The sequence below is a fragment of the Pituophis catenifer genome, unplaced genomic scaffold (genome assembly GCF_029215685.1).
Source record: "Pituophis catenifer annectens isolate HBS135680 unplaced genomic scaffold, rPitCat1.0.hap2 SCAF_7, whole genome shotgun sequence".
Taxonomy (NCBI): domain Eukaryota; kingdom Metazoa; phylum Chordata; class Lepidosauria; order Squamata; family Colubridae; genus Pituophis; species Pituophis catenifer.
Window position 1 is genome coordinate 62,909,397 of NW_027256887.1, and position 72,089 is coordinate 62,981,485.

Here is a 72,089-nt window from a genome sequence, read left to right on the forward strand (position 1 = left end):
ATCAGGTGTTTTCTTTCTTACCCTTGAAATAATAGAGTTAAGCCTTTAATCTTAGAACGCTGCTTCAATCTTTAATTTGAGATGTAAGACAAATATTCTATGCAATAAAATTCTGAGTAAGATCCTACTCAAGCAGGACAATGGGGTGTTCCCATTTAGTCGTTGTTATGGATTTGCTTAGTTTTAAAGCTGGAGAACCTGTAGATGGGGAGCAAATCAACAATTCAGACCCAGTATAGATGATTGCTGATTCACAGAACAAGGGGTCAAATCCAGAATTTGTGAGAGTACCCAATCTTAAAAAATATAGTCAGCTAAGGAGTTGCCTGTCTCCTTGAGAGCAGAGCGCATCTGTTCTTCTAATTAGGGAAGGTCCTAAATTCCTACTATTTAAGAGCACTCCCAAGATTGAAAACAATTTTCCATTATGAGACCTGTGTTCCTCTGGTCTCATTCTTGGTCTCCCGATTCTTTACTCTTCAAATTGATCTTTATGTTCCCTTTATGTTTTTTGCTGCATTAAGCTATAGCTATGAATCAGGAGGCAAGATATACAGTACTTTTTCTGTGTATTTTTCTTGGTTTTCTTTGCATAATTTACATCCTGTAATTATAGCATGAATCATTAAGTGACTTATGATCAAAAGCAGTAGAAACTTGCTAATTGCCTCCTGCTTGGTGCTGTTCATCCCAGTTCAGGACATCATCTCACACTGTAAAATTCACAGCAAGTTGGAAAGAGAAGCTATAAAATAGCAGCAACTCCCAGCTTTTTGGGCACTAGGGACTGGTTCCTTGGACAGGGTTTTTCCACAGACTGGAGGGTGCATGGTTTCATGTGCTGCCTGCATCCCACGGATGGGGCTTCGCTTGTTTGCGTGGCCCAGTTTCTGCCACACCATGGATCGATGCAGATCCACAGATGGGGCAGGTAGGAGTGTTGGGGACTTCTGCGCTATAGCATGCAAATAGTACAACTCACAAGAAACTATTGTACCAAGAGCATTCTCATTAAAAAAAATATGCCTAAATCAGAGGAAGGCTTTCTGATCAATTTCTGCTCTATGAACTTTGAAAATATTTTTTGAATTAAAAAAAAAAAGATTAGAAATGAACATACTTCAGCATGCCAGCCACTTGTATTGCCTTTTGTTTCCAAGAATACTTCTGGAATTCATATAGAAGACACTTTGAAAGAATGAAAAAGGGTGAGTCCTTTATTTGAAAGCAAATAATAGATGATAACAGTAAGCTGGGAGTGGAAGGGTTGGATTGAGGGCATCCAACGGTGGAATAAATTTATTGGTTTTGACCCTGATAAATGGATGTTTGGAGGCTTGCCAGGACCACCATGTCTGCTCGCCAGATTATTAATGTGCCTCCAGCCCCAAGTGCTTAATTGAATTTAAGTTATGCTTGTGGGAAAGGTGTGGCAAAGATGACATGTACAGGCGTATTCAATAACCACATCTATGTCTCGCCCTGAAGCAGTTTTGGAAAAAGAATTTCAGGGGAGGAAGCAGGGATTGTTACTACCGAACAGAATACCTTTAAGACAGTATGCTATTTCTTCTGGCACTATATTCACAGGTAATATTGGACACTTGTGAATAATGATCAATTATATTTTTTCCAAACATACTGATCTCTAGCAGGTTTTCTTTTACACCTAATCTTCGCATGCATTTGCAGTCCTTAATTCTGGCCCGCTCTCATGCCTGTAAAATTTTCTCTTTTTCTTTGACCCAGCTTTAAAAATTTTAACCCAGGTTTTACAGGATTTATCTGAAGCAGATTGATCAGTCAAACCAATTTTTACACACAATAAATAAACAGGTAACCTGGTCCCAAGGCTTGTAGCATGACTTTTTTTTCTCTTTTTAAATGCAAGGGCATTTAATAGCTTCTCAGTATATCATTACAGTTCTGTTTAATTCACATTATTTATTAGACTGCTTGGTACCTTAAACTTTATGAATGGAACAAAATAAATATTGTAGCATTGTGTTGACCTATATTTAGTCTCAATGATGCCAGCAGGCTGATTTTTTTCTTTAAAAATAAAGACAATAGAGGCTATTAATAATTTAACAAAAATCATCCTGGGCTTGTGTGAGGACTATTAATCCAGTATCATTTCCCTTGCCCTGTACTCTATCCAATAGGATTTGTGTGGCTAGGATGAAAATAATATATAATACCTGTCAAAAAGTGAAAAGAACATTCCTAAGAATGCTAGAGTGTTCTGTTTGTGAATTATGCCAAATTTCTTCCTGTTAAAAAAGCTTTTTACAAAGCATGAGAAGGTTTGAGCAGGAATAGAACCTAAAGTATTAAAATACTTTTTTTTAGTGTTTACTTAATAGTTTTTTAAAGTATTAACATTTTGGGGAACACTTTAAAAGTACTCATCCCCAAGTTGTCCCTTCTCTGTTTAAAAAAAAAATGGTGAAGATGAATAAGCTGTTGTGAATCTATGGATCACATTAATTTTTTGCTGTTTATAGAATGTGTTATGTTATGTTTGTTGGTCAATGACTGTAATAAAAGATCACTCTTAAAATACATTAAACCTCTTCTGGCTTGGATAATTTACTTCTGAAAATTGACAAACCATCAAGACATGGTCCAGAAGAAAGTTCAACACAATCCTAAGAGAAATGGAACATTCTGGAGTTCTCTGGAACTTTCTGTTCCCCTATCAATGATTTCTGCACATTCCTAATGAAAAGAAATTATGAAATTAGAAATTATCATAGAGCAATCTCACAAAGTAGTTAAATAAATACAATCCAATTCCATCTGGTGCCTGCAATTTATTATATGCAGAATGACAGCAAGTGTCAGAAAAAGCACAACATCATGGAGGTACAGTTAGTGAGTAGGCCCAGAGGCAACATACCACTTTGGCACAATTGATCAGCATAATTTATACAAACACACTAATAAATACATAATAAACCATTAGAAGAATAGCAAGGACTGATTTGGGGATACCGTGGTACACAGACACCACTGGCAATGCCAACATTATCCCACAAGTCAAGCACACCATGACAGGGCAGGGAGAGAACACACATTCACCCCTCCTCTAGAACAGTGGTGTATTGCATCAGGCACAGACAGGAGCTAAAATATTTACTGATGAAAATTTATCAGTTTGCCCAGTTTGGGGGGGGGAGGAAAAAAATATCAAGTTCTTGGTTTTGCTTAGGCAAGAATATTTGGAGGCTGTGACCACTGGAGAATTACCAAGATAAAGTGAGTCAGTGCTGAACACTGTGGCACAAAAATTATTGTATGCAACTTAGTTTGATGCAGCAGTAGCAATTCCATATACCAAAATGAAATTGGATAGATTAAAGAAACATTTAACTTGATAAGTCAAGACAGAAAAAGGATACTAAATTTTTAATTCATTAATATATACTCTGAATATTGCGTTCCTTTTGACAGCTGTCATTTTCTTTCCTGCACAAAACAAAGCACTTTGGAACAAATCCTGTGGAGGAATTTACTCAATTCTGTTAGAATGGGTCCTGTATTTAGCTTCAATTTAAAAAAAAAATGGCCTTAGTTCTTATGACTCCTGGATCAGCTCAACTGTTTGAATGAACTTCATAAACATAAACATCCACAGGAATAAAACCAAAGGACCATTTTGTGGAGGCTCAATGTCATATTTCCTGAATATGTACCTGATGTTTCCTTTTCACAGCATAGGTTCTTGGAGAAGAACTCCAAAATGGGCATGGAATGGCAGTGGTTATATTTAAGCCTGGGGACACACTATAAAAGCACATCAAGCACATCATTATGCTTCAAAGTAAAGCAAAGGCCAACAGTCAGAAGACCACTATTGGCTACAATAAAACAATAACTTAAATAAATAGTTACTGTGATGAAAAATAGTAATAAATACTAGTTTGGCCTGTAAACAACCTACTTTTTTCACATTAGATTTCCTGCTCCCCTACTGTGTCTAAAATAAAACCGATTAAGCTTAAAGAATGAGAGGGGAATTAGTCCCACTCTCTTCATTCTTGAAGAAACACTGGAATGTGATGAGCCCAGATTCAAGAGGGGAGACAGGAGGAGGAAAGGTTGGCAGTCTGGAATGGAAACAGGACTGTTACCCACCCACTTCTCCCCTCATTCATCCAGGCCTGGTATCAAGTCTGCAATGCTGTCCACATAGTAGTGAGGCACCAGGTCCTTAGCTGAAGGGCTGTCACTGGCCATGTAAGCCTGTGCCTCCTCTAAATGAGAGACACCTGTCAGGGTCAAGACCGTATCAAGGCCACAGTTCTTGCCAAACAGTATATCCGTCTCCAGCCGATCACCCACCATAAGCATGCGGGATGGATCTACACCAAAGCGCTCTACAATGCATTCAAACATGTATGTGTTTGGTTTTCCAATGACTGTTGCTTTGCGACCAGAGGCTGTTTCAACTGCAGCAGTGAGGCTCCCTGTCCCTGAAAGAGAAGAGACAAAACAACCACCAATCAAGAGTGACCTCCGTTAGCAGCAGTAATCCAGGCACTGCCTGACATATTTAGGTAATCCAAATTGACTGACCCAATAAAGGATGAGTGAAATGAGTCATTTTGAGTTCAAACTAGCGAGACAAAGTAAACTTAACTTTCATTTAAATGGAAAGCTTGTATCTAATTTTACTATTTATGTGAAACAGATTCACATGGTTTTAAAGATTTTACTGCAAGTAACATTATAATCCAAGAAATTCTATCAGCTCAGTTGGGATCCCAGTTGAAAAATCTTGGAATGAATTCCAAGGACTTATCAATACAAGCTTCCCAGTTGTTCAGAAACAGATACACTTGAGTATTTAACATTTCAAGGCTAGAATTAGATATAAATGGATACATTTTATTACTCTGTATAAGTATATATTACCATATATACATATATATATACAGTATACACTTCAAATAGTATTGCTAATAGCAAGATCAACCAGTCAACTTTGGAGTAAAGTTTTTTTTTAAAAAGTGGGGAACAGATAACCATTTTATGAGGGCAAGAGTAGGATGTATGAAGATTCATAGATATATCTTTATCAATAGAGATTGATATTTTTGTCCCAGTTCTCTTGCCAATCATACAGAATGTCCCATTCAGTGCAGGGATATTTCTAAATTCCACAAAAACAACTTAAAACTCAAAGCTCTAAAAGGAGTTGCTTGCAATGGTCCAGGGGAAACAGATGCTGACTCATCTTATTTGAAGAACTATGCAGCAGCTGACTAATAGACATTTACTTTCTACTTGCAAATCACTCTACTAAAAGTCATCTTATTGGAATTGCTGGTTAACAACCATGCAAAAGGAGCTATCAAAGTAACAACCACCTTGACTATAGAAACTGTTCCAGGCTCATATCTTAGCAACACACAAGAACCTCCACAAGGTTATTTGATCACTGGCAGCGAAGAACACCCAGTGTTCTTCCAACAATGATTGCTAGTAAAATATGACAAAAAGTGACATAAAGCCTAACTGTTCAGCGTTTTAGGAAAAGGCACACTTGACTTTGAGAACATCCCTTCAGTTCATACTACTTTTATTCTGGTCAAAGCTTTGCTCAGCGCCTCAGGATTCTTCGAATAAATTATGGTGTGTGTCCTTCTATACTGTATGTCATTATCTGAATGAAATATTAGTCGGTTTGAATCTCGTTATGGGGCATTTATTAAACTGTACAGAAAGCAAGATATCGAAGACCAGAGTAGATGATATAACAAGAGAAAATCCATTCCTCAGCCTTAAGCCTACCCAGATCCTATGAACCCTTTGGATGGCTGTCCGCTTTTTCTCTCAACCTTTTTTCTTAGCTTGTGTAAAGGCAGGATTAAACCCGGCCGCTGTCCTCTGCTGTACAGAGCTAACAGGCCCAGGGCCGGGCGACGTAAATGGGCCTCGACGCCCAGCCGGAGCTGGCAAGGGGGCTCCAGAGCCTGGCCCCCTCCGGTCCGCCGCCCTCACTCACCCGGGGTGCGCTGCCCACTGCTAAGCGGGTGCCAGGGGTCTGGATCGGTGGCTACCAGCAGGCACCGGGGGTCGCGCAAATAGGCGCAGGCCTCCGAGAGCTTAGCGAAGGTGAACTGGTCGTCGTAGCCGACGACGACAGCGCGCACCGGGAGGGGCTCTTCGTCGCCGTCTCCTTCTTCTCCGGTCAGGCGGAGCCCCGCGTCGCGCAGCTCCCCGCGCAGCCCTTCCCCGCCCAGCACGAAGACCCGGCCAGGGGTCGAGGCGGCCGAGTCTCCGGCTCCGGCTTCCCCGCCCAGAAGGCGCTGGCGGAGGTAGAGAGCGGAGCAGAGAGCGGAGCTGAACACCTGCTCGCCGCGGATGCCGCGGAAGCCGAGGCGGCAGAAACGACACTCCAGCTCGGCCACGGAGCGGCGGCTGTTGTTGGACACGAACAGGGTGGTCTTCCCGTTCTGGTTCAGGCGCTCCAGCAGCTCCGGCGCCCCGGGAACCGCCCGCTCTCCGGTCCACAGGACCCCGTCGCAGTCGAAGAGCAGCCCCTGCGACTCGCCCAGCACTTCGCGCAGACAAGCGCCGCTCAACCGCCTGCAGCCCGCCATGCTGGAACCGCACTCGCCTCCCCCCCCACCCCCCCTCCCGTCCTGCTCGCGGAGACGCAGCCAATCAGAAGCGCGCCGTTCCCTTGACGGGCTTAGGAAACGGTACCAATCAGATGCCCGAAGAGCCGGGGGCTCGACCCGCTTAGAACGACACGGGGAGGGGTGGGAGATCGGAGGGAGTGAGGGGGGGGGGGTCCGTCCGTCGTCCAATCGCGGGTTGCTGGCGCGATGAAAGCAATTAAAAGGGGAAGGCAGGGAGTGATGAAAGCGGGGCGGGCTGCGTGAGAAGCTGCGCCCAAGGCGGGGTGGGGGAGTGGGGTATAGGGGTGGGAGAAAGAAACTGCAAAGAAGGCGTTCTGAGCAAGACCCGCAAGGGGGCGCTCGTCTTCCTTTCTAACTGAGCAGCGGAGAAGGGTAAGGTAGTCTTCCTCCGCCCCTGTAGCTTTATCCTATTGGTGGAAGGAAAGAAGGAAGAGGCGGGTCAAAATAAAGTGGCACGTGTTGTACACCTGTTAGCTCGAAGGATAAAAGCTCGACGGGCTCTTCATGCAAAGGAGCGCTTGAAAAACTCACCTTAGGGACCGTGGGGAAAAAAAAGCGGGGTATAGAGGGACATTACCTTCTAGGACAGTTGTCTCCAACCTTGGCAACTTTAAGCCTGGAGGACTTCAACTCCCAGAATTCCCCAGCCAGCTTTGCTGGGAGTTGAAGTCCTCCAGGCTTAAAGTTGCCAAGGTTGGAGACGTCCTAGGAGATTATATCCTAGACCTACCTACTTAACTACATCATATCTCTATCTCTGTCTGTCTATCTCATCTCTCTACATCATCATCATCTGATTTAAATAGTGCCGGTCTCATATATATGACTCCTATGCTGAACAAAATAGCAATAGCACTTAGACTTATATACCGCTTCATGGTTTACAGAGTCAGCATCTTTCCCCCTCCCCTCAACAATCTGGGTCCTCATTTTACAGACCTTGGAAGGATGGAAGGCTAAGTCAACCTTGAGCTGATGAGGATCGAACTGCTGGCAGTCTAACAGAATTAACCTTGCAATATTGCATTCTAACCGCTGCACCACCATGGCTTTTTATTAAAATAGTACACCTGTTCAAGTCATCCAAAATACTGATTCCATGTTTTTTTTCCTGGAAGATATTCTTGCTACCTTAAAAAAAAACCCTGTTGGTAAACTGTCTTCAAGAAGCTGATTGAGGATAAACGCCAGATAGTTGCTATAGAAATTAAGAGAATCGCCTGAGATACTACTATCACTTCTTGTTTTCCTACTTTTTCCTCTGTGAAAATAAAAACAAGGCAACAGTACGTAGGAAAAGGAGTGGCAGAACCTGGGGGTGGAGTTAAATAAGAATCAGCCTAAAGCAGGGGTCAGCAACCTGCAGCTCTGGAGCCACTTGTGGCTCTTTCACCCTTCTGCTGCGGCTCCCTGTTACTCAAAATATGCATCACAACCACCAGCGCACGATTTATTGAGCTTTTCAACCCCCGGTACGCCAACCATAGATAAATCCAAGAAAACAAAAGTTTCAGAAGAAAACAGAACATTTAATTCAATTACATATGCTAGTTTTGTGGCCGCTCAAGAAATAGTCAGGCATGGGAAGGGTTTTGTGGCTCCTGGTGTTTTCTGTGGGAAAGTGGTCCAAATGGCTCTTTGAGTGCTTAAGGTTGCAGACTCCTGGCCTAGAGTCTCAATTTAGTCACAAATGGACTAAGTCCAAATTCCTTTGAATTCCATGGAGCCTTATGTAACTCCAAGGAGGTGCTCACCATTAGTTGAGATGATTTTTGTGCATAGGCTGTTTAGAAATAAAGCTGTTGAATTGGACCTTTGTTTGTGGACCTGGTTTTTTGTGCCTGGCACAGGTACAAGGTTGGGAAATAAAGCACATTCTTGAAAGCACATTCTAGTAGCCATGCAAAAACATGCAGAATAAATCTGGCTCTCCAGGAAAGGCTAGGGATTTGAACTCTTCAGCTGCTTCTGATGGGCCACTTTTATATTGTGTCAGCATGAATGCCTTGCTGCAGGGCTGTCAAACTCGTGGGCCAGATGTGTCATGTGCTGGCCACGCCCATGCCTGGTTTAGTGAAGGGGGAAAAAGTCACGATACGTCACATGATGATGCGAGTTTGAAACCCCTGCCTTGCTTCATTTGTTTCAATTTTTTTTGTGTCTATGTGTCATATAGGACTCAGAATTTTTATGATGCTCTTGTCTATTACAGTGTATTTGTTTATTTACCAAAAGTTATATATTGCCTACACTTTTGATTTTATGGGGAGAAGTGTCTTTCAATTGCAATTTTATTTTATTTACCTATTCCTCTCATTTGCTTTTCCTGAAGCAGTACCTAAAAGTGAAAATTGATAAAAGGGTATTCATCGGCAATGTATTTATTAGACTTTATAATGTTACAAAACACCTTTATCTCAATAAAACAAGAGCTGTATTTATCTTTGATACAGGCAAAACTGATACGCAGTTTCTTTGATTTGCCTTTTGCCTGTATGAACTGTTTGGATCATCTCAGATGAACTAGATACATTCTTAAAGTTGAGTTATAGATAAAATGTTAACCCAGCGAAATAACTAACCACTTTTTAAAAGGGTAAATATAATTCTCACAGATAGGATTAATGCAAGATGCATGGTATAACTGCAGTAAAGAAAAGACAACATAGTCTATCTTCTTTTAACATTTATTCAGAAGCTTCCACAAATGTCTTGTCAAAAATAATAAAAAAGCAGAGCACTGTTAATGAAAAGCTATTTTGTGCTTTATAGACTGACAACAGAATAGTAGGAATGTGAAGTGTGTTGTATCAAATTGCTGCTTATGTACAGGGCTTGGATTAAAATATTACATGAAGGACAACCTATACTAAGTGATGCTTTAATGTTTGTAAATAGGAAGGGGGATTTTCTATTTATTTTGTGTGTGGGGTGTGCGTGTTTGATTTAAATAGATCACCATACATAAGGGTCCCAAGGGAGATGACTTTTGCACCTTGATGCATTTGGAGAACATCTTAACAAAATACCAGGCAGAAAAGAATTGCAACAAATTGGATAGGCAAAAGCAAAGCCAGTGAAATTCTTCCTCTCAGGTATTCTCCAGAGTTTCTACTTTCTGAGCAGCAGCAGACGGAGAGCTGTTCTTTCCTTCATCGGCTTCTTTCTTCATATGGACGGGATCTTTGGGCGTTTCTCTACTGCAGATATTAGTAGAATCCTCTTCAGCTGCAGCTGCCTTATTGTTCGTAGCTTCTGAAGGAGGCCTGGGGGATGGCGGAGCTTTGTGACTCTGCCGTCTGGCAGGCTGGGGAGGAAGTGGTGGTGGCACAACTGGAGCTCGTGCTGGTCCCCCTACTGTTCTTCGAGGTAAGGCTTTAGGGATGGAGGAAGACTCTGGAGGAGGAGGAGGAGGAGGCATGTGACGGTGAACAGGTAGCGTAGGATGGGGTGGAGGCATGGTAGGTCTGGGTGGAGCCACTCGCTTTGCTGTCAAGGAGAATGAAAGAAAGAGAAATAAAATCCAATATTTTAGACATTTTTTTATTCTATCACCGGTGACTCAGTTCTGCAGAAATCCAGAAAAATGCTGTCACAGTTGATATAAAAGTCTCTCTTAATTATTTTATTTCTATGTATTTTCTTTGTATCTGTTTTTTCAAAACTGAAAATTATTTCTAAAAGTACTGACTTTTCATATATTATTTATATTTATATATGTGCTTAACTGCATAAGGTGGTTCCTAACAATACCAGAATTGTGGATTAAACTGAAATCTGAAATCTATATTTAAAACAGATTATACCAGATTATATCCAACATTATCAAACTGCAGTATGAATTTACTACCTATGTTTCCCTCTATTTTATCTAGTCTTGTCATTTCAAAGTACATACAGAACTATGCGCTAGTCAGTCAACCTTGATGATGCTATGGATTTTCTGAACAGGACAGTAAAACAAAAGAATAGGAGAATGGTAGGGAGGTGAATAGAATAAAACAGGTAGTATGCAGTGGTGAAATCTGAACCGGTTTCCTACCAGTTTGCTGGCTGTGCTGTGCGCCACCATGTGCGCATGCACACCAAACACATGCTGCATGAGCATGCGCAGTGTCCACCAAATGGGTGCTGCACATGCATGCATACACATGTGCAGTACATGTCAAAAAGAGGCTTGGGAAAGTAGGTAGAACAGCGAGGGGGGGATCATCTGTGCCGTGCGATTTAGCTTCACAAGAAAGCAGGATTTCCTAAACTGCGCAGCACAACTGATCGTCAGAAATACCAGTTCAGAGGAACTGGTAGCTTTTTAAAAACTTTTAAACTACTGGTTCAACCGAACTGGAAACTAACTACTGATTCAACCGAACTGGTAGCTTTTTTAAACTACTGGTTTGCCCGAACCAGTAGTTTTTATCACTACCGGTTCATCCGAACTGGAGCGAACCAATACCATTTCACCCCGGTAGTATGGCATTGCATATTGCCAGACAGCTTCCAATTCTGTCAATCAAAATATATTGTGCCACTATTCCATTACTCCTTATTTAGCTGATTTTTCTTTTGTTAAAAAAATATAAGAAGTAGGCACAGTATCAATATAAGATGTTATCAACAGGTCTCTATAAAATTCAGAGGAACGCTGATTGCACCACTAAAACCTTTTGAATCTTCCAAGCTACAAGCTATGTTTTCAGAATACAAAATAGTACCACTGCCTTCTTGTACTTAATGCAAGTATCTTGCTTACAATCCCATTTGAAGAGTTCTTCAATGATGTGGGAACATTGGCCACTTGTGTCAACAAGAGAGGTAAAATGATTACTATGGTTGTACTATGAAACTTACTTTTTCGTGAAGTCTCATCAGCAGAAACAGAGGTAGGTGGGCAGATTGTTGTTTCAGTAGATGACTCGGTCACTTTTGAGGACACTGTTTCTGGAATAACCTCAGCATTTTTCCTGCCAATGTGGAAAAGTCTTACAAATTCTCATTTGTAGGCTTCCAAAAACAATTAGTATACAGAGAAATCCCATAAATATTTCCATTCTTAATCCTGGATATCAACCACAAACCACTAAAATGGTGGCTGACCTGTATTTTGGGAAGGTTACAGTGAAGTTTTTACTCCATTCACTGACTAGTGAAGAACAGGTGAAGGTTGCTTTGTGCATCCCGAAGAAGAATAAGTTTTAAAAACTGATTCCCAAATTGTGTTTTCTCCTTTTCTCTTTTGCTAAATTTGTTTTTCTTTGGATTATTTTTTAATGTAAGTTTGAGGGAGGGACCATTAGTCCTGCATTTTATACGCTACTGACTATTGGTATTACAAGATCAGGTTAAAATGGTTTAAATTATATCCTATCTCATAATGATGGTTGTGGAAAGTCGTCTTCTCTGGAGTTTTTTTTACTGTAAGCATCAACAATATGTCTGCTGCACAGCAGCACACACCAGACTAAAGTAAGATAGAGTAACTTGTGATTGGTTAGGTAGTCTTTATTAGAAACCAAGTCATTGTCTTAGATTAGGATATAAACCAGATCATTGTGTTAAGCTGTAAGACAATTTATTTGCTTACATATACATGTTATTGTAGGTATAGTGATTATTTATTTGATTACTCCTTTATTATTTTTACAAATGTTTTATTAAGCCAGGCTTAGACTGGTACCCTGTCTATTTGAAACTAGTGTATTAAATAAACAACACAACAGTATCCTGTTGTGATAGGTACATGGGCACATCACCAAAAAGAAAAATTGTATCTGAATAAAAAGTGGAGAACAGAAGAGCCCTGGTAGCGCAGCAGACTAAAGCACTGTTATTAACATCAGCTGCCTGCAATTACTGCAAGTTCAAATCTCACCAGGCTCAAGGTTGACTCAGCCTTCCATCCTTTCTAAGGTAGGTAAAATGAGGACCCAGATTGTGGGGGCAATAAGCTGACTTTGTATAAAATATACAAAAGTATTAAGGCTATTGCTTAACGCATTGTAAGCCGCCCTGAGTCTCCGGAGAAGGGTGGCATATAAATCAAATTAAAAAAAAAAAGATTATGTAATTGAAATGTATCGCTACAATTTTTTGAGGAACTGATATAACAAAAAAAATATAATGTATTAAATTCCTATTAGAGTAACTGTGACCACATGCTTTATATGTATATTTATGCTAATTAAGATGGATACTTTCATGGCCTTTTTATTCTCAGCCTTCTTTGTAAAACTAAAATTAAAAGCATAGCTGAAGGTTATATTTGTCTATGTATACCTTTCTTCAGGCATAGGGGTATTAGATTCCGAAGGCAGAAACACTGCTGTAGATTCTTCTGTTGTGGGGATGTTTTGATTTTTGATGTCTAATGGAGGAGGAGTGAACAAACTGGAGACATTGAAGTCAATATCTTGAGGGGAAAAAAGAAAAATAAATGAATGAGAGAGTCTAAGTGTCTAAAAGCTATTGTAATGTTCTGCAGTTCTCTCTAGCAGCAGAAGGTTCATTGTTGATTCCTTCCACCTCTCTGTTTCATAAGATTTATTAGTGCTTTAATAAAGAATAGTCAATTCATGCAAAATCAAGAAGGGGCAGCCTGACTAAAAGTCAGAAACCTGTGACTCTTCCCTCTAAAGCCCTTAAAAGCTAATGCCACAACCTAGATGTTTAAATTGCTAAAAGACATTATCTGTTCATTTATCTACTTTTTGATTAAGAAAGCACCTCCGATCTAGGATCTAGGTTTAGGGTTTAGCCCTAGAGAAAGGTAATACATTTGGCTGGAATACCATGATGGCATTCAACGCATAATTTAATGAAGTGCCTTAGACATTCCTTTCAGAAATATTGGTAACTGCATATAAATCATACTTGATTAAATCATTCATATGCAGCTTCTGCATCTGCCACTGATTTGAGTTCTCCTCAAGAATGGTTCATATATACTCAGTTTTTACCGCCATATCTTTAAAAGTATGAAGTATTTTTAAAGCCATTTGTTAGCCACCTTTATACAATACCTTGCTTTTAAATACTAAACATTATTAATATAAATTATATATTTTCTTTCCTCCAAAGAAACACAAGTTGAGAGCCCCTACACACACACAAATACACACACACACACTTTGCAACTCTTATTCTAACCCTGGATAACAAAAATCTTGCTATTGAAACTTGCATGATAAAGAAAGAAATATAGCACATGAGTGATATTATTGCAATGTATAGTTACTCCATAAGGCACATAGAAATTTCTTTTTCATAGTGAAAATTCACAGAATCATTTATTAATTCCATTTTCCGGTCTCCCTAAGCTGTCCTTTTCAACTGGGTACCAATTACATGTGTCTGCTTACAAGCTTTGTGGAAGAATCCAATTTGCCCTGAGAAAAAAGAATTTGAATTACCTCCTGGAAAGAGGATCTCAGCATTTTGTATGAGAGGCTCCACAACTCCCACAACTTGGATGGAGGATACAGAAGCTATGTCTAGCTGCACTTGGGACCTGGGGGAAAGAAGCCAAGAAAAAACGCTGAACAGATTCTGAAGCAACAACCTATATAATTCATTTGTCCTAATCTCTCTTGCTCACCTTTACAGGTATGCTTCACCCACATGTCAACATATAAATATTAAACTATCCTGATATTTGATCTCTGAACATCTAATAAGATTTAACCTGATTATAACAAGTGCACATAAATAATTTAACAATACTTTCCTCTCCATCAATAATATTATCCTCTCATCCCAGGGTGAATGTTTTTTTTAAAAAAATATTTTTTATTAAACAGTTTTTTTAAAAACAAACAAAAACAGATATTTACATCTTCTTCTTTTCAACTCTTTGCATCAGTAATCCATATTTATACATTTTCTCTTTCTTATCTTAATATATCTTTTATACATATATTTCTAATATATCATATATATACCATTATAATATATTCTATTATTCTAATTATTTTATTTACATTTGACATAAACATGTACCTAATTTCCTATCCACAATTTTTATTTCTTCCCATTTATTTCTATATTTCTCCACCTAATTTACTCATTATTTAGTCTTCCTTTGTCCCCTCCCTTTCCCCCGCTTTCCCTCCATTCCAGGGTGAATGCTTTTTATATTTATGTGGTACTAAACAGGAGATGGTAAGATAAGGCTATTATTGTTAAAAGATATATTGATATATATTAATTCACTGAAAAGAGAAAACATATCTCAATATTGGTTGCTCTTGAAAATGTGTAGGAAAGTGTGCAGCCTTGTCTTTCACCAGGATTCCCATCTGTTTCTGGTTGGTTACTTCATGAACAGAATATTAGGTTGAAAGCACTGCTGTTCATATGGGTTTTCTGGAGAACTATTTAAAACCTAATTTGAAGGCATTAAGAACAGATTTAAGAGGGGAAGCAATTGGATTCGCCCCTCCTTCATTTTGGCAGTGAATGCCCATTCAGTTCCTTTCATTTCTTGAAAAGTTTGAGAAATGCTATATAAAAATGCTATATATGCTATATAGACTGCTAAATGCTATATAGACTGAAATAAACTTTTCACACACAAGCACACACACACTTTCCCACGTTAGTAGAACTGGCAGCGACAAAAAATATTGAAGATAGTTGAAAGTATGACAGTAAAAGAGAGCTGTTTTGGAGCTGTGATTGGAGAAATAAAGTTATTTATTTATGAAGTTATTTACAGATTTTTTTTTTACTTTATATCTAATTCTTGGATAGTTGAACCTATGCAAAGGAGTTGGGATCTTTTTATGTATCTGCTTAAACTACCTGCCACTTACTTGATTGGTTTGGCATGGCTGAAAAAGAAATTAAGATTTTCCTCTCTATATTACAAATAAAGAAAAAGTTCTCAAGAAGGTCTTTGAATGAGGAATGTTGAAATCACAAAAATTAAACTGCTGTAATCACTTTGTTGCAGTGATGAAAAAAAGATGCACTTTCCAAATGTTTCCCAGTTTTAAAAGAATTTGCCCTGGATGATTTTCCTTTATCCATTCTGTGGGTCCCCAGTTGATTTATGCTAAAATTCCCAACAGTAATGCTATTGGCTGGGGAATAATGAGCATTATAGTTTAATTCATCTGATGGGCAGTACCAAAATTGGAAGAGAATAAGATATATCATTTTTGGTACAACATATTACATAGATAGAGAGAATATGTGAAATAAGAGAGGTATTTCTCAATAATTCATTACTGAATAAGTATATACTATATGAAACCCCCAGTATATTGTCTTCTGGGACATCTATACTTTACCTTTCATTCTCCTGGGGCCACAGTAGGTTGGGTCCTAGGACAATGGCAATGTTGCTTGGGGACATTTTATTCACTTCCTGTTGTTCAGCCAGCTTGGCTAAAAAACGAATCAGGTACCTACAAAGAAAGAGTGATTTGTAGAAGCAAAACTCAGTGTCTTGATTTTCTTAGGATTCTCATGTTTTTCCTATTGAATTTTGACCTATCACAGAAAGGCAAGGAGGAGAAAAGCTTTACATCTTCATTTAAGTAAGCCCATAAGCCAACTTTCTGAATTAAGGCAGTAAACATAAAAATGCAAACATTCAAGAATATTATTATACATTATAATAAAACTTAAAATTGATCCTTGAAAGTTTTAAAAATTTATAGCTATGTCACACCTCAGGTTGTTGTAGTTGTCCTTGGGAAGAAGATTACAAACATCCTTGAGGCACTCTAGTTTAATTTCTGGTTCTTTGGCACTGAAAAGGAAAAGTGCAGAAAAAAAAGGATGTGATTTTTTTTTTTTTGAGGCAGAAAAGGAAGACCAGAACAACTTGAAAATAAAAAGGATAATAGCGCTTGTGAGAATTTCTCAAATTATTTCGTATTGCCTAATAGTCAAGGACAATGTAATCAGATTCTGGCTGTATTTCTTTTCATTTACATCCTCTAAGGCTTCTCAGATATGGATGGAGCAATCCTCTCTGGCAATAGCAATAGTACTTAGACTTAAATACCACTTCATAGTGCTTTACAAAGTGGTTTACAGAATCATCATACTGCCCCCAACAATCTGCGTCTTCATTTTACCGACCTTGGAAGGATGAAAGGCTGAGTCAACCAGTCAGAATCGAACTGCTGGCAATTGGCAGAATTAGCCTGCAATACTGCATTCTAACCACTGCACCACCACAGCTGTCTTTAGCTCTCAGTTGGTGGGAGCACCTGGCCGAGCTTCTCTGAGGGTAGAAGCCAAACAAGTTGGGTGGGTCTGGTTAATATTTGCAAGGGGAATACTGGGAATACTGTCATCTGGGAATACTAAGGTTAATTTCTTGACTGTTTGTTTTAATGGAAAGACGACAGTGGCAACCATTTCATGTTGTTGCCAAGAAATTACATGAAATGTCCATGAAATTATCAGGAGTCAAGTTCAATGCAAAGGAACCTTGAACCTTGACTTGAAAGTAGATTTGATTGTCAGAGTTAATTGCTTGAGCTGAGATTCAATCTCAGATTTCTACAGTTTATTCTAAATTCCAACCACTGGTTGTCTCTATATTTTACAGGTCAGAATATATTATACGTTTTTCTTCTGCACTATCATGTATTAGGAAAGGAACATTTTTTGTCAGTTTCTAAGAAAAAAAAAATAATCACCAGTACTATGAATATTTATCCAGAGATTAACAATTACACACAAACAGTAGGAGGTCTTTCTGGCTTGTTATTGGCTTGTTATTGTTCTAACTATCTGCCTATGGGAAATTGAATAGGACTAGAACTAGGCTGAATTAGTAGTCTAAGAATAATCTGAGATAGAAACAAAATTGGATATATTTCTGAGAGTTTTTTTTTAAAGGTATCTGCTGAAATATAGAATTTTCTTTTAGGTTTTTAATGTCTTTATTAATTTGAGATGAGAATATCTGCACTTTCTTAATGCTTGTGCAGCCTGACCTGTGCCAGCATATACAGTGGATATACTGTAAGAACTCTACACATCCATTGAAATGCTAGGTTTTTGAAATGTAAATAAAAATCAGATGAAGATAAATCAGGGTGCAAGAAACTTTGAAGTGTTTATCTTGATCTGATTTTTTCATATTTTAAAAACATGGTATTTTAAACAGGAATGTGTAGACTTTTTATATCCACTGTATATCTGGGGAGAAAATAGATTTTATAACTATTTTTCCAATATAAACAAGGCGGTAAGTATTAGTTTATCAGATAAATAAAACTCAATCAAAGACTGAAAGAATTATAGTGTGCTTAAGCCCATCTTTATATTTCCAACTCACCTGGCAGCTTTCAGCCAATCATCATAGAGTTCAGAGGTCATCAATGGCTGTGGCAATTCTCGTAGGTAACATTTTAGTGCACCTGGAAGCAAAAAAGTATGTTTCTGACACAGTATGACTGCCTAGCTGTAAACAAGATGTAAATTGCCTGGCATGTGTCGAATGTTTCAATATTATGAGAACCAGTATTGTAGCAAATCAGCAGAGTTTGGGCACTGTTTTCCAAACTGTCTAAAGAACCTTAAGTTGGTTACTTCTGTCTGAGAGAAAGATGGAATTATGCTGTGTAAACTTGCCACATTTAATGAGGTTCAAAATAAATACTTTATTTTCCTGTGAAGCAGCAAGAGAAGGTTCCTTAGATGCTTGAAGGTGTGGCAAAAGTGTGCTTTGCTTCTGTTTTGCTCTACTCAAATTTCACTGAAAAGCCGCTTTGACAAGAAATGATAGGTAGGTAGGTAGGTAGGTAGGTAGGTAGGTAGGTATAGATATAGATAGATAACCTTTATTGCCATGTTTTACTGTGGGCACACTGGCATGCATTAAAAATGAAATTCTGTTTCTTGATCTCAAAAGTGTACACATACATAACATACACACCAGGGGTGAAATCCAGCAGGTTCTGACAGGTTCTGGAAAACCGGTAGTGGAAATTTTGAGTAGTTCGGAGAACCAGCAAATACCACCTCTGGCTGGCCCCAGAGTGGAGTGAGAATGGAAATTTTGCAATATTCTTTCCCCTGGAGTGGGGTGGGAATAGTGATTTTGCAGTATCCTTCCTCTGCCATGTCCACTAAGCCACACCAAGCCACACCATGCCCACCAAGCCACACCCACAGAACCGGTAGTAAAAAAAAATGAATTTCACCACTGATACATAAATACATACATACATACATACATACATATATACACACACACACACCCCTATACCCATACATGCATATATTAATCACTGTCCATCTTGAATACATATCAGAAAGAGGAAGTTTGAAAGTTCACATGGTTAATACTATATGGAACAAAACTGCAGCCAAATCTGGATGTTCTGCTTCGGAAACGGGAAAGCCTCCTCCCAGAAGGTAACAAGGAAAGCAGGTCGTGAACAGGATGTGTAGTGTCTCAGACAAGATCTCTTAGTACTGCTGATCACCTACCTGCCACAGCATGAGGGTCTACGTAGAATTCTTCCTGAATATTTGAGCCACTGTCAAGACAATATTTTAGTTTCTTCAGCACAGAAGCTCCAGCTGCCAACCGGAAGAGCCCCTAAAAGAAGAAACAAAAATAAGAGAGAAGCCAGGAGGTCCGTGGCAAATGAATAGCTGGACAGAGGGTGGCACCTACCTCTTCCTGCATACCTGTGGTCAACAGCATCATAACACAGGCTTCAATGGGAAGTGCAATCTCTCGCCCAGCAGCCTTTAGGTGAGTTTCTAAAGGCCTGCCATACACCCTTGGTACAGCTGCATCTAATGGAAAAGGGGCATCTAAACAAGGAAGGAGGAGGAGAAAGGACAAAGATTAAATAATGTTTGTCTATTAATTTCCAGAGTTATCTCCTGTCTCCTCTTCTGGGCTAATATCAGGTTTTTTGATGTACACAGAACAAAAAGCTGAAGCCATTTCTAGCTGACTACCACAATTTAATGCAAATAACAGTTAATGCAAACATTAATTAAAAAGGACCACATCTAAGCAGATGACCAGAGAATGCCCCTACCAAAAGTATTAATGTTCAGTTCCCACATATTGCATTTGCAGCCCTTTCTCTTTAATATTCTCAAAGATCTGGCTGAATAATAACAATTTATTTATTGCTAATGTATTTGTTTTGGTATTTGCTCAGGGGTGAAATCCAGCAGGTTTTGACACGTTCTGGAGAACGGGTAGCGGAAATTTTGAGTAGGTTGGAGAACCGGCAAATACCACCTCTGGCTGGCCCCAAAGTGGGGTGGGAATGGAAATTTTGCAATATCCTTCCTCTGGAGTGGGTCGGGAATGGAGATTTTGCAGTATCCGTCCCCTGCCATGCCCACCAAGCCACACCACGCCCAAGCCACGCCCACAGAACTGGTAGTAAAAAAAAATGGATTTCACTACTGTATTTGCTCATAACAAAAAATGCATCTTAAGTTGTACCTGTTTGGTTGTGAGAACTCATTAGCTCTGCCAAGCTGGAATTTAGAGATTCCAGAGACTTCTGGTGATATTCTGCCTGGATTTCCAACAACTGTCACAGAGAAACAAGCAAATAGAATTGTAATTCTAATTAGTATTTTTCCTACAAGTCTTGTCTATGGACAGACGAAATTTTCGGAAGTTACATGATTTTTAAAATATAATATAAATAAAATATAAGTAGAGTAGTTAATAAAAGGAATTAAATCTTACTTTGATAAAGTACTTAGCATAGCTGTCCTCCTTGGTTGAAAAATGATACAAATCAGCCATATATTCATCCTGGAACAGTATTGGGAAATATTATTCCTTGATACACTCGTGAAAAATTAAACAAAATTTTATCACTATATTTATTGACATTCATTCATTACAGCAGAGTTTCCCAACCTAGGCGGCATTGACATGTGGCCTTCAACTCCCAGAATTTCCCATGGCTGGCTGGAGAATTCTGGGAGTTGAAGTCCATGCATCTTAAAATTGCCAAGGTTGGGAAACTGCATTAAAGCATCAACAAATTCTTAATACAGATAGGGAGCATACTTGTAGTGTACTTCTTGAATGTAACTGTATGGCTCTGAGGATACATATATGCAACTAATGGAAGCCAACAAATTCTTATGCTTCACTTGTGGAAGCTACCCAATACACAATAGAATTGATAGTAGAGACTGGTTCCATCACTAGACAATCTAAACACATCCAATCAGATGAAAAGAAAGTACATCAATACTTTATTCTTTCTATTTTATTTTTTTAACTATTTCTCAGCTCTCCTGTACTTGATGAATTTCTTACACAAGCATGTTTATTTATACCAGAATTGAAGTGTGGACTAAGATTAATCAATAAATTCTTGATCAAGCTATTTCTACCTTGCTCTGCTCCACCTTCCTTTTCATCTCCTCTTCTTCTTCTTTCAGATTCTCCAACTTCAAGGCAGCCGACGAGGCTCCTGAAGTTGTGACAGCACTGACAGTGTTACTGGAATTCTTGGCAGCTTGATTTAGACTGCATTAAAGAAAAAAAAGAAACAGGTAGATTTGATGGTATTTCAAAATTAGGAAACAGGATATGTTTGATATGAAAAATTTTCTTAATAATCAGGGTTTGAGCTGTTATTGTGAGGCCTAAGATTGACACTCTGGATGCAAACACCCATGTGATGCTATATTTTCTGTGGAGTGGGAAGCCCAAACTGTTTTAACAGCAGTTTTAGTGCAAATTTTGAGTGCCAGACTCTATAGAACTAGGGAGGCTTGAGTTCAAAATTTGTCTCATTGTGAAAGCGTATTGCACAGGTAAACAACCAATAACACCCAGTTTATTTATTCAGCACAATTTGGCAATTTCACACAATCTAAATTTCAGGATAAATCACCAAATTTAGATGGTACAAATTTAGTCTTGATGTTATACAGCATTCTGCACAAACTGAAAAATATCCACCATCCTAAGGAACCCCAAAGACAAAATTGAGTTAGAAAATCAAGGAGTATATGAAATCCCATGCACCGCCTGCCCCACCACATACATCGGACAAACCAACAGACGAATAAGTGCAAGCATAGAAGAACACAAGAACTCAGTCAGAAAAGAGGAACCAACTGCTTCCCTGGTCCAACACCTTAAAGCCACAGGACATGATATTGACTTTAAAAAGACCAGAACTATCGCCAAAACTGAACACTTTAACAACAGAATAATCAGAGAAGCCATCGAGATAGAAAAACGCCCACACAGCATGAACAAACGAGACGATACCTCCCGCCTACCACCCATTTGGAAACCCGCCCTTATTGACAAACGAGTCCCTAACACGACGAATGACACCAGACCCACACTCACGAGAGCCACACAGGATGTCACCACCACACATCCACGCAGAAAGCAGACTCAAACCCACACTGATAATGAGCCACGACCAAGGACCAGAAGCCAGACCACAGCTGCATCATTAGCCACTTTAAACCCCTCCAATACATACATGAAGCAGCCTGACACTCACCATGAAGAGCTCGCACGGCCACAAACACGAAGCCAAACAACAACAATGCAGCTCACCAGCTCAAATCCCCCTGCAACTCAGACTAAGCTGAGCACAACCAAGCCCCCACCCAAACAGAACCCACCCCCAGCCAATCAGAGCACAACCAACCCCCCATCCAATCAGAGCACAGCCAAGCCCCTAACCAATCAGAACACACCTCCATCCAATCAGAACACAGCCAAGTTCCCACCCAATCAAATCACACCCCCACTAGCAGTTAAAAGGAAGAGACAGCTGCGATCTCACATTGCTCCTGGAAGCACGAAGCCGAGAACACCAGCCTGAAGATGACGAATGAGACTTCGTCGAAACGTCGCCAAGACACTTCCAATTTTACGTGGGAGAAGACCCGAATAACCAAAGACCTACATACAAACACCCGCGAAAACCTGAGAAAACATATATATATATATATATATATATATATATATATATATATATATATATATATATATATATATATATATATACATATATATTTGTTTATGTAAGTTTTCACGGGTATGTATGTGTGTATAGTTAATATTTTGGGTTTCTTCCCGTGTAATTGTGGATATATCCCTAAAAGGGTAGAAGCGACGTTTCGACAGAATCCCATCTGCCATCATCAGGCTTATGTCAGCAGTCTTTTGCAGTAACTGCCGTTGCTATTTCAAATCTGGTGCTGGTATTCTGGGATGGCTCCACCTTTTCATTCTGATTGGTTGGGAGTCCCAGTATGTGTTTATTGGCTTGGCTTTTTTCTAGTGGAGAAAAACCGACCATACACCCGAAGCCAAGCCAATAAACACATACTGGGACTCCCAACCAATCAGAATGAAAAGGTGGAGCCATCCTAGAATACCAGCAACAGATTTGAAATAGCAATGGCAGTTATTGCAAAAGACTGCTGACATAAGCCTGATGATGGCAGATGGGATTCTGTCGAAACGTCGCTTCTACCCTTTTAGGGATATATCCACAATTACACGGGAAGAAACCCGAAATATTAACTACACACACACACACACACACACACACACACACACACACATATATATATATGAATATGAGATTTATTTTTTCAGTTAGCAAGCATAGTAGTGAAACACTTTATTGATGTGAATATGATAGCAAGCAGTTACTAACTGAAAAGACATCTTAAAAACATGAAAGCCACTTCCAACAACCTTGAGAATTTCGTTTCCTACTACTGCCATGGATTGATGGCAGTTATCCAACTCTTGCAGCTGTTTTTCTTGTCTAATTCAGAAATGGCAAGTATTGATGCTGAGATGCAAAGTAGGAGTTCCATCACTGAGCAATCACATCTCCTTAACCTATGCATTTGCTTAGAAACGTTAAATAATTTCTGCAAGTCAGCACGGAAAACAAATAGTAATGTAAGACATATGGAAAGTGGGATTCCCGAATTGACATACAATTGAACAGGCATGTGGGGGATCATCCATTTGTGCAGCTTTCCCCAACCTGGCATCTCTTAAATACAGGCAATCCTTACTTAATGACTGCTGGTTAACATGTGACATCATGCTTAATGATTGAGGATGATTCACATAACAACTGCAGCTTCTAACTGCTGTAAGTCAGTATGCTCACATGACATTTCATTTTATGACCATGCCATTTAGTGATGGAGTTAATGGTCCCAATGGCAGCTGTTAAGTGAGGACTATAATAATGCCACTGGCCATGCTGACTATGAGTAATAGGAAGTACAGTACATCTGGTAATAGATTAGAAAAATGATATGCTAAAGATTTGAAGTAGTTTTGAAGTGCTAAACTGTGTTTTGTTCAAACATAACTTCTTTCAGTTGGCAGTAATTCAGTGGTGAGTTTCAAAATTTTTTACTACCAGTTCTGTGGGTGTGGCTTGGTGGGCGTGGCTTGGGCATGGCAAGGGAAGGATACTGTAAAATCTCCATTCCCACCCCACTCCAGGGTAAGGTTACTGCAAAATCCCCATTTCCTCCCAATCAGCTGGAACTCGGGAGGCAGAGGATAGATGGGGGCAGGGCCAGTCAGAGGTGGTATTTACCGGTTCTCCGAACTACTCAAAATTTCCACTACCGGTTCCCCAGAACTGGTCAGAACTTGCTGAAACCCACCTCTGCAGTGATTGCATTATATCATAAGGCATTGTGGCTAGCTCACACAAACCCTAAACCTCAAATCCAAGGAAATTGTAATTCAGAATGTTAAATTAGTTGGTACTTTAAGGCTTTGGATGTCAGAGATCTTGTTGCCAAGGTAATGTTATCAAAAACACAACCAGCCCTGGTAGAACATGAGCTAAATCTTAAAGAGACTTTTCCTCATCACTCCTTTCAAAGGTTTCATTGAGCCCTCCCCATTTTCCTATTTCATTATATCACAACCCCCCCCCCCAGTACCGGCTTTTGATGGTGTTCCAATCCAGAATAAGTTTCTGAAGGTTCTTTTTGTGTTTCAGGATGACAGGCAGCTCCTCCTAGAAGAGATTGGGATGAAGGAGTTAGGGCCGGTTCACACTATAATTGGCTCCCATAAAACACGATCCCCATCAATAATTTTTAACTAATAAATGTTTAAATGGTCTTTAGATACACCTAAATATACAGTAATAATACTAATATAATCATAAAAATGTCAAATACAGTCTAAACATTTGACTGTTATATTATTATGCAAGCAACCATCATAATAATAATAACCTACAATGGCCAGATACAGCAGTAACAAAGATACTTTGGAATATCTTCAAGAAATACCATTTGCCTGCAAGCAAGAACTGGTGGGATCACAAAATAGACATATAGAAAACGAAGAAGCTAAAGTGTTCTGGTACTTTAAAATTCAAACAGACAAGCACCTGCCATATAATGCCTCAGATTTAACAACTGTTGATAAGAAAGACAAAAAAAGTCTGGATAGTGGATCTTGTTTGTTTGTAATCCACATAAAACAGCCTATTTCTTATGTTTCCAGAATTTTATTCTTTTTCTGACATTAATGTTAAGATGGCCCTTGCAAGGACTCTGTATGAGAATTTTCACCATAGCCAGATTTGCTATTTATTTGCTAGATTTATATCCTATCTTTCCTCCAGGAGATCAAGGGAGCATACCTAGCAGTCTTTCCTCCAATTTTTCTTACAACAATCGTTCCATGAGGAATGTTGAGTTGAGAAACAGTGATTGGTATATAAAGGCATTCAATGAGCTTCCAATGACTGAGAATGGGTTTGGCTCTCCTGAGGCCTTGGGTGGATTCTTACTCTACTATGCTTTTCTTACATTTGAACAGCAGAAGCAGTTAGTGATCTTTCTTCTGGCACCCTGACAGGAAATGCCTGTTTCCTGATTTTGCTTACGTTAGAAAGTCAAGCATGACAAAGTAGTTATTTCCAGTGCATATTGATCCTTAACTATAGCTGTGAGCAGCCTTACAAAACGTAAGCAACCTTTTGATTTTGTTCTAAATGAACATTACAATCAAAGTTCCCATAGCTCCTAAATTACAGCAGCTTTTGCCCGTTTGTTAGGAAGGACTATGTGGCTGGGTTCCTGAAGCATTCCATCATCAATTGTGTAACCATAGTTTACTGCATGAATTGCACTGTGGCTGGACAAATTGTGAAAATGCTGGGGGTTAAGTAAACATGGAAATAGGAGTGAAGAGAAAAAAGATGAAAGATTATGCTGGTTTCTGACTGTAGCAAAGTTTTGATTTGATTTGAGACTAAAGATACCTCACTCAGTTTATTCAGGGGTTGTAGGACATCTTGTTCGAGAGTAATTTCAAACTCTGCAAGGATCCTGGCCAGCATGCTTTGAATGCAGCAACTCATTTCTAGAGCTTTCCTGAAAGCAAAGAAGAAAGAAAGAGTTGAAAACCTGACTTGGAAGGTGAAGAGTATCAATCTACCATAACACCTCTGGGGATTAACATATAATACAAGACAAATTCCCTGTGTGTCCAATCACTCTTGGCCAATAAAAAAATCTATTCTATTTTTTTTTCTTTTGCTTCCTGGTTTGGATCCTTCAACAGCTGCTGCTTCTCATATCCAGCATTTTCTAGATACCGTATATTGCATTGCAAGTCATGTGCAATGGGAATCGAGAGCATCAAATTGGGAAAACCATTTTTTTCAATTAGGTTGCCACAATTCTAACTTCTGTGATTATTACTAGGTATGCTTTAATTTCTCTATATGTATCCCATCTTTTTGCCCAGAGGATATATAGGGCCACTAAAAGTAAAAATAAGCAGTTGAAAAATCTAGTTTAAAAGGGATAAAAATCACAACTCATTCCAATTGAAAAGGATGAAAGGTGGAAACCTGAGCACAATTCCCAAAGAAATACTCTCCAGAATTTGGAATTACTTGGATGATTGGAGATACAAGACAGTAACTTCATTCCCCATATTCATTTTCTAAATAAAATGCTTGTTGAGTAGCAGACGCATGTACTTGTCACTGATAAACCCCAAAGACTGTTCTGCAATTTCAGGTCATTGTGGCTCAGCTTCAGTTGATAATGCAACATCCATATATTACTTGTGTGATTGCCTGTAAAAAAAAATACTTTGTTTTTTGTGATTTGGTGTATCTGTTACTGAAAAAAAGTCTGCCCTTTGCTCTTTTGTGACACTGCATAGAGGAAGTCAAGGGAATGCTAGCAGGACAAATAGTGCCTATTAAGTGATGAGCAATAGAATTTAAGGCTGCACTAGCAGATTTGCACTTGGGTGACAAGACTTTCTCTTCTTCATGTCACTCCTGTGTGTTCTTACAATTGCTCTGGAAGAATAAGAGTTTTTCTGAAACAGATTTGAAGGTATGTGGAAGCCTGTGCAAGGGGAAAGGGAAATGGTCTTCCTCCCAACTCAACACCCAGAAATGGCTTCTGCTAATAGAAGTGTAAGAACCAATTTGGTGTACTGATTAAGGCAATAGAGTAGAAACCAGGAGATCATGGGTTCTAGTCCACTTTAGGCATGAAGCAAACTAGTCGACTTTAAGAGTCAGACACTCTTAGCCCTAGGAAGCAGGCAATGGCACCCACTTCTGAAATTTTGGCAAGAAAACCTCAGGGACTTGTCCAAGTAATCACTAGGAGTCAAAACCAGCCATAAAAACTTGCCCCAACCCCTTACCCCCCAACCAGTGGTGGGTTGCCCCCGGTTCGGACCAGTTCTATAGAACCGGTAATAAAACCTGTGGGAGGCTCTGCCCACTGACCCTGACATCATCAGAAGTAATCTGCACATGCACAAAAGCTTCTGCGCATGCTTAGAAGCTTCTGTGCATGTGCAGAAGCAAGGTGCGTGCGCAAGCAAAGCGTGGGCATGCGCGCAAACCTGTTGCGAACCGGTAGTAAAGGTAAGTAGAACCCACCCCTGCCCCCAACCAATACCCACCCACAACAGAACTGCAGCTTGGATTTCACCTAGTGAAAACTAGACCCACTCTGTGTTTTTACTGCTTTCTCATGTACCACCCTATTGCTGGACAGAAAGTTATCCCAGAAGTAGAAAATATAGCCTAATGCAGATTTCATAGTTGGCATGGTTCTTAAAATACAATGGCCAACAGGAAAAGCATTGGTGGAGGAAAACAGACAAGGCAAACAGAGGAGACTCAACTTGCCATATATCTCTGTACGAGTGGATTTTAAGGTTAATATTAATTACCCAGATGCTGGAAAGAATACTGCTCTAGAAATCAATATTTTTATGTTTTCAGAAAACAATACCAGTTCAATCAGGATACTAATGCAAAGACCATTTCCAAATTGAGAAAGAAAATATGATTTTGCGATCCGTAGAGGGGATGGACTTTATGGAAGCCCCAGAGATAACGAACTAGACTATATGTTCCTCAGTTATGAATAACACTATGTGGTCTTTCTCTCATAAAATGTAAGAATTCTTACCCAAGACTGGAATCTGTGTCTAATTCCTTAAAACTTTCAGCCATAGCAACTGATAATGCCATCAAAGGTAACTTTTTCTGTGGAAAAAAGTGAGAAAATAAGACAATGAACAGACAAGGAAAATACCTATACCAGCTAACATTTGGTAATTGCAATTATTAAATCTCTAACTCCTTGCCTATAGTTATATCTTATAGTGATATAACTTTCCTGTTTCTTTACTATTGACTTAACAGGTAATAATAACTGTTTCTCACCATCAACACCTTATCTTAATGTGATGTTTGATTTTTTTTGGCAATGATAATTCATTGAATCCTGTGGACAGTTTGTATCCATATACTGGGTATATCTCCTAGTTAGTAAAATGTGGGTAACAGTATTTTGGTTTCCCGGCAATGTCTAAATTAAGGATTCTACCTTATGAATGAAAAGGCCAAGTTATAGGTCAGAGAGTGTGAATTAGCGTCATTTATGCTGGGTAGTTGCATGGAATATAAAAGTCCAGGGGCTTGTGATAGTTTTATGTTATACTCCGATAAATGGCAATAATGGAGGAACCAGTGATACATTCTACATTCATTTTATCTAAAGGGAGAAAAATATTCACCCAAGTGACTTGAATAGTATAGAAAAGTCTGGGGAAAAATGTGATTGGGCCATTGAAGGCCCAGGAATAAATTAGTATGGTCCCTATTGAGTACCTGCTTAGAAAAAGATACTATTTGGTGGTGAAATATATTTATGGCAGATATATAAGGAATATTGGAATGATATTAGATATTGATTGGAGATATGAATATACATATCGTCTTTGTAGAGAATTTTTGTAGCCCAGAGTTGAACTGACCAGTCCTTGGTGCTCTCTGAGTTTGGTTGTTTGCTTGCAGATATTTCATTACCAGACTAGGTATAACATCTTCAGTACTAGAAGGTAAACTGTCATTTACTGCTTGTTTGTCCTAGACCCCTCATGGCGAACCTTTGGCACGTGTGCCACAGGTGGCACACGGAGCCATATCTGTGGGCACGCGAGCGTTGCCCTAGCTCATCATGCGCGCACTGGCTAGCTGATTTTCGGGCCTTCTGGGCCCACCAGAAGTCAGAAAACGGGCTGTTTCCAGCCTCCGGAGGGCCTCGGGGGTGGGGTGGGGAAGGCTGTTTTTGCCCTCCCCAGGCTCCTAGAAAGCCACTGGAGCCTGGGGAGGGTGAAAAACAGGCCTACCGGGCTCACCGTGCCATAAGCAAGGGGAGCACAGGGGGGTTGTGCGCAATACACGGGGGGAGGAGTCATTGAATTATGGGTGTGGGCACACATGTGAGCGACCCCCCCACTCCCTCCGCTTTTGGCACGTGACAGCAAAAAGGTTAGCCATCACTGTCCTAGACCAAGCTAAATCCAAAAACACTAGGGAATTCCTGGATCTTTGGCACTCAGACAAATAAGCCATCAACAGGCACATAAAATTTTCACACCATTTAAAAGAGACTACAAAAAAAGCTAAGATGGAAATAAAGAAAAGAACACCTCTTATCATCATCCACCCATAAGCAGAAATTAACACCAGCCAAACAAACAAATAAACAGTAAAAAATACCCTAATCAAGGAAGTACCAGGAGAAAACAACACCCCCATCAACACTAACAGGGAAAGCTACTAACTTCACTCTCTTCTAGCACTGAATTCTAGAAACAAAATATCTCCAAGCAAACAACCAAGCTCAGAGAACATCAAAGAATCCTAACTAGATTGTCTGTACTGATGAATATAGATCTGAAGATTAATATGTAAAGACCAGGGTAGATGTGTTCAACAATGAAACCTGAGTGAAAGATTGTACATTATAAATAAATGGTGAAAAACAAGAGCAAACAGATGGATTTTTGTATTTTGGTACAATTGTTATTTAAAGATGAGAAATCAAGTGGAGAAATTTTATGAAAGCAAATGGTGGTAGAAAAGGGTAGACACTATATGGTTTGTTGTGAGGAATGAATCTTTGTCACGCAAAGCAAGACCAACTCAGTTTAGAAATATGCACCAACACAATATGGAAACAAGGATAATTTGCAAGGACAGAAAAGTAGGGAGATGTGCAATGAATTGTAAACCAGATTTAGCTATGTTTCTTTTTCTGAACCCATTCTTTAATTTCTTTGGGTTTTTATTACTCCTTTTCTGAACTATGCATAATTCACCCCAAAAGGGAACAATGTGGTAAGTATGTAGGTAAGTATGATGGAGGTACGTATGGTAGTTCATTAACTATGCGAATATAACAGAGCTACAAGCCTTTTCTTTAAATGATAATTATATTGGTTTTCTTAACTGACACACATATTTTATAAAATGAAATAGGTTAGGCAGGAAAATACATGATTTGGCATAACTGATTTAAAGTTTAAGATTAGCACCTTAAAATATTGTTGGTGCTTGCATAATAAGCTACAGACATGGGTAAATATACTATGGATTTTAAGACAAACCATTATTGGTGCTGCGGTGGGCCAATTTCTACCTTATTCTAAAGTCTGTATCTGGCTGGATAGCAAATATGTATTCTCCCACTGGCTGCACCCATCAGGGGGCATACGCTGCTAAAAAATGTCCACAGCTTGGCTAGTTGAATTTAGCGATTAGTACTCTGGATTTACTGTATTCACTCAGAAGTTAGAGATGTAAAATAAGAGCAAACTGAAAAAGATTAATTACTTCATCCTCTGGTTTTTTTCTAACTAGAAGAAAGAAGATGAAAACAAAATATTTCTAAAGGCTATGAAGGACAAAAGTATTACTAAAGTATTACTAAAGTAGACAAGTAGTTAAGGTAAATTAATAAAAGAGTTATAAAGCTTGATTAATGAATTGTCTTGCTTTTTTATAATTTTTATTTTACCATTCCTGGAAGGAATGCAGGTAGTCTGTTATTATTTTCTCTCTCTCTCTTTTTTATATTATCAGAAAAGTTCTGTATAGTACTATATATTAGTCTGAAAAGGGTAATTGGATAGTGTACTTCTTTCTTCCCTTCCATACATATTTATACACAGAAGCAAAAATGAAGTACTGAAGAAAAATAATAAGATATTTGGATTTTTCCTGTATTTAATTCCAAAACTGTTGTAAAATATGTATGGATATAAATAAATATATTGTATCACCTAGTTGTACCTCTCCATGGGCAAAATCCAATAATTCTGTTCAATGTCATATTCCTTTGAATACTGATTATGATCCACAGGTCACGTTAATTTCCGGGATGCCTTCCCTACTTCTTCCTTTGATATCTTAGAATGGACTTTTCATACCAATAGATAAATGAGAACATGGCTTGCATAATTTTTAGCCAGCATGTCCAATGACAATATTGGCTGAAGATTCAATGTGTCCAGAAGATATCATACTGGGGGCCACGGTGGCTCACATGGTAAGACGCTGGACCTGCGCACCGCTGTGGTCAACAGCTTGGCGGTTCGATTACTGTGAACGAATAAACCGCAGAAGGGACAAGAAAGGAGCATCTCCCGATTGCCTACCAGCATTCAGGCGTCCCACAGGTAAAAATAACACTGCCTGAAAAAAATTCTTTCACAGACGCAGCCAGCCACGTCGGTGATCCTTGGCTAACACGTGCCATATGTTAAAACAAAAAACAAAATAAAACAAAAACTAGAAGACTATCTTAGAAATCTCCCTATCTGCAAAGGCAAAGGAACTCAAATCTCCCAAATCCTAGGATAAATGTTGCAGCTAGAACTGGGGATTAATATTAATAGAACAACTGAGTTGGAAGGGACCTTGTAGGTCATCTAGTCCAATCCCCTGCTCAAGCAGGAGACCCTACACCATTTCTGACAGATGGCAATCTCTTCTAGAAAGCTTCCAGTGATGAAGCTCCCACAACTTCTGAAGGCCAACTGTTCCATTGGTTCACTGTTATCACTGTCAGAAAAAATTCCTTATTTCTAGATTGAATCTCTCCATCAGTTTCCATCCATTATTCCTTGTCTGGCCTTCAGGTGCTTTGGAAAATAGGTTGACCCCCTCCTCTCTGTAACAGTCTCTCAAATATTGAAACATTGCTAATATCTCCCCTGTTCCTTCTCTTCACTAGACTAGCCATGCCCAGTTCTTGCAACCGTTCTTCATATGTTTTAGCCTCCAGTCCCCTAATAATCTTTGTTGCTCTTCTCTGTACTCTTTCTAGAGTCTCAACATCTTTTTTATAGTATGGTGACCAAAACTGGATGCAGTAATCTAGGTGCGGCCTTACTAGGGCTTTATATATTAGACAAATTTAATTCCCAAGTTTCTTTAATATCTTGGAGATCTGCGTAAAAGCTATACAGTAGCAAAGCAGAAGATAAATCTCTGTATTACAATCTAGATCAGCACCCAAAGCCAGAGCCATGGAAAGGAAAAATTCTAGGCATAAATTACTGTGTACCCATTGCAGTTGTTTTCTCAGTGTCGAATAGTATCAGCTTCTAAAAAAGGTGAGGTGGGGAAAGAAAGATGTTTTATAATTGAGAACTAGCATGAAGCACCAAAAATGTGCTCCCCATATTGTGAACTGAGGTCCAGAAAAAGGTAAAGGTTCCCCTCGCACATACGTGCTAGTTGTTCCCGACTCTAGGGGGTGGTGCTCATCTCCATTTCAAAGCCGAAGAACCAGCGCTGTCCGATAACAATTCTGTGGTCATGTGGCCGGCATGACTAAACGCCGAAGGTGCATGGAACGCTGTTACCTTCCCACCAAAGGTGGTCCCTATTTTTCTACTTGCATTTTTACATGCTTTCAAACTGCTAGGTTGGCAGAAGCTGGGACAAGTAACGGGAGCTCACTCCATTAGACGGCACTAGGGATTTGAACTGCCGAGCTGCCGACCTTTCTGATCGACAAGCTCAGCATCTTAGCCACTGAGCCACCATTCCAGACCCCCCCCCCCCAAAAAAAAAGGAAAAATGAGATTTACCACCCGTTTGTCCAGTTCCGCCCCGTATTGCCCCTGGAGGCAAGCCACAAGCCTCTTGTGCACATTGTGTGCTGCCCGTTTGACTGGTTCAATTCTATGTTCAACCTAAAAAAAGAAAGTGGAACAGTTAGCAGAGGAGAAATAAGGAGAAATTCATTTTCTATGCATCCACCGTGGTTCCCCATACATACTGTAAGTCTGTGTGCATATATATATAAGCTTCTGTGAGCATCCTTTCCTTCATCTTGGCCAGTCAGTCACTCACAATTTTGTTTGTTTAAATCATTGTTAACTGGCTATTGTTGTAATCTCATTTTATACTGAGACACTCAGTTGTTAGGGGTTGGGTAACATACGCATTGATAAAATATAAACATTTGTTCATGGACTCCTGCAGTGCTTAAAACGTATTGTCCTGTCATTAAAATGACACAGCAGGAGTTAAAAAATGCAGCCACTTTTGAAAGCGTACCCAGAATAGTCTGATCCTCTTCTCCTTTTGGAGATTGTGACTAAAATATGTACATTACATTCATCTGTGGCACTTCCAGTCGTCATTTGTATTTATGTAACTACCCGAGGTGGGTAAAATGAAGACTCAGATTGTTGGGGGGCAATAGGCTGACTCTGTAAACCGCTTAGAGAGGCTGTCAAGCACTATGAAGCGATATATAAATGCTATTTATTTTATTTATTCATAATTTAATTTATATACCGCCCCCTCCCGAAGGACTCGGGGCGGTGTACAGCCAATTAAAAACACAAAATACAACAATTTTAAAATAGTTAAAAGTATTAAACAATTTCGGCCAGAATTTTAAACCCAAAATTTAAAACACCAATTTAAAAATCATTTACATAGATAGTCCTGCCTGGCGGAACAGCAGGGTCTTAAGGGCACAGCGAAACACACGGAGGTTGGAGATCTTGCGAATTTCCGGGGGCAGTTCGTTCCACAGGGCAGGAGCTCCCACAGAGAAGGCCCTTCCCCTGGGTGTCGCTAGCCGGCATAACTTGGCTGATGGCACCTTGAGGAGTCCCTCTCTGTGGGAGCGAATTGGCCGGTGGGAGGCTACTGGTGGCAGAAGTTGGTCTCGAAGGTATCCAGGTCCTGAGCCATGGAGCACTTTAAAGGTGGTAACCAACACCTTAAATTGCACCCGGAAGACCACTGGGAGCCAGTGCAGCTCGCGCAGGAGAGGTGTCACATGGGCGCAACGAGTCGTACCCATAACCACCCGTGCGGCCGCATTCTGGACCAGCTGGAGCTTCCGAGTGCTCTTCAAGGGGAGCCCCAAGAGAAGCCCCATATTGCTTCTCATTGTCAGAATTTTACATCAAATTCAAATATTATGGTCTTTTTTTCTTTCTAGGCTTTTTATGCCAGAAAGAAAAACCCAGTTAAGTTAACAAAGGCCCAATAACTTTAGGATGCCTTGTGAGTGATGGCACTAAGACTCATCCATTTGATGAGTCACTTCACTGCCTTTCAAAACTCCATTAATTTAAGGACAGAGACCCCATTCACAGTACATTTGCAGCTTTGTATGTTCTAAAGTTTTGCTACTCTGCATCTTCTGGGGCAGGAGTCTCCAACCTTGGCAACTTTAAGACTTGTGGACTTCAACTCCCAGAGTGGAACCTCTAGGAGTTGAAGTCCACAAGTCTTAAAGTTGCCAAGGTTGGAGATCCCTGTTCTGGCATGTTCTATCTCCCCCCCAGTGGAGTCTTATTGTACTCAGCTTGCATGACACAGCTAACTAGTAGACTTGGATTGTATCGGGAGAGGATGATTCCAGTCCAAGATTTTCTTGTGACTCAGACACAGAGAGAAAACAAACTGCTCTCTAAGACAAATGATGCCTTCTCTGCCAGCACAGGGCTACAGGTAAGCACATGCCCACAGATGAAACCCAGTGCCTCACCTGGAGCAAGTCTTCAGTCAAGTAATCCGCTGTTTCTTGGGCTCTGGAAAAGGAGGAGCAGCAATGGAAGAAAGAGGTCACCAACACACTTGTACATTAAGTTTATATTATTTCAATAATGTCTATAAGCCACTTTCTTGCATCAGTGGTGGGTTTCTACTGGTTCGTCCCGGTTCGTGAAAACAGGTAGTGGTGGCGGCGGGAGGCTCTGCCCACCCGCTTGGACATCTCTGTGCATGCACAGAAGCTTCTGTACATGCGCAGAAGCGTAGCGCTAGTGACCAAATTGAAACCCACTATTGCCTTGCATTATACTTTCAGGAAAATGGTAGGGTTGTTTGTAAGACAGATTGATTTACCCCCGGGAAAGAAGAACAGAGTCAGAACTTTCCAGGCTCATAGTTGTCACTAACAATATGCCTGCTTAGCATTCAGAAAAAAACATAAAACATGGATAGCAATGGGGACAGTTGTCCACAGTTATTCAGACATGTCGGTACACAGTGGAAGGATTTTTGGGCAGCTGCAACGTGTCAGGCGAATGCAGGCTTAGAATGTTCAAATGTTAGTTGGGGTTTAATTCTCATAATCCAACCTGAAGTTGAATGTAGGTTCAAGGCCCATAAATGGCAGCATGAGGAAACAGCAAATCTACCCATGGTTCCTTTTGAAAATAATTGTTTCCAGTACTCTGGAAATGGAGCCTGAAAACTGCTATTTCAACAGCACAATGCTATTTTGTGGAGAATTGAAATGCTTCCCAGATTCTGCAACACATTCTTGCCATTGATAAACAAAATAGTAAAGATGCCCTCCGTTCAAACTTGGCTCCATTTGGCTATATGGATATAATTGTTTTGGAATCTTCTTGATTGCAGAGATGGGTTGCCATTCAGTGGTGGGTTGCTCCCGGTTTGCCCCGGTTTGGGTAAACCGGTAGCAGCAGCAACGGCGGGAGGTTCCGTGCATGTGTGGAAGAAGTGCACATGCACACAAATGTATGCAAGACCATGAGTGAACCGGTAGCGATGGGTTTTGAAACCCGCCCTTGTTGCCATTCTTACCTACTCCCAGATGACTGCTATTCCAGACTAGCCTTCTGCCATAACATTTCTGGTGATCTCCTATCCCAGCTCCTATCCATACAGAATCAGTCAACTGTCACCATTAGATGAGGCCCATCTATGAGGCCCATTAGATGAGGCCCACTATTAGATGAGGCTCAGATGTCCAAAGCTCAAAATATTACCAGAACATCCATATTGAGTTTTCTGAACTCAAAAGATGTTCTGGAATTCTTTCCAGAGATAGGGGCAAAATGGACTGACAAAAAACTGGAACACATCTCACTCAAAAGATTACAATGGATGTTTTGGTCAAATTCTCCCCCCCCAATTCTTGGTCAAATAATCACTAGGGCATCTTCCAAAAAACATAGAGGACACTTTTTCACAGTCTGGGAAATGGCCTTTCCTGAAATATTGTCGCCTTCTTATTCTTAGCCCTATGCCTGGCAATATCATCCTTCTCCTTTTGTTTTTGATGTCTGTTTTCAGTTAGAAACACATTTCAAACTCTGATCTAGAGGAAATACATGGGATTTTAGTTACCTTGACATGCTTAGTTTGAATTTCACAGCAAACTGAAATGAACACAAATCAGGAAATCAAAGATGTTAAAAGTCTTTCCCCATTTCTGTATATCAGTGTTTCTCAACCTTAGCAACGAAGACATGAGGAATTGGGATTGGGTTGGGAATTCTGGGAGTTAAGGTCCACATCTCTTAAAGTTGTCAATATTGAGAAACACTGGTATATTTCATGGGAAACATGTGCTGGCAGTATCTTCTTTCTGCTGGGTCTCCAAGATGTTGCTTTCATCTTGAACCTAACCAGGTATAATATAGCTTTCTTTTGTCTTTACCTAAACCAGGGGTCTGCAACCTTAAACACTCAAAGAGTCATTTAGATCCATTTCCCAAAGAAAAGAAAACATCGGGAGCCACAAAACCCTTCCCATGCCTGACTATTTCTTGAGCGGCCACAAAACTAGCATAAGTAGTTGAATTAAACATTCTGTTTTCTTCAGAAACTTTACTTTTCTTGGATTTATCCATGGTTGGCCTACCGGGAGTTGAAAAGCTCAATAAATTGCATGCTGGTGGGTGTCACACATTGGTGTTGTGACGCATATTTTGAGTGAGGGAGCCACAGCAGAGGGGTAAAAGAGCCACATGCAGCTCCAGAGCCGCAGGTTGCTGATCCCTGACCTAAACCATGTTTTCCACTTGAAAAACAACCTGTAGCAGATTAAAGAAATATATAATCCGATGCAGTTTGTCAACTGCTTTTTCCATTTCCCAGTAAGATGAACATAGAGAGTGGATGGGACCAGCTCCGCATCGATATGTCACTTCAGACTGGTGTGGGCACTTCCTTTTAATCCTGGGGACCCACCTTCACTTAGTTTTCTTCCATCTCCCTGCAGAAAGTGCTGAGGAATAGGCTGGTGGTGGCACCATATTTTGAAAGTGCCATGCTTTCCAGATTATGTGCAGGAAGGCAGAACAGTCTTCAGGAAAGGACTCTTTCAAAATCTGTAGCCTCCATGTGCAATGCAAGTTGTTTGTTTTTTTTTTAAAAAAAACCCTTGTACTTATTTCAAAACTTTGCACCTTTTCAAATCTGCTCAGAACCCATGAAAAAGATCAAGGGCTAAAGGCTTGCGGAATTTGCAATGAGTTTCCCTGTGTACAATAAAGCAGGAGATGTGGGTTGTGGCATTTATCAAAATTTGTTACCCACCTCCCCAAGCTCTATCGTCTCTCCTTTGCTATTGAGATTGATGGATAATTTTCCAACTATTTCCACTAGTTGGTAATATTCAGAAAGGAAGAGAATCAGAGTGTTTATCCAGTTGATTTGCATAACATGTCCTATACAGAAGCAACACAAGTAGTCCTTGACTTACAACCATAACCGAGCCCAAAATTTCCATTGCTAAGCAAGGCAGATGTTAAGAGAGCCATGCCCCATTTTACAACATTTTGTGCTGTAGAAAGTCAGCACCCACCCACCTGCCTAGAAAATGAAATATTTTGGGGAATATTAAAAAGCTAGAATATAATATTTCCCCTAAAGGAGAAATGAAAAAAAAAATCTTAAGGGAGGCAGAAACCAGCACCAGTCTCCCTGCCCCAAGCAGAAACTGAGGAGGCCAGCTTTTAGAAATGCAGATTTGGTAATCCATTCAGAAAGACTGGGCCAGACAGAAACTCCAGATAAGCAATTAGGTTGACAAGATTAATTCAGACAACACCTAGGATTTGCATAGGAATCTGACAACAGCCATTAGAATATTAAAGGATATGTTTTTGCACAGGAACAGGAAGCTCAAATACAAAACCCAAAGAAGATGTAAAAACCCACCCACTCTCAATTCCATTTTGTCAGCTGTCCCAGAATCACATGCTGTTGGTGGTTCTGCTCATCAATAAACCAACTCTCCTTCCAGTCAGCCTCCATTTTATTCCTGGATTGGAACTGGAACTGGATTTTTCTTCCAACAGTGCCATGATTGTTAAAGGAATGATTGCAATTATTAAGTGAATCATGTGGTTGGTTGTTAAGCAAATCTGGCTTCCTCCATTGTCTTTGCTTAATGTCAGAAGCACCCTAGTAAGGTTGCAAATGACAATCCCAGGATCCTGGGATGCTGCAACCATTGTGAATACATGCTGGTTGCCAAGCACCCAAGGTTTGATCACATGACCGTCGAGATGCTGCAACAGTCATAAGTGGGAGAACGGGTCATAATTTTTTTTTTTTCAGTGCTGCTGTAACTTTGAAAAATCATTACACGAACTCTGGTTAAATTGAGGTTTGCCTGTACTTCAGTCTAGGATTGGGCTTTGTGAACAGCAGTTTTTATATTTCAATAGTGCTCTGCCGACTCAAGAAATGGATTCTTACATTTCAACTTTTAGCCCCTATTCTCTGAAAAAAGGGAAAGGTGGCAATGCACAAGCTTATGGCTAAGATGACTCCAATAGCTATGGATCCATTCACCAGTTGCTCATGAGCTGAAAATTACTGTTATAACTGGGTGTAACATTATCTTATGGCGGAGGGGGAAATCCCATTTTAAATAAATGCTCTGCTAAAACACAAGTATCATAATGTTAATAGTTTGGTACTTAATTGCTGCTGCATTGTTGAAATAATGTTCACAACGTTATAGCCCCAACCATCCTGGGGAGATGATGAATTCTTCTCCCTGCATTTTTAAAAAAATGTGTTGTGACTGATCCCAATGGCATTTTAATGAAAGTTGCAAACAAACAATAGTTAAACCTAAAAAACATGTTATTAAACACGGCCGCTTGTTTTATGCAACAACAGCAATACTTAGGTGTCCTTTTGTGCAATTAGCCTAGGTGAGCAAGTCTGCAAAGATCCTCTTCACCACCCCCATCTTGGAATGGGATGAGTAACTTCACAACAACTAGACAGGGAAGACAGGAAAAGCAGCTTCAGGACTCCCAGGAGGAGAACCCTGCCCTAACTCTACTGATGTCATTCCTGCGTTTTTAAATGTATGGTAAGCACTCAAATTTCTCTTGCACTTCCGGCTTAAAAAAATGACAGGAACAAAAATTATGAAGAGACCTCCTCATCAGTTACAAGGGAGGATTCCACCTCCGTGGAATCTCCCTTGTGACTGTTTAGTGCAGGGATAGGCAACCAGGTGTCACTTATGTCTTGGAGAAGAATTTCAAAATCCCCATTCAGCATGACCAAGAGCCAGAGATTACAGGAATTGTAATCAAAATATTTGAAAGGCACTAAATCAGGGGTGTCAAACTCGATTTCATTGAGGGCCGCATCAGGGTTGTCTTTGACCTTGGGGGCCGGGTGGGTGTGGCCAGGGTGGGTGTGGCCAGCTTGACGTCACTCATGTTAGGGGAGCCTGTGGGTGCCTGAGTGCTCTGCCAGCCAAAACGGAGCTGGGGAGGCTGCGACGGTCTCCTGCAACCCTCTGCCACCAAAAATGGAGCTTGGGAGGCTGCACGCTGGCAGATGGTTGCAGGAAGCCGTTGCCACTTCCCAAGTTCCATTTTCATTGGCAGAGGCACTGCAGGCCAGTCTTTCGCTGTTTCAAGGGCAGCCTAAGTACCCCACGAGTTGGATCCGGCCTGTGAGCCTTGAGTTTGACACCCCTGCACTAAATTGTTTATCGTTGGGCTAGTGAAATGGGTTTGCCACTGGGAGACCAAAAGTAAAATCCTATCCATCGATAGATGTGCTGAATGGTTGCAGAGCAGCCCAGAAATACAAGAATCATCAGGAATCAGATTTATTTTATTTATACTTCCTAGTTTTTTTTTTAACTGCCCATCTTCCTCAGAGATAATTGAATTTTGATTTAAATCTTCTGAAGGGCAATAATATTTCAGAGTTATTCTAACAATAACAACAAGAATAGCCCCACAGTTAGATAGGTGGCAAATAAATCTAACAAACAAATAAATAAAATAAAACAAACAATAAAGTTATCTGTCCTCCGGCCAATCAAACACTGCCTTCTCTTGGAGCAAAGATGCTGCTCATCCTCTTGCTCATATTTGGCAAGAAAAAGTTTCTAACCTGGTACTTTTCAGGCATATTGGACTAAATGCACCACATTAAGCATGACATGATTGAGATGCAGGATTAGTAACACCTAGGTTGGTAACATAACCTAATAGAAACATGACCTTTGGCCTTTTTCTTTTTATTTGTAACTCAGGAACGGGGATCCTATGGTTCGCCAGAATTCTTGTAAATGCCATAATTCTTCCTATCTTGCCAGTTATAACTTATCGCTCGCATCTTTAGAAGTTTACCAATCTCCAGTTATTATTTCATACGTAAGATCACCAGTGTAAGCCTTTGATTGATAGCTGCTATTTTAACTGCTCAAGAAAGTGACTAAACATGAAATTGATATGACTCAGGATATATACATACATACCTCCCATGAGCTTTAGTTGTAGCAATCTCATCGCCTACAAGTAAAATATTGTACAGATTCTGCTATCTGAAAACCTCCGCTTTTATTTTAGGAAAGAGCAAAAGTGTCTATGCCTCTGTAGCAGAGGTGGGTTTCAGCAGGTTCTGACCAGTTCTGGAGAACCGGTAGCAGAAATTTTGAGTAGTTTGGAGAACCGGTAGTAAAAATTCTGACTGGCCCCACCCCCATCTATTCTCTGCCTCCCGAATCCCAGCTGATCGGGAGGAAATGGGGATTTTGCAGTAACCTTCCCCTAGATTGGGATGGGAATGGAGATTTTACAGTATCCTTCCCCTGCCACGCCCACCAAGCCATGCCACGCTCATCAACCCACAGAACCCATGATAAAAAAATTTGAAACCCACCACTGCTCTGTAGATGAGGTTTCAAAGCATGTGGTTGTTCTCTCTCTCTCTCTCTCTCTCTCCCTCTCTCTCTCTCTCTCTCTCTCTCTCTCTCTCTCTCACACACACACACACACACACAAAGATTTCAGTTTTAATTACAACAGGGAAAGGCAGCTTTCAATTCTGCAGAATCCAGTTTTTGTTTCACTAATTCCAGAGACCATCGGTTGAATTATATACACAAAAGGTATATATAATTCAAAAGCCCTTTCTCATTATCTGATAGGAATAATAGATGGATTCCACATTTTCTACCCTGAAATCAATTTATGATTAGCCCCACTATTTTCATTTCAACAGTTGCTGTTCTTAGCACTTCTCCTGCTAAGGCTCTGCTTGCTTGTTTTGCCCTGCATCACCTGGTTCTTACAGGTGAATCTAACCATGCATGATGCAGTGAGGATGAATTGTTTAGAATCTAGCTTGTTGCAGAGCCTGATGCTGATAATGGTTGAGGAGGGGGATTGATTGGCTCAAGGTTATCAAACTGGTTTCTGCAGCCAAGGGAGAAGGAGAATCTGAGCGTCCACACTCCTACTCCAGCACCTTAACCACCATCCACATTGACTTTCTCAATTTTAACAGTGAGGTCAACAACATCAGGGTCAGCAACAAGCTATGATAAGAGTGAAGAGGACATTTTGTTCTTGTTAAACAATTGGGAATCAGAATTCTTTCCCCTTTTGATTGCAAAATCTGGGTGTTGAAGTCTTAACAGGGTTGCAGAAACAAGGGCTATTCCGTTGTGGGAAAATAATCACCATGGAAGCTTTTTAGAAGTCTGCTGAGTGAACATGGTGGGGGCATAGGAAGGTGATCTGTAAACCATTAATAAACTGTAATTAAATAATCCCACGGAAGGGAAAAAGTAGGGTTTCTCCGTATTAGACTTTGGGGGCAGGGTACCTCCATCGAGAACTACCCTGTGAGAGTTTTTAAAGTAGCTACCCTCCAGCTAGAGATACAAAATCTAAATCCACCTGAACTTTTAAACACTAAGTTCTAGCACCCCAAACTGTATAAAGAGTCTAGCAATGCAGCCAAACAAGTAGTCCTTACCGTCCACTTGGGTAACTGAGCTGTTGCCGCATCCAGTTAAACTGCTTCTTCATCATCCTGTGGGCCAAGCTGAAATAGTACCACCAAGGCAGGAAAACAAGCCAGAGGCTTTAGTGCCTCCTCAATACAAGCCAGTTGCACTTGCTGCCATCCGTTGCTCTCTCTCTCCCCGCCTTCACTGCAGGCTTCTTCCTGTCACTTCCTTGTCATCTTCTAGTTTGACCTCCTTTTTCTTCTCCACCTATCCTCCCTTTGTGTCTTTACGCCTCTCCTCCCAAGTCTACTTCCTTCTCATGGTTTCCCCTTCCACTAATGAGCTTTACTCATCTTTTTCTGGGTGCTGCTTTACTTTTTTTTTTTTTTTGGCAAACTTTCCAGCTTCCTAATTTTCTTGCTCCTTCTAGCCTCTTAACACAACCTTTCCTTGTGCTTGTCAGGTAAAATCTGTGGTGGTTTCTCCGAGTTCCTGTCACCACCCCTTAAAAAAAAAACCACACAAATAACTTCAGCCAAGTCTTAAAGGGGAAATATGATTACAGCAAACATGAAACAAGGCAGAACAAGCTGATCCACAAGGCTCATGTGGTAGCACTTCCTACTTTCTTTCTGCTTTTCTCTCTCCGGGGCTTAATAGTGTATGTTTGACACATTAGCATAAAGGTTTGTGCAAAGACGACAGCCCGTTGATTAGAATAGGTGGCAAAATGAGTCCACATCTTATCTGAGTCATGATTTATGAAATAAGCCATCATATCTAGGTTTATTTATTTATTTGTCAAGTATATATAAGATTACAGATATAAGTATAAACATGATTATGAATACATGAAATGGATATGAATAAATGAGGATGGTAGGACAGGGACGGTAGGCACGCTGGTGTGCTTATGCACAGCCCTTACAGACCTCTTAGGAATGGGGTGAGGTCAACAGTAGACAGTCTAAGGTTAAAGTTATGGGAGATTGGGGAAGAAACCACAGTCAGGTAGTGCATTCCAGGCATTGACCACTCTGTTGCTGAAGTCATATTTTCTGCAATCAAGTTTGGAGCAGTTTACCTTAAGTTTGTATCTATGTGTGCTTGGGTATTGTTGTGGTTGAAGCTGAAGTAGTCATTGTCAGGTAGGATGTTGTAGCAGATAATTTTATGTACTACACTTAGGTCAGACTGAAGACGGCATAGTTCTAAATTGTCTAAGCCCAAAATTTCAAGCCTGGTGGCATAAAGTATTCTGTTGTGAAGCCGAGGAGTAGAGGACTCTTCTTGTGAAATATCTCTGGACTCGCTCAGTTGTATTAATGTCTGATATGCAGTGCGGGTTCCTATCCAGCAGATAGGCTGTATTCGAGAATTGGTCTAGCAAATGTTTTGTATGCTCTAGTTAGCAGTACAGTATTACCAGAGAAGAAGCTATGCAAGATTAAGTTAAGAATTCTTAGAGACTTTTTGGCAATGTTGTTACAGTGGTACAATGTTTTTACTACTTTTTAAAACATATTTAATATTGTTTTGTACAATGTTGTTACTACTTATTGAGGTTCACTCAATAAGCTGCATTAAGGCTGAACAAGCTTCCTTATGCCTTAGCAACCTGTGTGAATGGGCCAGAGGAAAACTAGCTGTAAAATACAAAATCATGCATATCTGATTTATAAGTATTCCCAGACAGGATCGCAAATAGAATTGATCAGTATTACCTCTAGGCCAGCGGTTCTCAACCTGGGGGTTGCAACCCTTTTGGGGGTCCAACGGCCATTTCACAGGGGTCACCAAAACCCTCTCTCACCCCCCCCCCACGCCTTCACTCACCCTCACCCTCTGCCTCTGTTGGATCGCCGTTCGCCGTTCGCTTACCCCACCCACTCCCAATCTATTGCTGCCTCCTGAGTCCCAGCTGATGGCTAGAGGGAAACAAACCGTTTAAATTCTTGCCGCGGGGCTTCAAAGGGCCGCCCTACAGCTGATCAGTGTTAAAAGAAAACAAATGAGAAGACCCGTGCCTGCAAAAATAGAAAAAAACAGCCCCTTTCAGCTTCAGCATAGGTTAATTGCCATAAATTGATTTGATCAGCCTCCGGACTCTCAGCTGATTTGCTCTCAGCTGTTTTGTGGAGGGCTCTGTTGCTAGCTGCAAAGAGAGGAGCAGATTTTTTTCCCCCCAGCTATGCTGAAAAAACGAAACTGAAAGTAAAGCAGGGTCTTCGCTGCAACGTGACAAAATGAGGCAGAGAGAGATTTCTTTTTCTTTTTCTTTTTCCTCACCAAAAAAGGTAGGTGCAAAACTGCAAACAATGGGAAATTTAGGGCAAAAGAGGAGGTTCAAGATTTTAAAACACAAAAGAAAAAAAGCTCTATTTAACTAGGGAATTATAATAATTGAGATACTATTAATTGTATATTGTGTTGAAAGCAGAAATGGTTAAGTTGTGGTTTGGAGGAATATATGGGGGAAATTATTTGGTTTATTATTCTTGGTAAATATAATTAATTGATTTGTAAAAAATTGGATTGCATGGAAATAATTGGAATATTCATGTTCATATTGATTGATAGACAAAAAAGATAGTTATATAACTAATTGATTTATATTAAAATGTTGAATTTGTATTAAACAACTGTATTACATAATTACATAATTAACCAATGTGAGGATGGATATAAAAATAGATGACAATGTGAAGGGGTATAATGTAAAATAGAAGGAAAAATTGAATTTGATTAAGATTAGAGATGAGGATGAAGGGTAATATTGATTTTTTAAAAAAATAGATGAGGAATAAATATGGCAAAAAGAAAATATAGAAATTGTAAATTTAATTGAAATGACTAAACACTGGTCAAATTTGTGAACCGGCCAAATACTCTGTTCAAAGAAAATACATTGTATGTTTGTATGTGTGTTTCTAATTATTGTTATTTATTCATATTTGTTCTCTTTTATTCTTTAAAGTTTAACAATTCATTCTTTATCTTAATATCTTTATATTTGTTTGGGGTTGGTTTTCTTCCCTTTCATCTTTTTTATTGTACAACAATCTTTCTCCTCCTACCTACCACCTCTCTCTTTTCTTTCCTTCTTACTTTCTCTTCCCCCCCTCTTCTTCTCCTTCCTACTTCCTCTTCCTTTCTCCTTCTCTTTCTCTCTTCCTCCCACTTTTACCCTCACTCCTACTCTAATTTCCCTTCCCTTCCTTCCTTCCTTCCTTCCTCTCTATTGCTGTATCCTTTTATGCATATGGACTACTCAGAGGGCTGAAAAAGTTATTTTTGACTGGTCCTCGCACTTTTGACCAGTTCTTGAACTTACGACTGTCCTCACATTTTACGTTTTTGCCCTATCTTGTCACCATGGTGAAGAGAAGCAGTTGTGAAATGAGTGACACGGTTGTTAAGAATGCTACAATGGGCATGATGACCAGTCATAAGTGCGAAGACTGGTCAAAAGTGCGAGGACCTGTCAAAAATCATTTTTTTCAGCCCTCTGGGTAGTCCTTTTGTGCACATGGATTACTCAGAGGGCTGAAAAAGTTATTTTTGACTGGTCCTCACACTTTTGACCAGTCCTTGAATTTACGACTGTCGTCACATTTTACATTTTTTGCCCTATCTTATCACCATAGTGAAGAGAAGCAGTTGTGAAATGAGTGACATGGTTGTTAAGAATGCTGCATGGGCATAAATGTGAGGATGGTCATAAGTGTGAGGACCAGTCAAAAGTGCGAGGATCTGTCAGAAATGACTTTTTCAGCCCTCTGAGTAGTCCCTATACACATAGCCATGGCCACCCGGTCACATGACCAGCTAGCCACGCCCACACAGTCACATGACCTCCAAGCCACACCCACAAAATAAGCCATGCCCACAGAACCGATAGTAAAAAAATTTAGAACCCACCCCTGGTTGGGGGTCACCACAACATGAGGAACTGTATTAATGTGTTGCGGCACTAGGAAGGTTGAGAACCACTGCTCTAGGCAAAGACAAATGGGTTTTTCAAAGGTTTGGACGTCTTCAAGGAAAGTTGATAATGTGCAGTGATACCAACTGTTTAGTTGTGGCCACAAAAACAAAATATCCATAATAATAAATGATAAGATTCTGCCTTTCGGGAAATTTTCAGCTACATCCTGCACCAGCACTACAGATTAACCTTTGATGCCGAAAGAAAATAAACATCAGAACAAAATGTACTCTTAGGAAATGTAGATTCTGAAGTGTGCAAGATACAGCATTCTGTAGCACGCTGATATTACACTCATGCCCACTGATTTATTCTTCATCATCTCTAGTTCTGGAGATTTAATGCTGTTACCAACACCTTCTCAACTATGACAGTTAAAATTGTGGTTTTTCTTCTTTTAAAAAGCAAAGCTTCCATAATGAAACCATGAATATGCCATGCTGGCCTCCTTGATACTTGTGGAAGTAGGTAAATTATACAACTTTGTAATGCATGTTTTTTCAACTTTATCTTTTCATGCTTTTAAAAAGAAAATTCCCTCCATTCCTATGAATACGAAGTCACATGGACCAAATTTAAAATCTTTCTAATGTTTCTATAATTAGATTTTTCTTCTTTTGTCTAGTTCAGGCAGGTATTTAAACATGAGTTTACCTGTCAGTTTTCAACAGGAATACAGAAATAAGATACAGATGTAAAAATATGTGAAATCAGTATGCCAAAGTTTAGGCAACCTCAAGCTGTATGTTTCAAGGCATCCCTAAATGAACAGAGGCTGAAACAAAGGTGAATACTGATTAATCTTACTTTTTACAGCTTCAAACTAAGAAATCAGTGAATGTGAAAAATGCAAGTTTGGATATCCTTTTAGTTACTTTGTTGTAAATACCATTTCCCCCCTAGAAATAACCACTTCCAAATACTGAATCATAATGTTGATAGATGATGCCTTAATATTTGCATAGAACAGTATATAGGCAATGTATTGAAATGTATACATACATGTCCACATACCCACATGTTGATTATAGTAACAGATTCACAACTGATAAAAGATGTTCATTTCATATCATTTGGTTAGGTTACGAAATTCAGTATTACAGGATATGATTGTGGCCAGCATTTTTTTAAAAAAAAGTTAAGAACATTTTTGAAGGTTTAGTTTATTAGCAGCAATCATTTACAATGCAAAATGGATTTTCAGGTAGGTCTGAAGTACATCCTGATGATGTCCAACAGCTCTGGACAGTGATCTCCTTCATATCCTAGTTGAGCCCTTCCACAAACAGTTGTCTTGGTGCTACTGGAAATAACTTCAGGAAACAGTTAAGACTTGCATCATTCAGCTGCTTCCCATCCCTAAATTCTGCTTTTATAACTGAGAACAACCATAACAGTTTATATACTTCCAACCAGTGGTGGGTTTCAATTTTTTTTTACTACTGGTTCTGTGGGTGTGGCTTGGTGGGCGTGGCAGGGGAAGGAAAATCTGTAAAATCTCCATTCCCACCCCACTCCAGGGGAAGGTTACTGCAAAATCCCCATTTCTTCCCGATCAGCTGGGACTCGGGAGGCAGAGAATAGATGGGGGTGGGGCCAGTCAGAGGTGGTATTTATCGGTTCTCTTAACTACTCAAAATTTCTGCTACTGGTTCTCCAGAACTGGTCAGAACCTGCTGAATACCACCTCTGCTTCCAACAAAATGTCTTATCTGATAGGATCATTGAGCTATGTTAACTGGAGGTCATTCACATGTTCAGCTGAGAGTCAAACAAGAACCTTATTGTATGATTACAGAAAACACACATCTTTGTTTTTCTTCTAACAGGTGTAACTACTTTCCTGACTGCTGACCGCTTGCTTCCTTCTCCAAATTTCCTCTTCATATATAAGTAATCCCCATATTAACTGCTTGGTGCCATTCACTTGATGTATATGGAGAAAGGCTCTGCCCTCATAAAGATTGAAACAAATGCATATTATTGTAGTGTAAATGCTAATGGAGATTCAGTGTCATCCAGATCATAGTTGTCCCAATTGACTGAAGAAATTTATGTTTACTTTTTACTAGCAGATGGAAACTTTGTTCCTGTGGCATATAAAACTCATATATAGCCGATAGCAACTAGTGCAAGCATAATTATCCATGTTTTATTTGGTGTATGCTTTAATTAGTTTTGTAGCTGTTTTCTATAGATTTTGTCTGGGATTTTGACCTGTAATTAAGAATTTGATTCAAATTATGGTCTGAGAAGTAGGAAACCTGAAGGACAAGGCAGGAAAGCAGTCATAGTCCAGCTGAGAAGAAATCAGTTCTATACAAGTAGTCCATGTTTTGTGACTATTTGCAGTTACAACAGTGATGAAAAAGTAATTTTACAACTAATCTTTATGATGTTCACACTTATGATCTTCGCAAATTTATAAAGCAAACTGAAATAGGATCATAAGCAGTCATAATTGCACTTAGTGACTGCTTAAACAATTGAGTTTGTGGTTGCTAAGCAAGAACTACCTATAGTTGTAGATGAGAAAAAATATGAACAATATATCTCAGCACCTACAATATTCTCTAGATATTCAAGGAATTGAATTAGAGCTGCTACACACGTTCTGGTTTGTATATGTAACTGAAATTATTGAGCAATTGTTGCATTTGCTTCTGAGGCCTGGAATTTTATGTAGGTCTTCTATCTAAATCCTAAGCATGTTCCAACCCTTTTTAACTTAACAAGATTAGCCAAGTACTATCTTGCAAAAGTACAGAGTAAGGGGGTGTAATGCAAATGAATATTATTATGAGAAAGTAGATTATAGTAGTATTCATTCAATTCAGTGGAAGCAAGACTTTTGATTCATAGGCTATGGGGAAAAATCATTAAATTATTGTTGCTTGACTGTATCTGTAAAATGAATAGTGGTGATAAAGGTTGATTGCAAATATAATTTTTTAAAAAAATTTCTAGGGATAAATGGTCAGAATCAGAGTTTTTCAGTGCACTGGTCAGATAATTCTGCATAACTCAGTTTTGTAAAAATTCCTAAAAGACAAGTGAATAAAGTAAGCATAAAATGGATTACTTTGAATTTACCATCTATAATGGGTTTTATTTAATTCTGAAATATTTAGGATTGGATTTCCAAGAGTCAGGGTTAAAGTGTCTAAATAAATACATTTCTTTCTTAGAATTCCTCATAAACTTGTTGCATGTGAGATGATATGCACTTTATAACATACAGTATAGCAGTGAAATGTTTAAACTAAAGCCTTGATCCACTGGATGGACAGAGCTCAATTCTTGTAAATTGCATAAGGAAGTAAGAGCAGGGTATTCTTCTCAGCTCAAAATAGCATAAACAACCACTCTAGTCACTTTTCTATTTGTAGCAGTCATCCATCGGACTACAATCTCTCTAATACCAGGAATTATGGGAACTCAAATATAACACATTTAGCAGACTTCCAACTTAGAGAAAGCCATTATATAATAATTCTGCTGAAGCAATTCTGCTACATTAGTTGATTGTAGTGGTAGTGGTGTCTCTGGAAGTGATGAGTTGTCGATCCATCTAAAACAAGATAAATCGACAACATCAGCAAGTATTGCGGGCCCAATTGGCAAAAGAAAACTCAGGACTGTATCTGTTGGAAACATGCAGAAGAGGCATTCATCCTGCAGTGGATAGACAATGGCTAAACTGATGATGATGGTGATGATGATATACCCAGCTATGAAGATAATCTCAGTTAATTAAAGCAAGTAGGCATCAGTGATAAAGGAAATGCTGGAGGTGGATGATAGGTTTCGTGACAATGGCAAAGGCATCATTTCATACCATGCAGAAAGCAATGCTCAAGTATTCCTCTATTTTAGCAAGAAAGCCACTTAGAAAGGTAGTATAAAGTGACTGGCAATATAGTGCCAGAAGATGGGCCCTTTGGGTCACATGGCATTCAATGTTCTCCTGAGAAAAAGCTGAGGTTCTTTCGGAGTGTTAATGGTATTTACAATGCAATCAGATTAACGACCCTGGAATGGCTAGTTGCTAGTTGATATTGCCGTGTATGAAAAGAAAAGCTGGACCTCCAAAGGCAGAATTACAGAGAGCACAGACCATAAGAAATATGAACATGGGATGCTCAACACAGTTAAAGTTGAAATGAACCAATAACACATTAACTTCTTAGGTATCAGTGAACTGAAATGTTCTGGCATTGGACTCTTTCAATCAGAAGATCATGTTTATTATTCAGAACATGAAGAACAAAGGGAGAACAGTATTGCTTTCATAGTCAAGGAGATACTGTAGCAAGCAGAATAATTAGAAATGGTGCACTCAATGACTGAATATTAGACTTTGCAGACAACACGTTAATATGATGGTTACATATTTGTATCCTGTTTTAGGCTCAAGTTTAATGTGAAATTCGCAGAACATGTAAGATGGTGGCTGGGAACTAGAATGCCAAAGTAGGAAATAGTTTTAAGGTTGAAAGGACAGTTGGACCTATGGTCTAAGAAACAGAAATGAAGCAGAATAGTCTGTTTTTGCTAATCCAGTAATACTTTTTTATTGCTAACATTCTTTAAACAACCAAATGACACCTGTATAACTGGACATCACCAGATAGGGTGCACAAAAATCAGACTGACTATATTATTGATACAAGGCAGTGGAAGAGCTCGGTTGTAACAGCAAAGATGAGGCTGGCTGTGTAATAGCCCTGAAGTACATATTTGCAAGATTGAAATCAAGCTAAAGCAGAAAAAGAAAGGCGATGAGCTTCCATTATATGATCTTTGAGTACGTGCTAACCATTTTCAAGATCACATTTTTTTTTTGAAATCTTAAACCTCGTTGATAGGGAACTAGAAGAATTGTGAATTTAATTCTAATAATCAAAGTAGTATTAATGTGAAAAAAGATTGCCAAAGATCAAGAAACAGAAGAAAGTAAAATGGATGGCAGAAGAAAGTGGGTAAATAGCCAAGAGAAGAGAAGTTAAAAACAAAAATCTCAGGAAAAAAATTACCATAAGTTTCAGAGAACAATTGAAATGAGACAAGAAGCAGAGGCAATGTTAACACATTACAAATGAAAACAGGTATAACACCCACCCTCACATTTTCCAAAAGATCTGTGAATTTAGATGTTCCAGCTTCAAACTGATATATCAAACGATGTCAGTGAGATGGTAGTACAGCTAGTAATTGACTCCAAGAAGCTCAAATAAGATGGAAAGAGTAAGCTGAAATACTGTACAGTAGAGATAATTATAGCAAGATACCTTTAAAGATATTCCCTATTTTTGGGCACCACTAGTAGTAGAAAAAAACAGGCCAACATTAGCAAGTCAGAGGTCTTTAAGAATGGAATATCTGCAGGACTATGCAAGCGATAGAAGAATTAATAAAGGTTCTAATCTGTTAATGATATGTGGAAGACAGGAGAAAGAACTTCAGACTGGACAACTGACATCTAAAATATATCTTGGAAGGGAAGGAAACATAAGAAGCATTTCAGAAGGAAATGCATTTCGGAGAGGAAAAAAGGGAGGATGGCCAAAAATTTTCAGTCTTGTAATATTTTGTTAATTTAACTTTACAATAAAGGTAGAACTAATACTACCTATTGAGCTTCTTGTCTGGGTTACCTCAAACAGCCGACATAATCAAACTATGCCTGCAAATTAGGAGAACGGTACAGTAGACTACAGACTGGAAGAGATCTGTATCCCAATACAAAAAGAAAAGAAAAATTAGCAAAATGTCCAAACTATTGTACAATATTCTTAATCTCTCGTACCAGCAAAACAATATTTAGGATCATACAATGTAAATTAGAGATGTACAAGGAAAGGAAAATGCTGATGTTGAAGCTGGTTTTAGAAAACACTGAGGAACAAGAAACATGATTATTGACATGCGCTGGATAAGTGAGAAAGCCAAAAATACCCCAGTGAAATCAGTACTTACTTCAGAACTATAGAAAAGCCTTGGGCTTTGTTGAGCATGTCAAATTATGTACAGTAATGTCCCTAGGAAAACAGGAATCTCAGAGTATCTCATGGATCTTATGCAAAACAGAAGAGGAAGCCACAGTCTTAGCACAACATGGTTAAACAAACTGACTTCAGTCAGTAAAAGACGAGACAAGGTTGTGTGCTCTCTCCCAGTTCATTCTATTTATATGCTGGATATATACTGAGAAAGGCTGGATTGGAAAACAATATAGAATTAAAATTCGAGGCAGAAACACCACAAATCTGCAGTATGTTGATGACACTACTCTGATAACTGAAAATGCAAATGATATGCAAGCTCTAGTAATGAAATCAAAGGAGAACCAATGGAAAAATCAAGACTAAGATTAAATATAAAGATGACCAAACTAATGACAAGAGATACAACCATTGCCTTAAAACTGACAAATAAATATACTGAAGTGGTAGACCGTTTCTACCTTTCAGAATTGACAGTGAAGCAGTGAAGAAATATGTTGCAGATTAGCACTTGGTAGGATCGCAGCTGAAGACTTTGGAAAAGATACAGATATAGTGTGAAATGTACACACTCTACAAAGATCAGAACTGTGGAGGCAATACTTTTTTCTGTTACTCTATGGAAGCAGAAGTTGGATTTTGAAGAAGCAGGATAGGAAAAAAAAATTAGAATGTTGGTGTTGCAAAAGGCTCCCAATAATACCAGAGATAGCCAAGTGGATCGTACAACGAATCAATCCGGAGTTCTCATTCAAGGCATAGATGCCCAGACTCAAATTATGTTTGAAGGTATGTGAAGACCTAACACTCTTGACAAATCTAAAAGAGAATGGCCAGCAATGAAATGGATGGAAATGATCACAACAGAAGTGGATGCCCTGTTGGAAAATCTGAATGACTGCTCACTTGGGCCTAGCTTTGTGGCCAACACCAAGGTGATGGCAAATAATACATCAATGTTGCCTAATTGAGGAGGAAAATGTCTGATCCAGGATACTCCGCAGGTGTGTTAAAATAGGGATGGTATTCTTTTTGGTTCCTTGCTTACTTAAATTAAGGTATTTATTAAGACATTAAATTTCAGTTTCACCGAGGTTGAAAAAGAGCTCACTGGTTTTCTTGCACAGATTAAAGGAATATTGAAAAAAAAAAAATCATTTCTGGGAGGTTGCTGTCACCATCTCACAGCCTGCAAAATGAAGCACCCAGTTGCTCTTATTGTGTGGAATAATTATGGCTTTTCTGTTAAAGTTTATTAATCTATCACTGCTGTATAGTGCTATAATCTAATATAATTATTCTTCCTTCGTACAGATCGCTTTCAGCTTCCTTTCTAAAATCCAATCAACTTAATTAACTAAGATACGAAGAAGATTACCACCGAAGATTCAAACAGTTAGTTAGAGTACAATAATGTCCACCAAAAATAGAAAGGAAGCAAATTCACAAAATAACATAGCAATCTGAGAAGTTGTGTGTGACGGAAATTTGTAGACAGTAGCAGTATCAAGCCCCAAATAAGGCATCAATCTCCACCTGTACTTACTGCTATATCTCAAATGCAAGTATGCATTTCCTCCCTTTCCCACCGAGTCCAGCTATCACATAGCAGAAATTACTGCTGAAGAGGCCCTGCAAAAAGCAGCAGGAAGAGGAAGTGAGAGCTATTAATATATGCAGAGCAGATTTGGCCACAAACTATGTTATACAGTTTGAGGTTACAATAACCCTGCCTAGAACAGGAGTAGGAAGAACGGTCGGCAAGGTTTCCTAGAGTTAAAAACTATGCTTAGCATTTGCAGCCATCTCTTGCTTTCTGCCAAATAATGTTGCTTTGTAATTGCTCTACAGATCACTATACAAACACTACCTTGCATGGAATATGGAGGCAACTGTGGTCGATACGGTCATATCTTAGTTATATTGGAAGTTACTGCACTAAAACAGGAATTGAGACTGTGGAACATAACTCATTATGACTGGAAATGGCTGCTCCTACACTTATCCCTCAACTAAGTCAAGTGATCTGCATAAAATATCAGTAAATTGCTTTTTTTAAAAAACGCATTAATATTTTTTATAAAAATGCTTAGTATTTGTGGATTATCAAGTGTTTGTCACGGCTAACCTCCAGGACAGTTTTTAAAGCAGACATGAATACCCGTAATATCCCAAATATGTTACAGAAATCCAGAAAAAAAAGGAATCAATGATGCTTTTTGCATTCTGAGAATCTTATCCCTTACATTTGTTGCCTATCAGACTGCATTAAAAGACTGCGCCAGCAATGTCACCAAATCACAAAGGCAAAATTTCAGTTAACTGGTAGAAACACCATAAAGTGTTACAAAAGGATGAGATATTTGCATAATACATTCAGTTTCTCAGTACATCTTTTTAAAAGTGCAGATTATACTGTACATAGTATGGATTTGGCCCAAAATAGAGATGATACAGGCAGAGTTCCATGTAAGTCATGATATGAAGAGCCACTACCCTTTTCCACCAAAAACAGAGTGACTGCAAACCATTCAAGTTCAAAATGAAGTTTATAAATTACCAGTAGGAGAAAAACAAGAGACTTGCAAGACTACAATTCTATATAGGATCCTCATGCTATTTCAGGAGGTCCCAGATCTTAGAATGCACTTTTGGGAAAAATATTTCTCATTAATACCGCAGACTTCACACTGTCTATTTTAGGGCTCCTTCTCTATGTGCAGAATTTGTGTGTGTGTGTGTGTGTGTGTGTGTGTGTGTGTGTGTGTGTGTAGATACACGCACACAAAAACATAGAGACGTCAAAACTTAAATGAAACCAAGTCTAAAAAAAGCAAGGGGCAAAGATAAACCTGAAAAAAGATACTAGAAATTAAAAGTATCCAGTCATAGCAGAACCTAACCAGAAATATTTCCCATCAAAACCTGTCAATTTGACCGAAGAAAGTATGCAACTCCATTGGGTAAAAATGTCATTCACTTCTCAATCCCATTTACTTTTTGCTGACAATGCTTAATTTCATCCCTCTTAGTGCAATTTCTTATAAAACCAGTTGAGAACTCCTAACACTTCCATGGACATTTTGCTCATGAAAATAAATTGAGCAGCCCCACAGACTGCATATTTCCAAGTCTGGTCATCTCTTTCCATTTATGGAAATGAAAAGGGGAGCTATAGCTGCTAATGGGTTGAAGGGAAACATATTAGGGGAATCTCTCTTTCTCTTTCAACAATGTCCTCCATGGTATTCTAGTGGGTTTCAAAGACTGGATTACGTAAAATGGAGCTAGGAGCTTTGCATAGAACAATGTGGCTCTGAAGATGGGTCTTGCAACTTTCTGCACACAGCATATTGGTAGTGTATTCCTAGAAAAGCAAATCATGGAGCAAAACAGTTTTCAAACTTCCTTTATAAACTTTGTTGCCCATCCTGTTAACTCGGTCTGGTTCTGACTCCTGGAGTGTTAATATGTTGAGAATTAGATCAATGCTCCTCCCCTTGTCTAGCCTTTGGGAGAATGAAGGCTCATGAGCAAAACAGAAAAAAACTACCCTGTAGTCCTAAAGATGTTTAATTCACAAAGTTTTAAATGGGACAGCTAGTTCTCCTGTGACAAAGTACTGGGTACTTGCCCCATCTTTTGTGTTGCAGCAAAAAAACCCAGAACTGATCTATTGACCTGAACATGTCAGGGTTGCTTGTGCAGAAGTGATATTAATGGGAAAGTGTAAGATCCGATACTACTTCAGCGGATGGGAAAGCTGTACAGAAGGAGGTCTAAAGTGTCTCTTCAAAGCTCATCTGTGCTGATATTGTTCCGCTGAAGGAAAAGCAAAAAGTGAGACAAGAAGATGAGGGTAAAGGACAAATCAAATAAGAACAGAAATCAAAGAACAGAGAGCAACTCAATCATTCTTGTCCCTCCGACCCCAAGACAGACATTCCCTCTTGTTCTTCTCTGCCTCTCATCCTCCTGCGTCTGCCTTTGCAGTCTGAAAGCAAAGTCCAAACAGCAGCCAATCCTGGGAAGGCTCTGGTCCTAAGTGAGGCAGAATCTTTAGAAACATGACCCAGCACATTGGCTGTGGCACTAGAGATTTCCCCATGATTCTGGAGGGGGGAACTGGTCCACATCTCCCATTTCGTTGTAAGTCTGATCTGCCATGGTGAAGGTCAGCTTGTATCGTAGTCTTACTTTCTCCTAGACAGAGAAAAAGATGTGTAACAATGAAGAAAAGGACTCGGGAATGATGGCTGAGATTTGCAAATGTGGGGTAAGGAGTGGAGTAGAGAAACTACCGTGTTCTCCCAAAAATAAGACCCTGACTTATATTTTTTTGAATCCTGAAATAAGCGCTTGGCCTTATTGCCATGCGTTCAAAAGCCCGATTGGGCTTATTATCAGGGGATCTCTTATTTTGGGAGAAACAGGGTAGGACTTCTGAGGAAGACAACTCTAGATCAAGAACACAGCCCCACTTATTTCCCTGAAGGAGGTAAGGTTACCTTTTGTGGATTTGCAAGCAGGAGGACCTGGGTGATTGCTGTAGGGGGCACTATCGGGTTGAATGGTGGGAGCTCTGTCCCTGAAGGTGGCTGCAGTTTCACTTTCATCACCTGTACAAATAAAAGCACATCAATGTAACTCTATGATTTAACCACTGAAGAACAAGAGTTGTCTCCATACAGCCAAATAATGGCATTACCTAATCAAAAAGGCTTGGTATCTACCCTCTGGAAGAATTGGACTGATAAATTAAACCACATCCATCAGAAGTCTGATTAATGTAATCATGAGACTTTTAGTTCTTTTAGTTCATAATTCCAATTCAAGCTTGTTTTACAGCCTTTATGAATATTACATTTCTTTTCTTTCAATGAAAAGACAATGGGAAATACGAAAGCAATTGTTTTTTAAATTCTTTAACTAGCTAAACAAAATTATTTCAAGGAACAGGCCATTGCAATCATTGCCAAGGGCAGCATGGAAGTCTATCAACATATTGATCATCCATGGGACTTGCTCCCTCCAGATCAACATGAATGTATGGAAGTGAAACTTTAACCCCAAACAAGAAAGCGGAATTATTCTACTGTAACTGGTAGTGGTTCTCCAAAGCCTCAGATTTTTAACAAATGTTACATTTTAAACTATTAATCAGCAATAGCTTTTCGGGTAAGAGAAAATAAGGAATGAAACCAAGTCATTGTCAGGGTCCCAAGTAACACCCCCAATGAAAGAAGACTCCGAGGCTAGAAGTTCCTCAAAGTTCCATTTTATTAGAGATGTCATATTGGCACGTCTGGGGAAACCTGAATCTGAAAGCTTCCAGGTTTTTCCCACCCAAAAGAAAGTCCAAATCCCTGCCCCTGCCCCCACATGTCTATCACATGGTCCAATCAATGCACCGTCCCAACTGGAGATGCTTCCCAGTCACACCACTCCAGGTGCAGGGCAGGATGTCCTTGACTCTCAGAGAAAAGAATGTCATTATGGCTAGATATCTCTCTAACTCCATACAATCCCTCCTCCCAGTTTCCCACAGCACTAAATATGGCAGCCCTGAAGATCCAAAGTAAAAGATGGCTTCCAGGACTGACAGTCATGCATTTCACTAGTAAGTTATGACTTCTCCTTAACTCAGTTGGAAAATAATCAGCAGAAATTATAGGCAAAGTAAGTACTAGATAGATAAGTGCTTACTTAGGCTAAGTAATTTGAGGATGGATGGTGAACAATTAAAATACAATATATCACAGAAGTGAGTACACCCCCTCACATTTTGTAAATATTTAAGTATATCTTTTCATGTGACAAAACTGAAGAAATGACACTTGGCTACAATGTAAAGTAGTGAGTATACAGCTTGCATAACAATGTAAATGTGCTGTCCCCTCAAAATAACACACTGTTATTACAGTTATATAAGCTGTATACTCACTACTTTACATTCTAGCCAAGTGTCATTTCTTCAGTGTTGTCACATGAAAAGATATACTTAATTATTTACAAAATGTGAGGGGGTGTACTCACTTCTGTGATATACTATAGGTGTACATGAAATTTTCATTTCCATAAAAATATTACCTTGGGGACAGCAGACTGAAAGATGATGTTCCTAATGGGCAGAGGGGCTGTGCTTAGCATTGAGATGACCACCACTAGTACATCAGGTCGGTCAGGCAGAGAGTCCTTGGCAAAGTGGAAGAGGACACGGAAACCATGCTGGTCATACACAGTCACTGGGAGGATGCTGCCTAGAATAAGTACCACCAGGAGAGGCATAAAACATAAGACTAGAATGGCCAACCCCTACCTCCCACAAATTCTACCTCTCTTAGCTTGGTTGTCCTTTATGTTTCAACTAGTGGGAACCCCACATTTTAACTTTCCTCAACCTCTTTCCTTTGTCTTTGAAAAGCCAGCTTGAGGCAATGGAGGTATCTCGTAAATGTAAATCAAGAAGAATTCTTTGCCCAAACCACAAACTTTTTTCCAAGTTTTCCAACTTCCATTAATGTCTGACACAAGGAAACAGAGCGATATTGTGAGGTGATCATTCTTTACTGTTGTCTGTCTATTTACAAGAATCTCATCAAACTGATATTATTTTGGGAACAGAAATTTAAAGGTTGTCAGGAATTCTAAGGGGGGGGGGATTTCCTGGCCTCCATTGCTTCCCCCCCTTTCAAGGACTCCAAGCTCACCAGTTTTTCCACTTCTTCCCCTCACCCCCTCAAAGCTGGCGATTCCACCACAATAAATGAGCTAAGCCAGATGCTTTGGGATAAGACCATTCTCCAAAACTTTGCTCAAACTCACTTGGCTTGATAGATTCCAGAGGCACAGTGACATTCGTCAGTGAGAATTCCAAGGGCTGTGTGGAAGCTGGGAGACCTGCTGGAAGGCTTGCACTTCCAGAAAGAGTCGGCGACCCTTGAGGGGCCAAAACAGGGGCTGTTTTTTCCAAGGGCAGGGTGACAGAAGGGTTTGAAGAGAGATTTGGGAAGACGGACGCAGTGCTATTGGTGCTCAGAGATGGGCTGGAAGTGCTTTTGTTTTGGAGATCACGCAAAGTTAATCGAGGCGGTGGCTGTTTCTCCCTGCAAAGTGTGAAAAGAGAGTGAGAGTTTCAAGAGAAGGGCCAAGAACAGGTTTTCCCTCAGCAGACGCTATTTCCTTTTCAGAAACACCCTCTGCCCTTCTCCCCTTTGCCTCCTACCATCTGACTTGAAGAGACTCTGGGGGAAGAGACTGCTGTAACAGAGTTTTGCCTAGCAGATCCAGGTCATCCATACCACTAGTGGCAGCAGGAGATGCAGGCTGTCCAGCTTCAGCTTTCCCAATTGGAGCCGGTAGTCCTGAAGGGACTCCGACTTCTGGGCTCTCAGATGACTTTTTAAAAAAAAAGAAGAAGAAAATTTGATACAGCTCCCCACAAAAGCACAGCCAAACTGAATAGCTTAAATACAATCCTTAGATCAGGGGTGTCAAACTGAAGACCTGGGGGATGGATTCGGCCCACGGGGTACTTCGATCTGGCCTGCGGGGCCACCCTGGAAACAGCAAAGGACCACCCTGCGGTGCTTCTGCCAGCGAAAATGGGCTCCTGAGTTCCGTTTTTGGCTGCCACAGCGTCCTGCAACCCTCCGCCAGTGAAAACGGAGCTCGGGAGGGCTGCACTGTTTTCCACAGAGTGCTCGGGCCCACAAGCACCCCCAACACAAGTGACATTGAGCTGGTCACTCCCACCCTGGCCACACCCCTCCCCCAAGGTCAAACACAACCCTGATGCGGCCCTCAATAAAATCAAGTTTGACACCCCTGCCTTAAATAAAGAAGAGTATATTACATGCAATACAAAGCACAGAAAAACCCCTTTCTTTCACACACATTGATAGCAATTTCAAATAACTGCAGTTCTCCCAGATACGATTAGAAAAGTCTACCATTTTCTGCACAGGAGATCAGATTTGTGCAGAATCTACAAGGTCTACACAATTCAAGGGATGACGTGGATTTAATTACTTATTTGTGGTCATCTCTATTCTGTGTGCCTTTTCATTAAGCTTCCTAACATAATTTTTGTCTGAAAAAGGGGAGGCTCAAGTGGGCTGGTCTTCGGATATCCCTTTCAAGAAAGTAAGGTCTCCCTTGTTTTACAGAAAGATAGCTGGGGGGAAAAAAGAGAACAAGAGGCCTGATTCACACTTTGGTTGCGACTGTTTTTCTGAAATAAGATTCTGATTTTCTTCTCAAATCAAGATCTAACAATCTCAAATTAAAGCAGATCCAGAAAACTAAGCAACTCATATTGAGAGGATTTCCTTCATAAAAATTACTTCTGCACACAACCTTGCTCACATACCTATGCTATAGAAACATTTCAACATGCAAGGGCACCTTTATAGACCTAAACAGTCAACTAAAATAATCTCCAGTTAGATTTCCACTGGATAATCTGGATACATTTTGATTGAAGCTTTTTTAAGAGTACAATATGGTAGATTAGCTTGAATAGAATAGAATTCTTTATTGGCCAAGTGTGATTGGACACACAAGAAATTTGTCTTTGGAGCATATGCTTTCAGTGTACATAATAGAAAAAAAAATACATTCATCAAGAATCATAAGATACAACACTTAGTGATAGTCATAGGTTACTACTAAGCAATCAAATCATACTAAGAAACAAATAAAACAATATAAATCATAGAGATACATTGTATAATATAATATAAATAATATAATATAAATTATATTCATATAATATAAAATATAATTTTTAAATAAAAATATAAAAATTTATAAAATATAAAAATAATATAATATAAATATTACAATATAAATCTTAGAGAAGAATCTGTTGTCACAGCTTTATTATTCCACTGACTTCTAGTTCCAAAGTTGTAGGCTTTATCAACCAATGATGTCCTTTCTGCTTTCTGATAACCAAGACCCTTACCTGGAAACTGTTCCACCCACTGTTGTCTGAGCCTTGAGCTGAAGAAGTTGCTTGATCAGTAAGCCCTAGATAGGGGATCAGAAAGAACAGATATGAGAAAGGAGATCCACTTAATTTAAAAGTGAGGAGCCAAACTACAGTAGTATTATTCTGCAATCCAGTAACTCAGTATAATATGGAAAACACATTAAAACATCTAAAATGATTAAAACAGTAAATTAACTAATAGTCATAAAACGCCCCCAATACACAATAACTTCAATTAATTATGGTTTTAGCATATTGCCCCCAACAATCTGGGTCTTCATTTTACCAACCTCGGAAGGATGAAAGTCTGAGTCAACCTTGAGCCAGTGAGGATCAAAGTCTTGGCAGTCAGCAGAATTAGACTGCAATACTGCATTCTAACCATTGTGCCACTACAGCTCTTACTATAAAAAGGATGTTCCAAACAAGAAAGAATAAGGTTTAATAATATAGCAATCCTGCAAGATCACAGCCATTAAGCAAGGCTTTAAGTAATTTTGGGTATGTTTTAAGTCCATATATTATTGTACGAATGAGCTTAAATCCTTTCCAAATTGCCAATTCTTGATTTAGAGGAATTCATAATTAACTCATCTTGCAAATGCAGAATTTATTCACAAATTGTATGTGGATCTCATAGCTTAAGAGTGGGCTCTAAAGCACTGTGAAGTGGCATGTAAGTCTAAGTGCTGTTGCTATTATAGAAGAAAAACTACGCTCAGAGCAAACAACAATAAAGATCTGCTCAACATTTGACAAACAACAATAATCCTGCAAGACCTATTTCCACAGAACACAGAATTTTCTTTAAGCAAAAGAAGAGATTAAGAAATGAGTTAAATTCTTCTCAAATTTCATTTTTAAAAAGTGGCCATCTGGCCCTAATTCTGCTCAAACACCACTTTTAGAACGGTCACCTTCTGTCCTGCAGAACCATGGATTTACCTAGTGACATGAGCTCATCATCCAATAGAGAGACTGAGCTGCTTTGCTCTGGCACAGTTGCTGAGCTACTGCCTGAGAAAGTTGGTACGGCTGGGTAGGCAGGTGGCATGTCCAGTCCTGACAGATCCAGAAGTGCAGAAGTGCTGCCTAAACAAAGAAACAAAGTCTATACCAAGAAGAACAGAATAGCAACAAACACAGCTCTTAGCAATCACTGCCTTGTCAATCAAGAGATTGCTCTGCGAAAATCCTTACCCTACCTCAACTCCCCTCAGCCTTCATTCCCCAATTACTGTTTTATTTTTTTCAGTCCTAGAGATGGACTAAATGAGAGTGAGCTAGTCACATAAGATCACTTTTTGAATCCTAAAGTTGGATATCATATTCAGATTCCTATTTTAGGCAAGACTCTGAGCCCTCTCCTCCTAGGTCAGCAGCTTATTATCCAGACTCCTTACCTCGGAGAGAACCTGCCGTTGTTTCACCATTGATCTCCTCCCCTTTTACAATCTGCTTGTACAAATTGATCACTTGTGTTAAGTTGTCATTAGCTTGCAAAATTTCAGCTGCAACAAGACCAACAGGATAGAAATGAAGGCTCAGAGGGTAAATCAAATGTTCCACAATAGAGATAAAGCCTAGCATTAACTTTTCTACAATCGAAAATACAAATGTTTTAAGCCTACATTGTTAGTAGGTTTAAAACCTTCAGCTGAAAGTCACATTGACATTTAGTTGTTACTCATAATATACTAACATAATGCAACAAGCCCAGGGGTGAAATCCAGCAGGTTCTGGAGAACCGATAGCGGAAATTTTGAGTAGTTCAGAGAACCAGCAAATACTACCTCTGGCTGGCCCCCGAGTGGGGTGGGAATGGAGATTTTGCAATATCCTTCTGCCCAGGAGTGGGGTGGGAATGGGGATTTTGCAGTATCCTTTCCCTGCCACGCCATGCCCACCAAGCCACGCCCATACAACCGGTAGTAAAAAAAATTGAATTTCACCACTGAACAAATATATACATTGATAAGCAATTTTGCTTCCATTCAATTATCTAACCTGGTTAGAACAACACAGACACAAAGATGCTCACCAAGGGATGACAACAGAGATGTCAGAAGTGAAAGGTCACAAGGTCTACAAGGTAACTTTGGGTGCACTTTTAATCCAGAAACTCGTGTTTAGAGTAATTTATAATGAAATGTGAAGAAGTCTATTGATATTTTAGGGTTTACTTGAAATTATTCTAATGTGTAACTGAATATTTGCTCAAAGATAACTTACCCAGTGCTTCATCATTGTCCTCTGTGTCACTAGCAAGCCTGAAAAGCATGGGCCTCATGCGTTCACAGCGCTGATACAGCTCCTATAATGACGAATATTAAAGTTCAGCATAATTAAGTGCACTCTTAGGCATAAAAATACATAGTCAAGTAAGTGGGGTGGTTTTATTTTACTGATTATATCTGTGTGAACCTATATGAAATTATAAAATTGATTCATTTGAAAAGGAGCAAAAGGGAAAAAAGTAGAAAAGAAAGACAACGTGGGAAGCCTCCCTCAGAAGCACTCCAGAACATGAATCCTTCAGTCCTAATTACAGGAACAATGTGGCTCAGGACAACAGATTTCTTGGATCTGAATGACCTTGAAGCAACAGATCTAAATAGAGTGGCCTCTTTTCATCCATGCTCATCCATTTGCAATTAAATGTGCAGTCAGAGGTGAGTGTTTTTATGCCTAAATATAAGTCAAGGTTATGAGGAGCATGCCTGAGTGAGGTGCTTGTCCCAATTCCAGTTTGGTAATTCCTCATTTTATTCATGGATTCGCAACTTCTGAAAGGAGCAGCCAGTGTTTGCTCTATAAGTGATTGTTTCAGTAAGACAAAAAGTTATAATTTCTTTTACTGAGCTATTTCTGAAACATTAACACCTTTCCAATCATTAATTGACATCACTTACTAAATTTTAGGTTTAAAGGCTAAATTCAATAGTTGGGTGCACATAACGCATTGAATTATAGCTTAAGTATGCTTTTTGAAATAAGGCAGGAATTCAGGGATTCAGTCAGTGCATGGCCAAATCAAGCCAAGTATCACAATGGGTTAGTCATCCCACATGTGAGTCCAGATACTGCTTTGTTTATTGTGGCTAATTTTTGGAACCAAAAAGCAAAAAGCATGTTCTGCCCCCTTCTGGAGGATTGTCAGATTAATCTTCTAATTGGTTTCTGATTCTATCAGTCTTTCCCCTCCAACTCTGGAGTATTAGACTTCTCAACATCATGACCAGTCTAGAAACTCTAGGAAAGGGTGTTACAAAGTATTATACATGACAGGCAAAAAAAACATGCTAATAAAGTTTAGCATATCTTTGATGCAACAGATAAACAGACTTAAGGCAGTTTAAAGATTAACACGTATCAACATATACATTTTCTGTAGACTAAAGTCCATGTCAGCAGATGTATGGAAATTTCTGATGAAGTAGGCTGTAGTGCACAAAACATTATGCCAAAATGTAATATGGTGTAATGTGATTTGGAACCTATGATATGGAACCTGTTCAACTTAACAGTAAATGAAGTGGAAGTATTATAAACAATTTAGATAATAATATTTAAAAATAAAAGTAAATTTGCTGAATGTGTATATTCGCTAAATATATACAATTATTAGCACAGTCACTCACCAATGTTTGCAAATCTTAGTTGTATTCAGGTGACTGATTTACTCATTTACAATGCGGCTTAAGCAACAGACACAGAAATGTAAAGCAGGCATTGGCTGAATGAAAAAATAATCAGGCAGCTGAGCCTCAAGGAAAATTGGGGAGATACTTAGAAGATCAATCTTTGTGAGCATCTTTGTTACACTAAATTGTGTAACCAAGGATTTGCAATGATGCCTTGTAAGGACATATTGGACTAACAATTTTAGATTCTTCATGCAAACATAAATGGGACATTTGCCGCTTATGATGTAAGAACTCCGCATGTATTCATAGTTAAGAATCTCAAATCCTCCATTAGGACTTGTTGCAAAACAAAATGCAAAATGTGGATTATCTCCTCACTTTCATGAGATCTTCGCTGCTCTCTGTCATCTCTCCATTGCTATAGTTAGTCACCATGTCAGTCAGCAGTTTCACATTGTTATTTACTTCTTCAATGGCATGCACTCGCTTGGAAATCTTCTCCATTCGCTTTTGGTCCTGGAAGAAGAGAAGGTTTACCACCTCTTCCTACTCTTTAGAAGATTAGAAAATGTAAAACATGGCAATCCTATTATTGTAATGACTTTGAAGACAGCCTCAGCTGATGCTATCCCAGTATTATTCTATCGAGATCACTGAACGCTAGGATACCGCAGCTAAGTATCGTAAGCAACCCCCGACATTAAAATATGCCACAGAAAGCTTTTATAGCTCACCGGACATGTATTTCAAGACCATATTTTATTTCCTCTACCTTCCATGTGCACAGGAAAAATCCCTGTGAAATAAGTTGTGGTGAGGAAAAGCCCTAGCATGAAAACTTCAAAGACAAGATTATCAAACAATGCCAATTGATAAATATATGGAGGTGGAAGCAAAGCTTGCCTCTTGAACCATCTCTTTGATGAGTTTATTGGCGGCTCGGAGATCTTCGGGATGGGAACTTTTGAGCAGGCGGGCCAGCATCTGCAAAGACACAGAGATCAGAAAAAATAAGTGTCTGTGAAAAGCTTACAATAGAAGGGTATCTGAAAAAATAGATATGAGATATAGAGCAGGATAATTTAAGAGCGTTACTTTCCACATAATGTTATCCTTTTAAATCAATCAGACCTTTAGAAATCTCAGCCTTATATACTTTTATAAGAGACCTAAAACAGTCCAGAAAGTACTATAATAATCAACAATAGAGTAAGGATAAATTTAATACTTTCTGGTTTCTCTGTAGAGCAGGCTAGCATAAACTGTGAGGTACTAAGACAATTTCATCTTTTAACCCAGACCAGGGCAATCTGGTCACTCTAGCTGTCTGATTACAAATCTACCAGCCCCCCCCGCCCCCCCCAAAAGCCCAAAACAAAAATGATGAGAACTGAGGAGCAAAAAATAGAGGTTTAAAGGTTGCCTCATCCAATCCTAGTCCTATCCAAACTTATTAAAACTTGCTGGTGCCTGTTCACTGCAACCCTTAAATAGTTTACTTTCCACCGAAAACCTTTTCAGGTGATGCGGTACCTTGAAAAGCTAAGTGTTTCAAACCTTAGAAAAAGCAAAGCAATTACTGTAAAGTATCTAGCCAATGAATTATTTTTTACCTTGGATTTCTCTTCATCGTCAAAGATCGCATTCTTTGGTCTAGGAGGAGGTAGAGCGAAAGGTGCATCATCTGGCAACTTGGGGTCACATTTTACAATCCCTGGAAAAAATTAATACATTGTGGGAATGGAATGGCTATAATATGACTTACTTTTAGAAATGAATTTGACAAAGTACCTCAGAATATTCTGGTTAGCAAGTTAATAAATAATCAAGAGTTCTCACAGCAAGCCTAATTGACCAGATTCAAATTATTATATATTGGTAAATACCGGACTCACTTGAGAAATGTATAATGCTGCGAAGGTTGAATGCTGCAAGGTACATATATTTATATTTTCATTTCAATACTTGCTGTGCAAACTATACACACTGCTTAAAAGTTAAAAATATACAGACACAACAGCCGTAATAAAAATTTAACCTAACTATAGTGCTAATTAATTGCATCTTTAAGAATCAAATAGCTACTTTGATGACTATTACTGGCAGAAAGAGGGATGCACATCTCCTATTATTACTTCTACCTAACATTGTAACTAAGATACGAAGCAAAAGTTAACCTGTTTTAACCATATTGAACCATCCTCCGTATCGTTTCTTAATTTGTATGCATGATTTTGCAAACAGATGAGTTAGAGCTGAAAAAATGCCCAGTTCTTTATCTACCCCTTCATTATTTCTGTAGCTCAAAATATAAAACCCCAAGGTATTAATCCAAGTTCGGAAGGAATGTCCACATTCTTGTACAATGATGTGAAAACCTCTGAGCATTGAAAAGTATATCCCACCTTGTTTTTTTAACATCTGATATGCTTCTGTAATTTTCACTTCCTCGGGCAGACCCAACGTCCAGCTATACATCAATTCTAAGATTTTTGATTTCACTTTTTCTGGAGTTCTGTTTCCTAGATACTGAGGAAGAAACAAATCACAACTCATATTTAACATGAAGGGGTTAAAGAAAAACACAAGAGATTGCTTCCAGGGTGTTCTGTACCAAGCATGAGATGAAGCATCATGTGTTCGGTTCTATACTGAAGATTAAGACAAATCCAACTGTTGCAATCCTGACAATATCAGACATTAATAAAATAAACTACCATCAGCAATTCTTCACTTTTCATTTACACTGTACTAGCACAGGACTGGAAAGAAAATGACTCAAAATACAGGGTTTTCTTAATGAAGCCAATAATATTACTTTTTATTCAACATGTTGAAATATGAAATTGCTCTCTGTCACTTCTACTTGTTACACTTCGAACCTGGCCCACTTGTAATGTTAGTTTAGTTTAGTTTACTTTATTGATTAGCCCTTGGACCATAGAGTAATGAGCACTCACCTTTGGTGACACAACCTTGATGAGCTCATTAAGGAATCTAAACTTGCCAACTTCATCATGAAAGCGCTTGCCACAGTTTTTCATACAGGCTTCTAGCACCTGCAAAATAGAGCAGGAAGTGATCCTAAAAGTCCACATGCCAGGATTCCCCATTCTCTTCATAATGCAATGAAATCGGGGGGATGGGGATGAGGACCGAGAAGAATGTTATTTTAAAAAAGTATGCCCTCTGGAGCAGTGGTGAAATCCAAACCGCTTTGCTACCGGTTTGCTGCCCGTGCATGCACACTGCACACCAAACGTGCACTACATGTGCATGCACACTGTGCACCAAAAGGAGGCTTGGGAAGGTTAAGTAGAAGCGGGGGGGGGGGGCGATCAGCTGTGGTGTGCCATTTAGCTTCGCTAGAATGCAGGGTTTCCTGCTTTCTAGCAAAGCTAAACCCCACTGCACAGCTGATCGTCGGAAATATCGGTTAGGAGGAACCTGTAGCTTTTTAAACTGCTGGTTCAACCGAACCAGTAGCTTTTTTTACTACCGGTTTGCCCGAACCGGTAGTTTTTATCACTATCGGTTTGCCCGAACCGGAGCAAACCGGTAGCATTTCACCCCTGCTCTGAAGCTTTCATACTTTTTTTCTCTCTACTGATAAACCACAAAAACAATATAAACCAGTCTTCGTCAATAGTGCCTCCTAGAGAGTGGACTATAATTTCTAGAAGTTTTCCTACATCTGGAAAGCTCCATGTTGGGAAGATAATAAAAAAAGTCTATTCTATATTTTATATTTTCTATAAAATATAAGTTAAATATGATATAAATGCCAGGAAAAAAGTGTCAGTTGCTCCCAGAAACTCAGAGATCTCTCATTTCTCATTTTGTGGCAGGCACAGATGATAAGGAATCATTGGAAACACCGAGGTGAGAGCAAAGCAGGAGTGTCCTTATTAGACACCTGATCCAAAATCTCAAATGTCAGTAGACTTGTAGTCAGATGAGAATTTCCTCTTTCCCAAGTGATTAGATACAGATAGTATTTACTCTTGCTAGAAATAGATTGCATGTAGTCATACAGAGAGGTTATGGTCACAATTTGTGAGAATGGGAATAGCAGCTTGCAGCAGGATCTTTTCCGTTACCTTAGAATTAATTCATTAGGCATCAGATAGGATTAGCTTTTAGAGTTCATGTATTATCACCACTGCTGTGATTATTGTTCTCTATGTGTAGACCAATTGTTTCACATGAATGGGGAATATATTTATTAATTTACTATATTGCCATGAGCAAAAGTTTGCATACTTTAAAAGTTGAAAACCAAGTCATACACAAGAATGTTATAACAATCTAAAGTAACCTAAGACTGCATGAGAATAAAATCAAAGTAAAACAGAACCAGTGCAAGAATCCAGAGAAGTATTTTAAAGCTAAAAATTTTAAAAGCGTAGGAAATGCAATTTTCACTGGAAATGGAAGAGACCATAAAAGGGTGTCAGATGGTCTTTTCTAGAAAGGGCAATGATTCAGCTGACAGCCCAATGCTGAAAAGATCCTTTCAATTAAGCCATAATAATAAAAATAGTTAGTCAAGGCAAATTGTGGCTCCAAATAAATAACCAAACAGAACTGCAGTTTTGTTGAAACCCAAAAACAGTGAAGCTATGGTCTCACTTCTGAAATACTTGGCATCCCATGAAAAGAAGAATGTCTGTATCTGTCAAAGGTATGGCACTTGAAATCAGAGTGCAGAGTGGGATGGGAGAGATAATCATCATCCTGACATTTCACATTTAGTCCTGATTATATCGCTACTCTTCTTCCAACATATTCTAATATAACCCCAAGACTGCTTAAGTTGTACCAGCTCTCATTCAAGTAGTTCCCAAGAAGCTTTGTTTCCTTCCAATTTGTAGTAAATCAAGCAGATTATAGTTCATTGGCATCTTACCGTGAGAGCCTGCATGGCTTCCCATTCTTGTGGAGACTGGATCTTGTGGGCTAGGAGCCGGGTTGCTAGGGGTGGGCTATGAGTGAGACATAGAAACAGTGAGTGGAGTCACAGAAACAGTTAATGAAGTAGTAAACTGGATCTCGCTAATCCCCATTTTATTTTAATCTTTATACATTCATAACATACAAGCTGCCATTCACTGGAATAAGAGCTGTCAATCCAGAGGCTATTCTTTTCAAGTCACCTTCAGATCATCTTGAGGCTGACACATTTTGTGAAATGGAGCAGATGTCTTGGCGAGATGCTGCCTATTGCTATACGAGTCTGAAACTCCACTTTTCCCTGATGTAATCTTCACATTTTTTTACTTTCTATTAGCTGGCTTCAAAAAATCTCAAAGGTTCTTAAACTCTGCAAATACTTTGTACCCTTTTTTAAAGGTATTATACTTCCTTTGCAGCAAACATTATGAATAAGGCAATTTAGTAAATTGCTAACTGATACTAAGAGACTAATTGAAGTTGACTTCTAAGAGATAATCACTTTTGTAGTCAAAATTTGATTATGACCATTCCCTAAAAATATCTCCTAGTTTTTAATATCTTAGTGAAATCTCCAAGTATTCCAGAAAACCTGTGCTGCCCTATCAATAAAGAGGGTATATAAGCACCATTTTGAAAATTTCTTTTAAAATCCTGTTAAATGATGATCCTTTTCAAAAGTCATCAATTTAAACCAACCATATCCTTTATGCAATTTTACATCATTCTATCTACTAATTGTAGAGTGTTTTAGGTGTCTGATTTATATATACACCAATCTAAAGTCTTAACTAATTGCTTTTACTATTTTTTCTATCTTTCCAGAACTCTCACTTTTCATACATAGGATATTTCAGTATTGGCATTTAACTACTACATTATAAACATGCTCTAGTAAGTTCTTGTTCTTGCTATGTCCCTATGACAATATTTTCAAACTGTCCTTAGCCTATGAGTAAGACAGGCTTACGTTGCATTTAACTGTCCTAACTTTAAAGTAGCATTTTCCCCCTTAAGTCAGCAGCAATCCACAGCAATGGCCAAGTGAGTAAAACCTGTTGTGATTTACTATTTTGTCAGATAATACCCAGGAGGTAGGGAGAGCTTGGCATCCATTGGCTACTTCAGGCTTCTGGAAGCCTGCGACTTCCCTTAGAATATAAGGAATTCTCCATTGCTATTCTTATATATTTTTTCCTTCCAAGTAAAGATGTTATACCTATCAAAACCCAGAGTAGCTCAGCATGTACCCTAAGATGGTAAACTGGCTCTCTCAAAAAAACTACACGGAGTTAGTTTGGAGTCATGTGGCACTGAAGTAAAATCAAATCAAAAATAAAAATCCTGCAATTCTAAATAAGCACTAAAGCCGGTGCCAAAGGAAGCTTGCTAGATAGTTCACTGGCAGAATTGGTGAGCTGCCTAGTAAATGGGAAAAGCTATTTTGCCATATACGCAGATGGGATCCACTGTGGATATTTGCTTCAGATCTATAGAATGGTAGAGATGGGTACAGTGCAGGTAGTCCCAGAGTTACGCCCATAATTGAGCCCAAAATTTGTTGCTGAGACATTTGTTAAATGAGTTTTCTCCCATTTTACGAACTTGCTTGCCACAGTTATTAAGTGAATCAATGCAGATGTTAATAACATGGTTGTTAAATGAATCTGGCTTCCCCATTAATTTTGCTTGTCTGAAGGTCGCAAAAGGTGATCACAGGACCCTGGGACACTGCAACTGTCATAAATATGAGTCAATTGCCAAGCATCTGAATTTCAATCATGTGACCATTGGGGATGCTGCAACAGCTGTAAGTGTGAAAAATGGTCATAAGTCACTTTTTTCAGTGCTGTTCTAAGTTTGAACGGTCACTAAATGAACTGTTGTACGTCAAGGACTACCTGTAATGCAAAAGAGGCTATCTGCTTTGCTGGACAGCATCCCAACCTCACAAATCAGCTGCTGGTGGATTTATCCAGCCGCATATGATCAGGACTGCAT

General features: G+C 39.3%; 2 protein-coding genes across 2 annotated transcripts in view; both read right to left on the minus strand.

Annotated features, from left to right (window-relative positions):
* Positions 1–2,813: 2,813 nt before the first annotated feature.
* On the minus strand, positions 2,814–42,968 carry SH3BP1 (SH3 domain binding protein 1). Its single transcript, XM_070947893.1, has 20 exons — positions 42,527–42,968; positions 35,010–35,052; positions 33,085–33,189; positions 28,107–28,183; positions 25,916–26,027; positions 24,579–24,655; positions 21,009–21,144; positions 20,347–20,415; positions 20,095–20,185; positions 19,300–19,442; positions 19,110–19,221; positions 17,953–18,034; positions 16,327–16,407; positions 15,944–16,060; positions 14,063–14,160; positions 12,930–13,062; positions 11,505–11,617; positions 9,751–10,142; positions 6,014–6,752; positions 2,814–4,478 (listed from the first exon to the last, which is right to left on the minus strand). The coding sequence occupies exons 1-20, from the start codon at positions 42,580–42,582 to the stop codon at positions 4,153–4,155; spliced, it is 3,102 nt and encodes a 1,033-aa protein (XP_070803994.1). The 5' UTR covers positions 42,583–42,968; the 3' UTR covers positions 2,814–4,152.
* Positions 42,969–55,023: 12,055 nt separating this feature from the next.
* GGA1 (golgi associated, gamma adaptin ear containing, ARF binding protein 1) overlaps positions 55,024–72,089 on the minus strand; it is a 19,093-nt gene continuing 2,027 nt past the window's right edge. Inside the window, exons 3-17 of the mRNA XM_070947043.1 lie at positions 70,045–70,120; positions 68,096–68,194; positions 67,541–67,664; positions 66,749–66,849; positions 66,039–66,119; positions 65,514–65,651; positions 63,721–63,802; positions 62,892–62,999; positions 62,434–62,580; positions 61,462–61,526; positions 59,719–59,891; positions 59,319–59,599; positions 58,584–58,753; positions 57,002–57,112; positions 55,024–56,696 (exon numbers count right to left, since the gene is read on the minus strand). Of these exons, the coding sequence (XP_070803144.1) occupies positions 56,586–56,696; positions 57,002–57,112; positions 58,584–58,753; positions 59,319–59,599; positions 59,719–59,891; positions 61,462–61,526; positions 62,434–62,580; positions 62,892–62,999; positions 63,721–63,802; positions 65,514–65,651; positions 66,039–66,119; positions 66,749–66,849; positions 67,541–67,664; positions 68,096–68,194; positions 70,045–70,120 (1,867 nt within the window). The 3' untranslated portion in view covers positions 55,024–56,585. The remainder of the gene's footprint in view (positions 56,697–57,001; positions 57,113–58,583; positions 58,754–59,318; positions 59,600–59,718; positions 59,892–61,461; positions 61,527–62,433; positions 62,581–62,891; positions 63,000–63,720; positions 63,803–65,513; positions 65,652–66,038; positions 66,120–66,748; positions 66,850–67,540; positions 67,665–68,095; positions 68,195–70,044; positions 70,121–72,089) is intronic.

What these genes read in the sequence shown, in the direction of transcription:
- SH3BP1 (XM_070947893.1), bottom strand. Translation starts at nt 42,582, where the DNA reads ATGATGAAGAAGCAGTTTAACTGGATGCGGCAACAGCTCAGTTACCCA. An exon ending in CTCAGTTACCCAAGTGGACG is followed by an intron (nt 35,053 to 42,526) that starts GTAAGGACTACT and finishes CTCCTTTTCCAG; the next exon opens with AGCCCAAGAAACAGCGGATT. An exon ending in CGGAACTGGACAAACGGGTG is followed by an intron (nt 28,184 to 33,084) that starts GTAAATCTCATT and finishes TTTTTTCCACAG; the next exon opens with AAAAAGTTACCTTTGATGGC.